At 40.2% G+C, this 51,223-nt stretch overlaps 2 protein-coding genes across 5 annotated transcripts; both read right to left on the bottom strand.

The window, feature by feature from the left end:
- Window positions 1-393: 393 nt before the first annotated feature.
- On the bottom strand, window positions 394-24,479 carry slc5a6a (solute carrier family 5 member 6a). Of its 4 annotated transcripts, none has more exons than XM_006796213.3 (18): window positions 24,349-24,478; window positions 16,084-16,185; window positions 14,451-14,690; window positions 14,138-14,359; window positions 13,446-13,511; window positions 11,844-11,895; window positions 11,676-11,743; window positions 11,280-11,434; window positions 10,870-11,010; window positions 10,634-10,763; window positions 10,456-10,544; window positions 8,935-9,047; window positions 7,997-8,064; window positions 7,649-7,735; window positions 7,264-7,433; window positions 6,975-7,078; window positions 4,065-4,186; window positions 394-3,979 (listed from the first exon to the last, which is right to left on the bottom strand). In XM_006796213.3, the coding sequence occupies exons 3-18, from the start codon at window positions 14,574-14,576 to the stop codon at window positions 3,770-3,772; spliced, it is 1,923 nt and encodes a 640-aa protein (XP_006796276.1). In that variant the 5' UTR covers window positions 14,577-14,690; window positions 16,084-16,185; window positions 24,349-24,478; the 3' UTR covers window positions 394-3,769. The 4 variants fall into 4 exon arrangements, with proteins under 4 accessions (XP_006796276.1, XP_006796275.1, XP_087708754.1 ...); XM_006796212.3 differs by lacking the exon at window positions 24,349-24,478 and adding an exon at window positions 23,564-23,672; XM_087852628.1 differs by lacking the exon at window positions 16,084-16,185 and having other exon boundaries at window positions 24,349-24,479.
- Window positions 24,480-26,855: 2,376 nt separating this feature from the next.
- rpl7l1 (ribosomal protein L7-like 1) lies at window positions 26,856-30,598 on the bottom strand. Its single transcript, XM_006796211.3, has 6 exons — window positions 30,394-30,598; window positions 29,675-29,783; window positions 29,381-29,541; window positions 29,166-29,303; window positions 28,968-29,077; window positions 26,856-27,502 (listed from the first exon to the last, which is right to left on the bottom strand). The coding sequence occupies exons 1-6, from the start codon at window positions 30,528-30,530 to the stop codon at window positions 27,294-27,296; spliced, it is 864 nt and encodes a 287-aa protein (XP_006796274.2). The 5' UTR covers window positions 30,531-30,598; the 3' UTR covers window positions 26,856-27,293.
- Between the last annotated feature and the right edge of the window lie 20,625 nt (window positions 30,599-51,223).

Below are 51,223 nucleotides of genomic sequence, written 5' to 3'. Positions count from 1 at the left end.
CCATAGCCAAATGCAAAACTAGTGAAAACCACCTGTCCTCCACCTGTAAAACACTTCCTGTTTTGGGGGTTGTGTTTTTGTTGTCCCTCTAGTGGACATGTTCACTAACACTGATTAACAACCCCTCTGATACTTATCTGACCACATCCCACAAGTTTTATTGACTCAATACACTTAGATTCAATAGAGTTCCCTTGTTGTTTTTAGCAGTGTATATAAATAATGTCTTTGTATTTTCAGTGTGTATAGTTAAATAACAAACCACAGGTAAGCTGAAGCTACAAATCCTTCCATTTCAACAGGTGTGTTAATTACTAGAGAAAGAAGATGAGGTTTCGCATTAGTGCCACTAAAATTAGGTTAATTTTCACAGCAATGAAGTTGACAGACACAACCATGAACATTCTTTAATTTATCATTTTTTTATGCCATCTCAGTTCAATCAGAAATCTAATAATCATACATCTGAAAAACAGTGAATCACGACAACAGGTTTAATAATAATAATAATAAAAAAAAAGTCAGTTTAGCATCACACTCCTGCTGCTGACAGCAGCCGTCTGTTCTTCGATCAGATTCACTTCTGCAATACACAGACTTTGGTCCACTCCTGGACAGATGTTTGAGTACAGACTGCAATATGGTAGAATCCTGCTAAATTCATGAAGAATACATTGAGTTGGAAAAAAACCAAACTTTATCACAAATGAAGGCACAGCCAAAGCAGAGGAGTTCTGTGGGTTCCAGTGCTTATGGAGGTTCTCTCTTTTTTGGAATACACAAGAGGAAGAATTCTTGTTGATGGGAAAACAAATGTAATAAATATTGTTCCAAACAATATTTATTGTTTCAAGAAATTACTAAGTGCCATTGCCGTTTCACTGGAAAAAGGCCAGAGAGGAGCGCACATCGACATTTTCAGTTTTAAACTCAATCTCCAGAACTACAAACGCTGCCTCCAACCTGTTTCACGTGGCTTGATGGCTGCAGGTTCTGCTCATTTCAAGTAGCAGAACTACTGACTTCTTGTGCTTTATTAGACGTGTTAGTATTTATTGTAATCACAGTGCTGCACCCTGTCCAGGCCTAGAAATGACACATTTAACAGCATTAATAATAATACAGCACACCAACACTTAAACTTTGATCCCTCACATCATAAAGGGCGTTTATTACTCCAGGCACACACTTCAAGTAATTTCAGGTATGAAGGAGGATTTGATACTACGCAATCATAAAGAAACTATACGTCATCAAGTAGTTCTACAATTATAGGAACCATTAAAAAAGTTTTAAATTGTTGCGAATCTGGCAGAATTTGGGAAGCAGTGCACGCAAACACATGCAGAAACACACACACCAACAACAAACAGCCTGACAAACATCATTTGTTCCCATAAAACAAACCAACATGTATTTTACATCCCACTTCTGCCGAACATTCACAAAAAACTTTTTATGGTTCTTGCATATAGAATTCCACATTTCATGTCAAGAAATGTGGATAGGCTTTGTGTGAAATTACAAAAATATACAAACATGACCTCAAATACATGTTCTATTGGTAAAAAAACCCCAAAAACAAAACAGAAAACAAATCATCAGAAAGAATGAATTCATATTCTATATGCTTTGGATAAATCAAGGTATTCAAGTCTCGGGATGATGGTACAAACATGCTGGTTCTGTAAACGGACAGCTGCTTACAAGGGCCAGAGTTCCATCAGACAGGAGTTACGGTGGTCTTGAGTCTCTAACCTTTGTCTTATCCTTTGTTGGACTAACTCCAGGATTTCGTAAGGCAACCAAGACATCCAAGTCTTAGTTCTGGACTACTGAAATGGGATGTGGGTAAACAGTGTAGACATGCTTCAAGTGAACTCTCTGGAAACATGCCAGACTACTTTGGCCGAGCAAACATGGCAAATAAATGAACTTGTGTCCATTTGGAAGAGCACAGACGGTACTGACTGAGAATCATTGGACACGCAAAGACATCTAACACCAGGACATGACTTCAAACACTTAAATGATGATGGCCAAGAATTCTGGGATTCCAAAAAGTTTCAACGATAATGAAAATATATTTAACTATACACAATATTACTCATGTTAATCACACACTGTCAACGACAGCAACCTGAATTTAAAAGAACGGGCACTTAAAAGAAGCTCGACACAAAGTTCTAAGCAGCGACTCCATCAGTTTTAAATACATTACGTTACTCTCTTGTGGTCCATGATGGCTTTGGAGCGGTGCTGCCATCAGATGGGGGCAGAGGTGAATCTATAAGCAACTGTGAGAACGGTCCACAGTTCCCGTAATGGACTACACTGAGCTACTTGTGCTTAAACATGCAAAGCTCATGGAAACACAGCTAATAGGAGTTCAGCTAAAACATTCACTCAGTGAGGCACTTTAGCAGGACTCCAACAGATCCTGACAGATAAACCTGGATATGTGCAATCACACTCACCGGAAAACTACACAAAATGAAACCAAACCAAGTTACCATCATAAGCAGCTCAGCAAGATACGAAATAGTCTGTCGTTTTTTGTTAGCCCTGCAACAAACTGACAACATGTCCAGGGTGTGCTCTGCCTCTAGCCCTATGGCAACTAGGCTCCAGTCCCCCCACAGTAAGTGGAGAAAATGGATGGATAACTGTGAGGTGTTCTGCTAGAGGCGTGTGGGTGTGTGTTTTTCTTCACGCATCACACAAGCTTTCTAGTCTTTTGTCGGTTGGTTGCTGGCATCAAATTCAAAACATTTAAATTTTTAAATTTAAAGTCTTCTCTGGACAAGTTTAAAGTTTATATTAAAACCGTGAGAAAAAACTGAACTACTGTCTATATTTATCAGCATCTCTTCAAGCAGCTCATCAGAAAAGGATGCTGGGAGTGTTTGTGCAGTTTTGTGTATCTGACGCAGCAGAGCACAACAACTACTTACTACAATTAGTATTCAGTGCATTTACTGACTGGGATTTTAAACTGGAACATAAAAGTAGTGCTAAATGTGTGAAGGTTATGGATGATATTGGGCTCTTTTAAATACGCTGAACAGGTTATATTGTCCCAGTGTAGGAACACTGGAGTAAAGTTAGGGATTTACTGAGCTCCATCCAATTTCACTGCCAGCTGGAGACTCCCTCTCTGCCCTCATCAGAGTTCGCAGCTCTACTTTAATGGACTTATATTTAGACATCTACATTAGCAGCTAGAAGGTGACTATTCAAACTGAGGTCCTGTTAAGACACTACACTATCATAGAAGCACAAACCTGTCATGCCCTCTGTTAAAGTTCAGTCTGTTTTACTTTTATTATTTTCTCTTGTACATGTTCTAGAATTTGTGCTTCCAGCATCTCTATAAAAATAACACATTTTATATTAAGTATCTGTTAACTAGCTGATTCTCTGTTTTTTGTCGAGCACAAACATGAAAGTCGCCCAAGTCTGTTACTTCAGACTGAACATGTGGGGACATGTCTAAAAAGCCTGTTACAAATGGAGAATAACCGGTGGAGTTCTGCTGACGCCTGTGCTTCCAAAGCTCAGTTCCAGCCTGGCAGAAGCTCATTTGAAGTTGTTTAAGAAAAATAATTGTGAGTAGCAACACTCAAATTTAGTGCCACAGAATCATTGCTGATTTTTTTTTTTTTTTTTTTTTTTCTTAATCTGTTGCACTTCTCACCAAGAGAGAGAGACTGCACAGAGTAGCAGTTGGTCTGAAAGTGTATTTGTGCATCAAAAAAGAAAAAGAGGATCACAAGGCTGTCTCCTGAACCGTGTGAACCGTGTGAGCCGTCAGCCGGCACGAGGGCCGAGTTCTCGAATCCTCCGAGTCTTCCTCCTCCGTCTGTGCTCTGTCGCTCTCCATCTCCTTCTCCTCTGTGACAGTGTCTTCTTTGGAATAAGCTTCTCCGTTGCGGTCCTTTTGGGCCATTTGATAAGGCTGTGTCTTGATTTGTGTGGGCTGGCCAACAAGGGTAAACACACTATTGAAAGCACAAATACTGAAAGACGAACAAAAGTGGAAACAAGTGGAAATATGAGGTTACCTTCTGAGCCAGAGGAGTGATACAGCAAAGCTTTTCTCTGTAGCGGTCGGGCAGAAAAAAGAGCAACGTGCCCAGGACGGGGTACACTGTGCCCGGGGTCAGCTCCTTCTCTTTCATAGGCCCTAGTGTGATGACAGTAACAGGGTGATATGTGCAGAAGAGGTTGACTGGACCTTATCAGAAGAGCAAATTACAGTTTCTGTAACCCATAAACAGTGTTGGGGAGTAACGGAATACATGTACTGGTGTTATGTTTTGTATTTTAAATACCTGAGTAACTGCATTCCGTTACAGTTACCATTTAAAAAGGTGATATTCAGAATACAGTTACTTTGCTGAAATAAAGGGATTACACGGCTGTATTTTCCTGTTTCATATGTTCGGCTATGCCCTCTCTATTTTTGGTTTCCACGCCCCAAACAAAACACGCATTAAGAGGCTCCAATGCCTGTGTCTCAATCTCGCGGCCCATGCGGCCCGCATAATGACGTGAAGAAATATTTTAAAGAATTATTCACAAAAATGATTTAATATGAAGGCAATAGAAGCTGCATTCTTTAGGGCTATCTAAAGAATGGGCAGTGTAGTCCGTGGTGGAGGGAGAATGGACTGCCATACCCGTTATGTGTCTGTGAGCGCCAGGGAGGGAGAAAAAGGAAAAGTACGAGTTGTCATCGACCAGAAGCGGGAGATGGAAGCATGCAAATATAATAATAACCACTCCAGCCAAAAAGAGTGCCTGACGAGCCCAGTTGTAAGTAAGCTATTAAGACTCGACTGTACACTTTTTTTGTGTTTTTCTCTGAAACAATAAGTTTTGTTGAAGCAGCCTTTCAACGCCTCTCTCTGTCGGAGCCGCGGACATGTTTTATATACGCGTGAAACAGTTTTCTATACGAGATCGCTGCAAAAAGTGCAGCCTTACTGTAGCCGTCCACCCTACTGTTACTCATTTTATATTAAGATTTAAAAATCTTGTCGGTGTTGGTATGGTGAGTAACCTTCAGTAAAAGTAATAATTCACACAGCAATAGTATGTTCACGTAGTTTTAAAAAAAATGGATTACCTATTATATTATCAAAGTATTCAGAATACGTCTGTGAAGGTTCTCAGTCATCCAGGTCATCGTAGTCAAAGGAGCTTGCAAAGAAAAGCGTCTGGACTTCTTTAAGTTGCTTGAAGACGTTTCACCTCTCATCCGAGAAGCTTCTTCAGTTCTAAGGTAAAATGGTGGGGAGTCCCAGATTTAAACCTAGTGGGAGTATCCCCCCGCAGAGGGACAAAAGGACCCCCTGATGATCCTCTAATCGCCTGAGCCAAGGTGTGAAACTGGGTGTGGGTCCCAATCAGCCAGGGTTTCGGATGAGCTCGTTGTGAAACCTGGCCCCACCTTATCATGCGAATTCCTGAGGTCAGATGGCCATCTGACCTCAGGAATTTGCAGGAATTTGGGTTTATGGGGCCAGGTTTCACAACGAGCTCATCCGAAACCCTGGCTGATTGGGACCCACACCCAGGCTATGTCCACACGCAGATTTTTCTATGCGTTTGCACCTTTCGTTCACACCAATACTGTGATTTTGGTCACTGAAAACGGAGATTTTTAAAAACTTCGGCCAGGGTGGATATTTTTGAATTTTGCCTTTAAGTGTGGACAAGAAAAACTGAGAAAACTGAGAAAACGCAGCGTCAAAGGTGTGCGCATTTTTTGACGTCACACTGTGCGCCACGTTATTGTTTCGATGAAATGAATTTCTACAATACTATTACTGTTAATTGTACTCTCTGCAGTGTTTAACTGCTTACATATACACACACAGTTACTGTCCCTCCACACATACGACTCGGTTCTGCTTCTATGCCCCAGCTTTGTTTACTTTTTCCCACTGAGGCTTCTAGAGTTCTGATTGGCCAACATTTCTGCACGGTTAGGAATATAATGCCACCTGTTGCTTTGGCATGTTCCTAGCAGCGTTTTCCTTCATTTCTGCCTTTACATGTGGACGGGATTATTTTTTAAAACAGAAAATCTCAGTTTTCAAAAATACCCGTGTACGTGTGGACGTAGCCCCAGTTTCACACCTTGGCTCAGGCGATTAGAGGATCATCAGGGGGTCCTTTTGTCCCTCTGCGGGGGGATACTCCCACTAGGTTTAAATCTGGGACTCCCCACCATTTGACCTTAGAAGTGAAGAAGCTTCTCGGATGAGAGGTGAAACGTCTTCAAGCAACTTAAAGAAATCAGACGCTTTTCTTTGCAAGCTCCTTTGACTATTCAGAATACGTTACTCTCATTGAGTAACATAACGGAATATGTTACAAAATACATTTTGGGGCATGTATTCTGTAATCTGTAATGGAATACATTTTAAAAGTAACCTTCCCAACACTGCCCATAAAGCATATGGATGCTACAGGTTCTTATAGTGTACACATTAGCTATATGACCAGAATGCCAACATGGTGCAATGAATGCGCAATTCCATTATGCTATGCTAGCTAAGACAACATTTAGTCAACAGCACATCACACCTATATATGAGAGTTATGAGTGTATTGGTCATTTCACAGGTCAAAAAAATCTCAAAGTTAATGTTAAATTATTAATTAGTACTGGTCAAAATCAGTTTTTGGTTTAAATATAATGATGCAGAATAATAATTTATGATTCTGAAGGTTTCTTCTAGAGTTGTAACACAAAAGATGCTAATGCTAAAGTTTTCCTAGCTAATCATATCCTGTAAATGTTGCTAATTCTCTAACATTAATGGCAGAGTCATTATATTGGCCAAGTTGGCTGGGGAATCAAGGTGTCCACTGGGTTAGTGGAAAAGAGGAAAGAAACAATAAGGTTATATAACAGACTATGTAAACCATTTGTGACACAGACTACAGCTACATGTGTATACCTGTTAGCAGGCTAACTATCAGTCCCACCACCACCACAGTGGCTGAGTTATGAGCGCTGTACCACATGTAGGACAATGAGTAGAGTGCCTTCACACCAGCTGACCTGAGAGAGGGAATAAAGACACACACACAAAAAACAACAGTTTAAATGACCTCCCTCTTGCTGGCCCTACTGTCCATGCTGACTGATATTTATAACATCAAACTTTGGTAATCTGTACAATCAACCAGCACTCAACACTACTAAACCATATTTAAAGTGGTTTATCTTGAGATGAAATGTGTTACCCTGACTTGACTGTGGTGGTCATGACAGTGGTAGTTATGTTATCAAACAGTGGCAGAGCAGTGGCGTTGAGTGCAGGTGCTGGCGTGGGAACAGACATGCGCATCACAAAGCTCCCGATGCCGATCCAGAAAGCCATGACAAGGCCCGATACCAACCCAACCACTGCACCCTGACAGGAGGACAGAAGCAGTGTCAATTTATGTGTGACCACAAAAATAACAACAAAAGCCGCTTCAAACACTGAATTATTAGTAGTCTTTTCAAGCAACCAAAAGAAGTCCAGATACTTTTCTTTCCAAGCTCCTTAGACTACGATGACCTGGATGGCTGAGAACCTTCGCAGACACTGAATTATTAGTAGCCCCAAGTTAAAACAGGACTCACAATGGGGTTTGCCCAGGGGAAGAACATTCCCAAACAGAAGAGTCCCAGCAGGGGTCCGCCAACCATGCCAAAGATACTGAAAGCTGCCTGAGGACACATGAGAAGAACTAATTAAAAAAAACAAATAACAAACTGTAGGTCAAATCACAATAAAGAATACTAAATACCTACAGTGTCTCTGTGTTGCTGCTGTTAATATTCTGCAGAAAGTTAACAACTATCTTGTATGAATATAGTCTTTTTTTTTTTTTTTAAACCAGTGCCATGATTACCACCATTCACTTTCCAAAACTTTTCAATTCACTTAAATGTAATAAAGCATTTTCAAACTTTTTGATGAACAGTTACCTGCAGCATAGATCCCATTATAGAAGCAATGTATGCCATAGCCAGACACACCAGACCATAACCCAGGGCTGTGGAGCAGATGAAAAAAAGCACAGTGGTTACACCTCCAACTTCAAGTATTTAGAACCACATAAAAAGCAAAGCATGGACTGTATGGCATCTTTACTCTGGTACACACACACACACACACACACACACACACACACACACACACACACACACACACACACACACACACACACACACACACACACACACACACACACACACACACACACACACACACACACACACACACACACACACACACACACACACACACACACACACACACACACACACACACACGAGTTGCTAGATCAGACTTCAGATTGCTGCAGACTGTGTCTGTTCTCTGCTATGATTTTTATCGTTTGATAGCACAGTTTTGGCTATGAACACAGCAGCTTCGTCTAGAACAGGGAAAGAATTGATACTCATTTTAGACCGTGAATGAGGGCCTACACCAAACCCTAGTTAAGAATAAATAAGGATTTCTTGACCTAGAAACCCTACTCTAAAAATATGGAGTAGAATACGCCGACATTAAGATAATAAAACAACAGCAGTACACTCAAGTAAAATGAAAACATCTACTACTAATACCAGAATAAAAGCATGTGGCTCAGAAGGTAGTGAGCCACATGCATTAACACTCCTGATGTGTCCATTGGAGTGTTAATGTTAGATAAAAGCACTCGAATGAACGAGGCTTGCAGCAGAGTAGAAAAGGGCTATATTCGCTCGAATCCATTAAGCATGCAAGTAAAATGTGAATTATTCTTTACCCCAAACAAAAACACAATCCCAGATTAAAGTCACACAACAGTACTTGAACTCCAACATAACTGCATGTTTAGAGCAAAGATGAGAAAACAAAACTCCACCACTTGTCTCACCGAGTCCTTTGGACAGCAGCGTGGCCTTGCTTTCAGTCATATTTGGAAAATGAGGTTTAATCAGGTCCTCCATAGTTACCGTTGCTAAGGAATTGAAGGCTGACGAAATAGTGCTAGAAGAAGAAAACAAACAAACAAACAAACAAACAAACAAACCGGTTTAAGTGAAAGTTAAGGGTGGTTTAAACACATCTGCACTGCACAAGCCTCCAGGAACCAGAACGCCATCATCTCAATCGCCTGACTTTTACAGTGAGATCTATTCAAGCGAGAGTCGCTGATACTCTTTGTTTTGGGCTGCACATCAAAGAAAAGCTGATAACTATGCATGTAAAAGTGTTAACATGGACTCAATATGTTTTTATATACTACATTTTATTGTTTAATAACCAACTTAAAAGGGTAATGACATGCCTTCTGACTGAGTGCTACAAGTACCACACACACACACACACACACACACACACACACACACACACACACACACACACACACACACACACACACACACACACACACACACACACACACACACACACACACACTGAATAACAGCTGCTTGACATTTTGATAAAGCAGCATAGCCTCTGCCAGCCTGACTTGTTATTGCCAAAACTCATAATTAAAATAAAATAAAAAAAAGTACTGGGTTCAGTCCGAGGGTTATAAATAACATGAATGAAGTTAAAACACCATTTGTAGTTCTGCCTGGGTGGTAAGGCAGTAACCAGCTATAAAAGTTGATACAGGAAGGATTGCGACCAAGTGTTCAGCGGTCATTTACTTTTAAGTTTGCAGAACACTTTTTAAAAACACAATTTAAGACTTAAAAAAATAAATACATTTATACCATTTTCACAGCAGAATGCCACAAAATCTAGCTATGTATGCAGTGTTATCAGTGCCACGAATAAATAGATGAATCCAAGAAACACGACCTCTATTTAAAGTGCTCTGGAAAACTTCCAGGAAACAACTGTTAATAGTGACACCAGTGCAATTAATAACATAGTGAACTGCAGTCAATATACCTTTGTACATCATATATAGCTAACCCCAAGGATCACGCTATTCTAGTAGTAGTAGTAGCAGAGACTCATGATTTTGCTATGGATGTTAGCAAGTAAGATTAGGTTAGCCAGCTTGCTGTACTTTGGCTATCCTGCACCCATCTGGTAATGGTTAATCTGGATTTTTGTGAGTAAAGTCTTATGAACATAGTCAAAAAGGCTACCAAATTAGTTTGAATAAACATCTGGTAAACACCAGGGACAGATAGCTGAAGTTCTGATTTAATCCCAGAAATCAAACAATCTCTCCATGAATCAAATGTCCTGTTAATATTTTCCTATTTCTGTTAGCTTAATTGCTAAAGTGAATACAATGTGGATTCACACAGCATGTGATGTGCTCTTTTAACACTAAAAGATAGTAGATGACAATACCTTAAACCAGTCATAATACAGAGTGTGTAAGGGTGTGTGAATCCCGACCATCAGTCGTGGTTCTTGGGTTATTCACCTGAGCGCTCCACTGAAGAGGCAGGCCACAAACAGCCCTGGAAGCCCAGGCAGATCTCTGAACACATCCATCACAAAGTACAGCACCATCTAAAAAATAAAAAAAAAGAAACTAAACATTAGAATTAAAACATTAATAATAATCTACTGATACTTTAAAAGATAAAATAAGAGCTCACCTGATCATTAGTCGTGACGTAACCCTTATCCAGAGGGCTGTCTTCTCCATAGCGAGCAAACATGACCAGACCCATCAGACATCCTAAACACAGGACAACCTGCTGGCATGGAAAGACTACGTAGCAGGACCTGGAAAGGCACGATGGGTGACGAACAAATGGTTATCAATAGGGTTTAGTGGTTTTTAAACAGAAGGCGTTAGCAAAGCTTTTTCTGACAACTTTATGTTACTCACATGACAGCTTCTTTCTCTGTGCGGGAACTGAGGTATCTCTGGACCTGGGCTTGGTTCACACCGTACAGAGCCAACATCAGAAAGACCCCCCCAACACCAAGTGTCCAGAAGGTGTGGCGCTCCAGAGGGTTGGGGTTCAGGCTACAAAGGTAGAGAGTGAAAGAGCTCCTTTGCAAGAAGTAGTTCCAAAATATGCAAAGGCAAAAGAAGCTCTTTTTATACCCGATCATGTGACTATTGTCTCCAGCTCATTTTTTTTGTCTTTCTATGTTCCGCTGTAAATAAAATATGGATTTGTGACATTTGCAAATCACTGAATTCCATTTTTACCTCCTGTTTTCTACCTGGTGTCATTGAGTGAAGCAGAACTCCTATAATTTAGTTGCCTTTCAAATATGCAAACTACTTACTCTAGTCCAGAAATACGGCTACCGTTGATGGCTTTCCTCCAGACCTCTGCTATTCCTCCTGCCTGACTAGTCCCCACCACGATGACTGCCAGTTGGCCCGCAAACATGACCACCGTCTGGAACACGTCGGTCCACATCACTGCTTTCAGCCCCCCCTGGGAGACAGGAACAGTAGCAGATTAACATCGGACCATAATGTTCATCATTACAAGTAATCTCATCTGAACTTCCTAAGTTTGCCTAAGCTTTTTTCCAGTGTTTTTCACTCCCTTGCTTAGTAAGGATTTGTTCTTATGAAATATATAAGCTGCAGCTGGAGAAAATCTTTTAAAAGACTTGTTTTGTCGAAATGACAAACTGATAAATGTATCTTAAGATTGGTGAATTTAGACTTACCAAAGCAGTATACAGAGTGCACACCAATCCCATAGCCAGCACTGCCCCCCATAGGTCAAATCCTGTCACTGCATTTGAACAGAACGAAAACATTGAACACTGCAACAGGTTGTCCAACCTTCTAGGTGTGACCTAACATGAAAAATTAAGTAATGACCCATGCATTACCTGCATTAAGAGCTAGTGCTGGAGCATATAAGACTACCCCCATATAAATGACCTGCAGAGGAAGAAACCAACAATATAGAAGAGTAAGACTCCCAGAAACAGAACACAGTTCAGAGGTCATATTTTGGAGTTCACTCATAAAGCTCTTTTAAATACACTGTACAGGGCAGGTTTATCAGCCTGGGTTATCTTTTAGAAGATAAACGATACAGTCTTATCTAAAGGTCTGTACATGTTCTGAAGAAAAGACAAAGAAAACTATGCTTCATGTATTCTGTTCTTATGTGTTTTGTTTATTTGGAAAAATTATTGGGGGAAAAAAAACGATTGGAAAAGTAAAGTATCAAGGTGTTGCAATGAGCCAGTCAAAGTCCAGATCTCAACCTGATTGAAATGCTGTGGTGCTACTTTTAACAGACCTGTGCATAAATGAATGCCTGCAAATGTGTAATGTGTAAAGAAAAAAAAAAAAAAAAGGGAGCGACTGAAAGTCATAATGAAACAAGTATGTGTGTCACATATAAAATGCACCATATAAAGATTTAAAATATGTCACATATGTGACCTCTGACCTCTCCTTCAAGTGATAAAAATGCTTTATAGAGCTTCTGTTTCTTATAGCCATGGTTTGAACTGACAACATATAGGGATGATATCTAGTGATTCAAATGTCATGTTACTTTGGACTTTCTTTTTTTTGGTCAAACTTTCATAAAATGTTTTAACTTTAAAACTGAGCTTAAAATTCTGCTGACTTTGTTTGGATTAATAACATTTAGTAATATCTGCCCTTCTTTTAGTCTGACCCCAAAACATTTTAAATCTATAAAGAAAGTGTCAAAAGAGAATGAGCTACACAGAAATGCACTGTAGTATAATATTATGTCATAAGCTCAAGTCATTCATGCCCAGTTATTCACAAATCAATATCTAATATTACGCCGCCTAGAGAGTGAGCTGCTTCGGTGGAGGTTTGAACTCTAGGAGTTGTTCTTGTTTATTTTGGTCCGCTTTTCATTTATTGTTTTACTAACAAATTCCATTATCAGAGATCTATTCTTGAATTTTGTTAGATTATACAAAGTTAGGAAAACAATGTCTTACATGGAGCCTGATGTTTCCGTACACAGAGACTAATGATTGTCTCACAGTACAGCAAGCACTGGTGTCACAACCAGAACACCTTTACTCTAAAGCATCCCCAGACTGAACTAACTAACCATGGGTCTGTTGGGGTTTTTTGGAATTTTTATTTCTTTTTTCCTTATTAATTGTTGGCACAAGCTACCAGTGTTAAATAGCACATAAAGGTGAACTGTGAAGCCCATTGTTAACTGTGCTGTGTGATCCAGTGCAGTGGGTGGGTAAAGATTTTGCATTGTATCTGGAAATTCTCACAATGATGTGACTAAAAACAGCTCAAAGCAATAAGACTGATTTAAAGACAACTGTAATACCAGTTTACTAGTTACTGTCGATATATAAATGTAGAATAATCTGCAATATATGATCTCTGTTTCAGATGATTTAAGCTTTCACTGGGTATCTATTGCACTTTAAAACATCACTTATTCATAAGGATTCACAAATAAACAAAGATACCATCTGAAAGATGAAGGTCGCAGTCCCACATATGCGAACAGTCTTGTTAAATCGCAGTTCCAGATACTGTTGAAGAAAGAATGTAAAAGAAAACAAAAAAAGAGCAAAATCAAAAATCTAACCACATATCATCTCAGAGACAGCCTGTAATATGCATTCAGCACATTAGATGTTTACTGAGGATCAGAAATGGTTGTTTAAGTTCTGATCTTCGGCTTAGACATCAGTCATTTGTCCAGTTAATTTGTAGTGAAGCACCAGAAGCCTCAATAGAGGAACAGTGACTGGAGTTTAGATAAAGAGAGACGTAGATTCTTGAGGCAAGGACATTTGTTTCTCTGATGTGAATGTGTCAGGGGTAACACAGATAAGACAGAGAAGAATGTTAAGCTCTGAGATCATACTTGAGAAAGGCAAAAATAGAAAAAAAAAAGTGTGCTGAGAGAGTGCAAAACTGAAAAATGCAGAGAAAAAAAAAGAAGATTATTAATTGTAATCATTTTAGAAAATAGAGACCAAGTCAGGTCAAACTACAAGTGCCTGATGGTTGTTCATTGTCTTGTTTACAGTGTGTGTGAGAGATAAGAGATTAACCCAAGGAAACTTATGACAATGACAAAGCAAAAACAAGACAACACAAACAGAAAGGCCAGATACAGGTGTCTAATCATGTTAACTGTTCTTGTGAATACCTCGTAAGCACTGGACAGTCGCAGTCTGTAGAAGACTGGTATGAATACATGAGCTGGAATGAGAAGACCCAGGAAATAGGAGCATCCCAGAAACCAGTACTCTGTCCCAAATGTGTACACCTCAGATGGAGCACCCAGGATGGCCACAGCTGACTGAAACGTGGCCAGCAGGGAGAGGGACACAGGCAGGCAGCTCATTGAGCGGTCAGCCATCAGGAACTCCTGTAGCAAACAGCACAGGCGTCACAAATCTTTAACATTTAAAAAGGAAAATTGACTTTGTACTCTTTCAATATATAAAAAAAAATCCTACCTGTGTTGTGCGCTGGCGCCCCCCAGAGAAGGCATAAAAGAGGCCAATGCCAGCTGAGGCCACCAGCAGCAAGGCAAAAATGACATAGTCCACCGTGGTGAAGTGCATCTGCACCACCTCCCCCATGAGGACAGACGTTTAGGGGCTGGGAGAGTGAAGGCCTTTGGAAGCACAGCCTCTGAGAGGCTGAGATGACAATGTCAGAGAGAACACCTCACCCAAAGGGAGACCTGCTGAGAGCTGGAGAAAACAAGAGGAAGTAGGAAAGGATGTCAAGTTATTTATCCAACTTGAAACCCGGAGGAATCATGTGCAGCAGCTCAGAAATATACTGAGGCAGCAGAGGCATCGAGATGTTGTATGCAAAAATAACAAATCTGAAGGGACAGTTTTTGTGAGTTTGGTAACAAAGAGTTGGGGTTTGAACAGAAACAAGAGTGCGTGGTTTTTAAAATTTTTGCAAAAACTGTGTATACAGATGTTTCGCTTTGGTGCGACTAACAAATCTCAAAATAAGACTCCAGCATTACTGCCAGCTCTAATACTCATCCATGCTGATACACAGAGATGATCCACTGCCTATAATTACCATTCAAATTTCCAGATGCTCTGCGGTCTGGTGCTTTTTTTTTTATTTATTTATTTTTATTATTTTACAAACAAACTTTTTGGAGAATCTGGTCTGGAAAGTTTCCATTAAGACACAGTTCAGGTTAGTCATTCAATAACTAGTTGCTCTTGCTAGTGGAAGGATACTGTCTCATCTAGTGTGTAATGCTTATTCCACTGAGTCCCCACACTCTCCCTCACTCAAAGTTGTTATTAGCTTTCTGGAATTTAAAGGATTGAAATTCATTAACATTTTTTCAGTTTTCTTTGAATCATAATGTTCTGCACAGAAGCCTGAGTAGGGCCGGCTTTGGGCCTGCTGGAATTTCTTATGAGATCTCCTCACACATCTCTCAGACACTTCTCCAGAAACATTTTGGCCTCTCCGTCGAGGGTGTGCATCAACCATAAATAAAAAAGATTGATGTAAGACCACACTCACTGGCAACTAGTTAATCACAAGTTATTCACCAATGAGCATATGGTACCTCAATATGCTCCTTTATGACACTAAGAAATAGCAAAATTTATAAAATGCACCTAATATTTTATTCAACAGGAGCAGAAATGTGTGACTGAGCCCATGATAACCTCAACAGTGAGATATTTACAGAGGTCAGGACAGAGGCCCATTTTCCCATAAATCCATTTGCATCAACAGTAATCATCTCTTGGTGCCCACTAAGAACTGCAGGTTTTAGGCAATTGCGCTTTGGTTTAACTTTTCTGGAAGTTATATAACTATATTTTTATACCATCTATGGTGCAAATAAATGCCTGATATATACTCATTATGACAGTTTAACCTGCTGAGAGTTACATATGACACGGGTGGTTTCTATTCGTCTGCTAAGATTTTAGTATCTATGCATCATGATGTAACAGTTTCTGTGTCAGTCTAATAAATGAACTGTTTGCAAGACAAACATGTAATTAGGTTACTTAATGCAATTCTTAGGTATCAAAAAAACCAAACAAACAAATACCACAAACAAAATTATGGGAAAAGAAGAAATGACTGTACCTATTGAGACTGAGCTGCTGCAGGCTGACAGACACTCAACACCCTCACTTAAGGTTTACAGGAGGAAGTATCCTGCCTTTTCACAGCGGTCAAACATGAGAACTGTGAAGACAGAGGAGAAGCTCTGTACGTTTTTAAAAAAGCAGCCCTCCTGTGAAGCAAGTAAGACAAGTGATCTCGCACAATATTATTACAAAGGATTCAATATATAAGGATTCATTTCACCAAATAAAATCCAACATGTTATTATGCTTTAACAAGACACACAATCGTGTTCCCTGTACTTTGTTTAATGCTGAAAAAATGATTCTCCCATTGTTCCTCCCCCTTCATTTTCACTCCATGCAGCGCTCAACTGAAAATATTTCTCCCTCTCCTCTACATATTAAACCAGCTTTTCTTTCTTGCTGTTGCTTTCTCACAGCGTGTTGAGCTGCACTATCCCACACTTCTTATGACAAGAAAAAGCTGAAGGGCAGCTGATTGCAAAAAGGTCAGGCACAGAGCAAAGAGCGAGACTTTGTCAGTCTCAATTACTTAGTTTAACCATGAGGTCCTGCTGTGTGGAAACATCAGTTTTTGTTTGTGTCTAATGTGTCACCCAACAGCTGATCAAAGGTTAACTGTCTGATCAGATAGTAAAGAATGTGTGAGAGCAACTTACTAAAAGGAAAAAAGAAAGAAAGAAGAAGAAGCAAAAGTGGTGCTTTAGGAAACTGCCAACATTGTTGACACCGACTGCTTTTCAAGGATTATGAGATTTCCATCTGGAATGTCACTGTCTGCCTTTACACAAATACCAGTTTCACATGGACACCTGCTCAGCTGCTCTTCAGAAAGCTACTTGATACATCTTCATATGTTGGCAGCAGTAAATGGCACCTGAAGTGCAAATGTTTCAAATGACAAGTAGTGAAAGATCTACTGAGTTTTCATGGCTGGAGCGCTTGTTTGTTTCCATTCTAGCAACTTTTAAAAGACAAGCTCAGGAAGGATTAGCAGGAGTGACACTAGATGTGTGAGAATGTCTTTAAAGGTCAAGTCAAGTCAAATCAACTGGCTTTATTGTCATTCCAACCATGTGCAGTGGTACAGTACACAATGAAAACAAACAACATTCCTCCAAGACTGTGGTGTTACATATGACATAGACAATCAACACAGGTCTATATAAAGTGCAATGTGCAAAAATTGCAAACAAAACAAAGACAGTGCAGACACGTCAGTGCAATAGAAATTGCAAAAGACTGAGCATTGTGCAGAAAGCAACTTGGTGTATGAAGGTGTGTGTGTCAGTCCAGTCTCACACACACACACGCCTGTCTGTGTAATATTCTCAGCTGGTTTGATCAAACACTGGCCAATGAAACAAGTTCTTAAATCCCACTTATATCCCAGTGGCTCATTATGTCTAATATACACAGCTGTGACAGGCTGGGGACAGAAGCAGCTGCCAGTGTAGCTGGTTTCATTCAAAAGGCCTCATAACGCAGAGCAGAGTTACAGTGCTGCTGTTTAATGTCACAACACAAAATGGGTCGCTTTTATATCAGTGTTGCCCACATGCAGGCCATTTTTATTTCTTCATCTGCTCAGGACAGTAACATGATTAGCTCAGTATTGCGCTCTTGTTTTTAAGTAGCTTGTAAACAGCTACCTTTGTTCTTCTACTGTTTCCCTATGGGAAGGCTGGACAGGTTTCTATTGTGCTTGTTATTCCATTGTCTCCAATCTCTCACACTGCAGTCAAACTCCAACTCTACTGTCTGGCACAACAGCCGGTGACAGCAGCCCTTGCTCTGCTCTGGAGATCTGCTGCAAGCTTGAGGGCAACTCTGAGAAAATGAAGAACTGATAAAGCTATACTGTTCCTCAGCAATCTGCACAGCAAGAAAGAAAGCTGCAGTCAAAGATGGCAGAGTTTGAGTCTGACTAGGAAATGGGGAATTTACTAGAGAGGGAACAAAATATTGCTGCCTTATTTATCATGACAGTGTGACTGTGCCTAAATTTGTGCATGTGTGGTTATGCACACACATAAAATCTTCTTCTGTGGGAAACGCTGTATCTAAATCCAGATTCACATGTGCTTTTGTAGATGCAATCCAGTGCTGTCATTCTGAGTTAGAAGCCAAAGAGTGAAAATGAGTTTTAAGAGTGAGGCACTCCAACATGGGCAGGAAGATGATTATAGGGTTTAAAGGCTACACCTGAAAAAGCCTGGTCAGCCTGTTTTTTTGTTTGTTTTTTTTAAAATCAAGCTTTTGGGAATTACCAGGAGCTGCTGGTCTATGGACCTTTGCAACCTCAAGGGGGATGTACAGAGTCAACAGCTCAGAAATGGAAGTTGTAACAGAGCCTTTAAAAGTTTTAAAACCAAATGAAATCTTAAAATGGACCCCAAAAAAACATGAAGACCAGTGGCAGGGGGCCAGGATGTGGGAAATGACTGAGGCATGTGAGTGAAGCATTGGTACAGCCCATGCAAAGTGCATTACAGTGGTTCAAGCAAGAATAAGATATTCAAAAACTTTAAACGATAAGACATATTTGATCTTGAATAAAAATGATAACAAAAAACCCTGAATGATAAAAAAAAACAGCTTTAAGAACAGTTAATCTGCTGATTTAAGTTTGACAAACAGTAGCCAAGGTTAGTTACTCCGGGGTTGTTATTCAGCCACAGTGGGCCCAAGTCCAAGAGAGGAGCAGCACAGCTATCACTAGGTCTGAATACAGACCTAGTGATTACCAAAATTTGGACTAATAGTTTTTCAGAAATCGTTTTATTGGTCCAAGACTACTTTATGCTCATCTGTTATCTGTGGGATTTTTCAACCAAAGAAACTGGAATACATTATGTCCTTTTGTAGCAGACTGCTAATAAAAAGCCTAAATATACTATTTAAAATTGGTTCTTTGCCAATGCTGGTTCATTCTTTGAGTGGTTTGAAAATGACTGAAAAAGCAGCCAATGTCCAAAGAAAAAGCTCGAAAGACCGAAGAATTATTGTCCACACCAGTGCTTAAAATAATAATAATAATAATAATAATAATAATAATACAAGAAGGTCTAGGTCCTTGGAAGTAAAATAAAAAGAAATGAGGGCTGGTTCAAGAGTTTTGCACAGTACTGTACTTTTCCTGTCCGTGAGTTCACTAGAAATTGATGACTACACTTGCGTAACTCAAAAAGTGAGCACAAGTTCTGTGTGGACAACCATTTGCATGTCCATCTGCAATTATGCTGTGTGGGCCTCAGAACATTCACTCTATGTGGCCTCTAACCGGACACTTGACAGCAACCCCACATGCTTCTCCAGTCTGAATAGTGTACAGTTAATGGCTTGCTCAATAGGAAGGAAGACTCATGGCAAGAAATTTACTTCTGCACCAGTTGGCTAACGCCTATTTCACCTACTTACTTCAAAATGGGAAAATTCCTTTATATGGTGTACAGGGTCTCAGTGGTCCAGGCGCAAACTTATTTATTTAGCCATGCTCTGTGTGCCTGTGCGTTTTCAGCGATGGCTGCGCCATCTTACGCAAAACACCACAACGAGGTCATGGAGGTCGTGGTTGCCTAGCAACAATGGGACAATGATTGTACATTACGTGAGGTAGTCTAAGCAGAGCTGGTTGCATCATCCTTGTGTAGTGTGTGAGTTGTAGAGAAAAAAAAAAGCAAACCTGCTTTTTGGTGGTGCGAGGGAGGGTGAGCCTGGGAAGGTTTGCATCTGTACAGGAGCAATGCCTGAATAGGGCCAATGCTTTGTACAATCCGTTTAAAAGCAAACCACGCGCTTTCATTCTCCTCATCAGACAATCAGAGTTCAACACAAACATTCCTCTTAAAGCAACTTAGGTCTCACGGGATATTAAGAATAGGGACTACAGGGCAATGGGAAGAATACTACCAATGTCCTATTATCCTTTGTAGTGTAATTCACTAGCTGGGCCCACGTCCTCATTTTAGGATTGACAGTGTTTTAGCAGGTAAAGGTGAATGCTTGGACATGAATTGAGCTGCGGTTTGGGGAAGGCCTCGAAGGGGACTGGCAACGGCTCCCGGGCCTGGCAAATCCAAATGTACTAAATAGAAGTGAAGAAGTTAAAGAATTGAGAACAAGGACAGAGGGAGGGTGGGGCACGTAAACGAGAATGAACAGTTTGCAGAACTGGGGAGAACCTATATAGATGGCAACCGGAAGGAGCGTGTTTGGGTGCGTGGTCCTGCTCCTGAAATTCAGATACATAATCTCCAATAGAAAAATCCAACTGACTGTTCATCCCACAGATTTTTTTTTTTTTTGGAAATTAGATTTCAGGCAATTCCAAGGACAGTCTGACCAAACTCAGTGCAACTTGTCCTTTCCAAGTGACTTTCTAAATTTATACTTATCTGGACAGTGAGGACCATTTCAGTGAAGAGAAAACACCGATTTCCATTTCCTGACATGTTCCAAGACCTCTGCCCCTATTAAATGAAATGCTGGAGGTGGTGAAACCAGCATCAAGACACCAGCATACAAAAGATCAACATCTATTAAATCGGACACAGGACGAAAAGGACGAACTGTGGAGCAGAAATGGGTTGCAAAGTGGCTTGTATAGGAGTAGCCGGGGCGGACTCCCTCAGACATCGGTGCGTTGGTGGTTCTTTGTGTCCGGGGGTGGGCGTCCGGGTACACACCGGCTCACTCCTTGGCGGCTGCTTGTCGGGGCCTGGAGCCTGGGGCTCGCTTGGGCCACTTCGGAGGTGGGGTGCCCCCGGCCTCTCGGCCTGGGGCTCGGTCACTCAGGCACAGCTGGCTGCCGGCGGAGCTCACGGGCACGTCGCTGCAACCCCCCCTGGCTTCTGCTCCGTGGCTGCTGGGTGACCCCTCATCTGGGACTCTCCTCAGCTCTTTCTGGGACAGTGGCACGGCTGCCCCTCTGTTGGTCTTCCTTGGTCTCTTGTGTTCTGGGGGCCTCTGGATGTCTGGAGTTTTGATCTCCTCCATACCTGCTTCATGCCCTGGAGGACGGGGCGGTGGCCCCCCACACCCTCTAGCAGATCATTACATGAGGGAACCTTTTAAGAAAACAAGCGCGTCCATGCTCACAGGTGTACACACGGGTGCTCACACACACAAACTACACCCTTTTTGGCTCCTACCTCAAAGCACACTGTGCTGTCGATCTTACGTGCTGCACAATAATGTTTAATATTTAGTATTTACTGTCATATTCCCATATATCATTGTGATGTTGTTTATTGTATTACTCTCGTTTTCTTCTGCTTGTTTTCTTTTTTCTTTCTCAACAGGTGATCCAGGTGATCGATATATGTATTTTTTTTTTTTTTTTTTGCTTATTCTGTTGGTTTTTGTTTTTCGCCCTTCTCCCCCGTCCCTCTTCTCAACTGTTTTTCTTTCCCTCTTTCTTTCTCCCTTTTCTTTCCCCCAGTCAAGTCTGTCCCGTATTCAGCAAGTGAAAATAAAATAAAGAATAAAAGGTGAATCAAATGGACCATTACGGCAAAGCTGGGATGGTCAATTTGGTAAAGAAAATCCGTTGGGCATCTTTCTTCGCCTTTAGACAATAATTCTGATGGCAAAAGAGCCAAACGGGACAGGCAAAAAAAAAAAAAAAGGAGTAGCAACTGTGGACAGGCTAAATAAGATTTGGGTATGTTAGTTTTAATCATCAGATTGCTGGGGCTTTCTTTGTAGTATTATTGGGTTTTTACCTTACAATATAAAGTACCTTGAGGCAACTGTTGTTGTGATTTGACGCAATATAAATTTGAAATTGAAAATTCAGTGAAGGCAAAGGGAGCAACTCAAGGTTAAGTATGTTGCCCAAGTCACCGTCCAAATCACCATTGCTGTTAGTGATCAAACCTAGTTTCAGTGTGTCACTTGATATAAAAGTCAGTTGTAAAAGTGGCATAAAGGTCACAGGATTCCTCAACTCAATAAGAAAAATGACTCGTGGATAAAAATGGCGTGTTCTGGTAAATATATTTAACTTCTTTTGTCTACTGGACCATGAGTTCTATGAGGTTATGACAATAAGAAATTAGGTAATCCACAACTACTGTATATACTGACCATTAAAAAATGCATCACTTTCAGAGACACTGTACATGTTCAAGCTCCATGTTTACACACAGGCACAGCTGGTCTACTGTCATCATCTCTGGAATTTGTGCAGCCACAGTGTCCAGCTGAGTTTGTATCTCAGTTACCCTAAAAGCCCAATAATGTGAGCAATCATTAAACCTTGAGCCACAGCCTGATCTGCTTTGTAAAAGAATCACCACGAGCACAGATATCAAGGTAAGAGGGGGTGGGGGGAGACTGGAGACAGTGGATTTGTTTTTTTTTTTTATAAGCAACAAAGTGCATAGTGCAAAGCAGAGTATGAAGCAATCACCAGTGATTGTTTTACACCCCAACCCTGATATCACCACTTAATGAGCTTTGTTATGAAAATGCAAGTGTTGTTGTTGTAGTGAATGATGACAGTGTGTTATTCTTTAGCGATAACTGGTAACATAACGCCAGAGGTGTCTGAACACTGACTTGCAGAGTATGGTGTAGTTTCTCACTGGCAGCAGAACAGATAAGTTGAGAAAACCGGACACTTAGATTGGGCGACACTTTAAATGTGGCAGCAAAAGAAGAATGTCCTTAAATAAATACGTTACAAATGAACTTTATTTATACAGCGTCAAATCACAACGGTTGTCACACATCCATTATCCTAGACCCTACAAAAATGCAGAGTTATCAAATTCCAGTTCAGGGATCTCTTGTAATGTAATAATTTATGATTTTGTAGTCGACTTATAAAAATTGTGATAATAGACAGGCTCCGTTAACACAGTTATTCGCCGTACTTATCTCTGAGTACCTGAGAGCAGCGTGGAGCAACAATTTTCAGAATACGTAAATACTGACGTGAACGTCACTGGGTAATTAAGCCACCGTAAGCAGTACATTGAGTGGAATTGCTGGTTGCTGTATTTTTATGCTAAGTGTGAAACATAAAAACACACGTAAAACCTTCCACTTAATGCTGCTCCCAGCAGAGTAAGGAACATTAACGTGGAAACGCAAACACTGACACATTAGCAGGCTACAGACTCCCCACGCGCTTATTCATTCCAGCTGCCTGCCACACAGCTAGCCAAATCGGCTCACCTTTGCTACGTAGCTACAGTTCTGTTTTCAGGATAGCTATAAGAGACATTACTTAACCCTAAAGAAGAAGCACGACCAGACGAAGCCAGGTAAATACTGATCAGTGCGCCCACATGGTCTTGTTTCCCAGTCACCCTGAACTAAACTTCACATTGGTACCGCGTGCACCAACGTGAAACTAATCTGATAGCCGGCTCTGTCAGAGCCCTCGGCGACAGCTAAACAAGCGAATACCAGTCCCCTTTGATAATATTTCCTCTTGAGTGAATTTATTAGCTCAGCATGCTTACCTGTGGACGAGTCTTCGCTGGCAACCTGCTGTAATTGCAACACATCACTGGGTTGAAGCCACTTCATAAGTAGGACCTCCCATTATCCTTGACACTAGATGCCTTCACGTGCTCCCAGTAAACTAAAATTAAACCTAACCACCTCCCTATATTTCATTGGGTTTAAATTACTGCCGGGTATCTACTAAATATGTTACACAAGTAGTTTCATAAAATTGAAATACTCCATCATGTCAACTTTGTACTTAACGGTACTTAAATACAAGATCCTGCTAATTTGTTGACGCTGCTCTTATAAAGATCTTTGGCAGTGGCAACTTTATTTAAACCACTGAGACACAACCCAAAGGATGCTTTAATAATGTGAAGAATAAATCAGAATGCTAATAAATGGTTTGCAATTATTTGAAATACGTTCACAGCCCATTCTTTCCATTTCCCAAATCCAATAAAACTAGTCTTTCTAAAATCTGTGAAGGGAATAGATTGCTCTGGTGCTCTAGAAATCTTTAAATATTAGACTATGATTTGAGAGCTATAGTTTTCCACCGGGAATGAATTGAGGCAACAGAACATGGGAGCACTGTAACTGTTGCAATCATTTCGGGCATGATGACGATGTTTGTCGTGACGCCAGTGAGCAGCCGCAACAGTACCGGGGAACCGGGACACGTCATCATCGCTGGTAATTGATCACCATGGCAATGGCAGCTGTTTGATTTTGCCGACTCATTGACATATCCCTCGTTCACCCCGCAGAGCACACGCACACGGCTGTATCCTACCTGTCCTTTTCCATATCCAAAGCTAGTATGAAGACATTTTCTCAGTATTCATACCCCCGATGACACACGCTCGCTCCGAGTTCAGACAATGCATTATTGACATTTATCAAAACGGACCCCATGACATCCTTCACTGCTCCCAGTGCGCATTGGTAAATACGCAGCTGCACACATCTCTGTCCCCTCTTCCGGCTGGTGACTCATGCGCCTCACTGAATTAACGGTGGCACTACAGAGGAGGGATGATACTGTAGAAAGTCAGGGTACATAACATCAAATGACTGCTTTAATCCCTTGGCTTCAAACACAGGCACGAAAAGATAATCTTAGCAGAAAATGTAAAAGCAAGGAAATTTGTGTTTGGTTCATTATGTTTTAGCCTGTTTATTTCCTCTTAAATTGTGCCCCACATGTAAGGAAAACACATTTGTAGGTTGCTCCCATGCAAAAGTAGCCAAGTCTTTTCTGCCAATGCCAAACAGCTTATTCTGATATTGACTCTTGTTCTGAGTTTCGGGTAGCCCAGGTGATGACAATCAGGTTAGCCGAGTTGGCAACACCTGTGAACATGGACCCTGCTACAGGGTCAGTGTCTGCTCCAAGAATACCACATCTGACTGACCTAGATAGGGACTGTGCCATTGGAAAACTTAAAGCTGGTGTTCTGCAAAACAAAGTTGCAGGGTTATTAGGAGTGAGCCAGTACATTCTACAAACTGCTGTTGCTCTGGTGTCGGGCAACATGACAATGCTGACCTCAATCCTACTGAACACATGTGAGATCAGCTTGAGTGTGCTGCTAATGTCAGTGTGACCTACACAATCAGTAGCAGATGAAGCTGTTTTTCATTGGCAGAGAAGATTGGGCAACTTTGTCACAGGTGCAACCCACAAATATAATTTTTCTTACATGTGTGGCAGCATTTAAGGAGAAATAAACAACTTTAAACAGTATGAGATTTATTGCCAGGAACATTTCTGCCACTTTCTAATAGTGCTGTAACTAACTTTAAGAATACATTTCACCCACTGTTATCATCATGTCTTGTACCAACACATAGCACAGCAGCTACCTGGGAGAGTTCTACCAAGAACTACTACAAGAAAAGTCGATTATGTCCTTAATAATTTTACCTACCTCTTCTCTATGTATGACTGGATACTGTAGCTCCTGTGAAAAAGACAGCCTCAAATCAGAACTACTTGACTCCCTAGTATAACTCTCAAATGCATACCTAAAGCAGATAACTCGTAAGCTGGAGAGGAAATGGCGTTTCACAAATTTAGAAGATTATCATTTAGCCTGGAGAAATAGTTTGCTGCTTTATAAAAAAAAACCCTCCATAAAGCTAGAAGATCTTACTATTCATCATCACCCAGGTTTCTCCTCAGCACTGTAGCCAGGCTCACAAAAAGTCAGAACACTGTTGAGCTACCCATTCCTTTAAAGTTAACTAGTAATGATTTCATAAACTTCTTCACAAATAAAATTTGAACCATTAGAGAAAAAATACTCATAATTATCTCACAGATGTAACATTATGTACAGCTACTTTCAGTACCATTGATATTCATTTACTCTTTTTCTCTTTTCTGAGTTAACTTCAGTAATTACTTCCTCCAAACCATCAACGTGTCTTTTAGACCCCATTCCTCTGTTTACATTATACATGGTTCCCTTAGGCAGTATCATCAGAAGGTATAGCAGACATTTTCACTGCTTTGCAGATGACACCCAACTTTATCTATGTATGAATCCAGACAACACACACCAGTTAGTTAAACTGCAGGGATGTCTTAAAGACATAAAGACCTGGATGAACTCTAACTTTCTGCTTCTAAATTCAGATAAAAATGAGGTTATTGTACTAACATATTGTACTTTTCCTAGAAATATTGTATCTAAACAGATACTTATGGTGCCTTGAGGCGACTGTTGTTGTGATTTGGCGCTGTATAAATAAAACCGAATTGAAACACTGTTACAACAAAGGAATAATTGGTTTTTCCTTTGTTGTAAATTTTCCTTGTGTTAAGCTTGTGTTTTTTAGTTCAAATTGCTCAGATTTGACCTGAATGCATTTATATAAACCCCCAAAAATATAAAAATTCACCTCAGACCATGAGTTTGCACAAATGATGGTCAAGCTGTCTAGAAAAATGAAAACTACTATATCTGGAGAAATTGCAATATGTAGCTAATGATGGTTTACAGTATGCTGGCTTTAAAAGGTGAAGGTATACGACGGTATAGGTTTATGAAGACACTGAAAAGTAGAAAAGCAGTTAGTCCAGATGACATATCTGGACTAACTGGGGTGGTTGAGCCTCTAAATTGTTCGCCACTTGTTAGAAAACACTGCAAAAAAATGTTCCTCCTCAGACACCTTTTCAGTTTCGTCACACAAAAACTTGTTTTTCTTTTCCCTTGTGTGGTGCAAGCTTCTGTTTAATGTTCACCATACCGTGTGCGTTAAACACCTCAACAAACATCACAAGAACAGTCATTTAGTTTTGTTTTTTAATTGTAAAACAAAAAGTATTATAACATAAATCAATACCATCCATCACCCTCTTCAATAACAGCAATCAGTTTTGTGAGTATGCTGCACACATTAAACCTATTGACACTGGAGGTTACAGACCCCATAAGAGTTTATAGCAGGTGGGCTGCTGGCTTCAGCATAGAGAATAGCCCTCCTAGATCATTTCATTAATAACCTTGCGTAAGTAGCAAGTATTGACTGTTCCTCAGAAAACCTGAGGAATCTTAATGTATGTGTTAACTTTAATATTTTAACATAATTCATACATGATAAGGCAAGAACCTCCACAGAACGAGTAATAAGACCTTCTCTGCCAAAGAAGTGACAACTGCTCCTCAACAGGTACAGTGTCTCTGAAACTGATGTCCAGCCCAGTGTCCATCCTGCACGTGCTCCCCCTCAGTTCAGCTGTCTGATGATTACATTGATATCTGTGCCGCGGTACCCTGGGTTTCCCAGGTCCTTCAGGAGCCCAGCTTTGTCTTTGATGGAGTGACGAGCCACTGACAGCCTGAACGGCAATAGGAAGTTATTGGCAGCTCGAAAGTTCTTCCCAACAGAGTAGATCTCGTGAATCAGGTCCTCCAAGCAGATGATTCCGTGTTTACCTGTGTGCCGAGAAGGAGCAAAGAAAGCCCATTAAAGCTGTACCTAAAAGAGAGACGTAGCCGCTAGTTATAATCTTTCATCCATAATATCTATATTTTGCAAATTCTGATGATCATTAGAGTCAAAATCAGAAAAAGGTTGTGTACTTTATTGTTAGCACAATAAAAACAATATCTGTGAATAAAAACAATGAGCAGTGGGCAAAATGGGCCCGGCTTCAAGAAAGGGTAACTAATAAAAAAATAAGCAACTTTCCATTGAGATGGGCAGGAACGAAACGAGTTGGCAATTATGTGTATCGTGATAAAAGGCTGTGGCTACACACTTTTTTAATTGCAAAAACAAACAACTCATGTCCTTGCATGACAGTACTACAGACAGCCACTGTTGCTGGGTGAAACCAGTTACAAACATGGTGCGGCACCAAGAACCTTGTACTAATTTCTTCCCAATTCCAAGCAGGGCGGTAGTAAAATTTGAAAAAGTGGAATGCAAACCAGAAATAGAGATGGTTCACCTCAAAGTAAAAGCTGTGTCTCAGTGTTACAGTAAACATGTTTCTAAGGACCTTCTCCATTTCCGGAGCTGTTTCACTACAGCTAGATGCTGTTTGTAGACAAGTCCATCACTTCTATTCAAACTGCGATCAGAGCAATATGCTGCCAACCAAAGCAATCACAAGATCATAAGGAGATTTTCCCTAACTGGACCTGAAGTACCCATTTATTATATAGACACAGATGGTTTCCAGGGAGTCACTGACCATATGTAGGCATGTGTGACTGGGGCTTTAGCCATCATCTCCCCAGCAACTGCCATCAACCACTCAAAACTGGTTGGGATATACTCACCTGGTGGTAACCAGATGGTCATGGACCTTTCTAATTATCACATGTGATAGCAGGAAAGCTAACATTACATTGTTATTGATCATGAGTCTGCAAAACCTTGATACGCACAACTATGTTCATCTGCCCTCTAGAGGACATCATAGCCCCCTTTCTGTTAGTACCTAATTGGATCAACTCGGCACGGTTTGCCACCTGCTTGCCCAGGGTTCCAAGCGATCTGAGCAGGTACTAAAATGTGATGCTGTCAGACTGCATACAACCCACTGGCTGGTCAGTGGCGTCACTCGATGAGTCCTGGGAGCGTCTTATTCATGAAAATTAAAACCGCCACATGGCGGTTTTAATTTTGGCTACAAAAAACAATCTTAAAAATAATTTAGGAAGTAAAAATAGAACCATGTATTTTATTTTACATAACACTTCAAAGAAAGATGGAGTATGACAGAGGGAGTGGGAGGAGGAAGAGACAGAGAGATAAAACAGAAAACGTGAGAGAGAGGGAGAAAGAGGAAGGGATGGAAAGAGAGAGATAGAGTGCACAGCTAAAATGAAGTGCTTTGCGACTGCAGGTGAGTGGGGAGGGAGGCTCAGCGCTCTAGTGTGAGTGACTCACCCATGTGCTCCTCGATGAAGGTGTTATCTGTGAGGGGAACTCTCCTTCTGCCTATCCTGGTCTGACCTCTCTTCAGAATGAGCTCACGAACCGACTTCAGGTTGGGAAATCTGTCTGACACACAGCCCAGTATGTAGAGGACTGAACACAAATTCAAGCCAGCATTACCCTCTAAAGCACACTGTCTCACGCACTCACCCCCACGCCACATAAGGCTCCACCATCTTCATCATGGCGATGGAGGTCTTGTTAATTTTGACAAAGGTCCCACTGAAGATCTTCCTCAGCCTCATCATCTGGATCACTTTCATCACTTTAGGACTGACACCTTTAGTCCTAACAGGAGAGAACCAGTCGGGTTAAACAAACTGTCGGCCGGTTCTGGAAGCCTGTGTCTGCTTTCCAGTACTTACTGTCTAATGCGGACGGCGAAGGCAAGCTTGTTCTTGGCTGGAGGCAGTGGTTCAGCTGGTCTCTGTTTGACCCTTTGAATGCGGGTGTCATCCCGATGCTGTGTGCGGCTTTCCTTTAAGAAATCTTCCAAACGCTTGAACTTGATTTTCCCTTTAGTCACCTACAGCATTACAGAAATACACACATGAATGCACAACAGTACATAAATTCCATACAACTTTTAACTACAAAGCACAGTCATGACGTTTGGATATATTGTATTGTATATATGTAATATGGGCATCAGTGCTTACCCTTCTCTTCTCGAGCAGTGCGAGTTTGGCTTGCGTGGCTTTGATTGCCTGGTATGCCTTCCTCTTTTTCAGAAGATACTCTGGAACCAACTTGATTGCCTTTTTTGTCCTGAAGAGAACAAAAAGTAAGAGAAGGAAGCTTTGGACAAACTAAATAAACGTGGCTCAGTCACAGGATTGTGCTGTGGAGAACTGGAGGCTTTGAGTAGCTTCAGGTGTAACCCTAAAACTTGTTAGGAATCACCTAAAACTTGGTTTTTCAGTGTTACCACGGTAGATTACTTGTTACTGGGGTATGACAGGTATAATAGGTCTGTTAAGACGGATTCTCCAAAAACACATAGTGTTTATGAGAACCTAGTTAGCCTGAGGTCCCAAGGCTTTTCTTGCGTCCTTGTATTAGGACGGCCGGGAGAACAGAATTGTCTGACACAAATTCAAACAGCATGACCCAGAAATTTTAGGGGTGACGCCAGGTCGGGAGGCCGTGGGTATACTTATTCAGTTCGGAGCTACCTTCGGGTCACCGACGGTATACACTTAGCTCCATGTGAAAGTAAGCTCCTCAAAATACGCCTTTTTCACCCATCATCCTTCTAAATAGATACCTTAATCGAATCTTTAAGATTCGTACTTAAAGGAAAAAGCACAATCAGCACATCTACACATAGGAAACCGAACGGATGAACTTAGATACGATTATAAAATCAAACACATACTCTGATTCGGCCATCGTAGATTCCTCGTCGCGGACAAATGACGTCAGCAGATGGTGCCTCGACTGCGCGGCGTTTCGGGTCGAGCCTTTCCCACGGCCCATGTTTTGGGGTGATGCCATCATGTGTAGATCTGACATTTTTAAGGTGATGCCACAAGATGCCGCGGCACTTTGGGGGCGATGACGACGCCACGGCCGTTTGCACAGACATGCCTCAAAATACGAAGCTAAAGCATCCATTCCATCATGCTAGTATCGATGCATCGATCCGCCCACATCTTACTCTTTTCCAGGTTTAATTTTTGTAATTTGGCGTGTTGTGCCGCTGCAGATTGGTTGCAAGAAGGAAGGCAACCACCTCCAAATGGGACAATCCCACTAGGGTTTAAATTCCCGGGACTCTCCACCTTTTGTTTTTAGAACCGAAGAAGCCTCTTGGATGGGATAAGTCTTCTCATAAGTCCAGTTTCCTTCGTCAAGATCTCTCTCAATGCTGCCATCACCTGGATGAGAACCCACACAAACATTTGTCTCACTTTGCATCTATACAAATCTGACAGTAAAAGATTTGTTTTAACACCAAGCATGACCTAGGGTTACACAAATATTTTTATCAGAACCACTTAAGGTTTGCCTTCCTTGCATGAAAGTCTAAAATAAAGTTCTTTTGGATTTTCATATATTAATCATTTGAGTTATTTAGTCAGTGTGAATAAAGCATACACTGTCTCTTATTCAGCCATGCCTCTCTGTTCCCACACACCATTTTGGTTTCAGTGTTTTATACACTGCTAAAAAAAAAAAGAGAAGGATATCTATACTGATATGGACCTGGTAATGTGTTAGGAACAAAAGGATATCACGTGGAAATGAGAATAATTAACCTACATAGGTTGAATTCAAAGACACCCTAAAAAGAGGGTATTCTCTTTATATCACCTGTAAAGAGACATACAGTACATCTTTCCAAATGCCTTGATATCAGTTTGAATAAACAGTTTTCAGAAATATTTTAAACTGTTTAGAAAAACTGCTTCAGACCTAGGACAAGACAGAGCTGTGGTGTAGGCATCCAAAACACGTGCTTTAAGATGCATTTTAGCACTACGTGTCACATTTTCGGGCTTTAAAGTCTAAAGCTGCAATACTGTGGAAAGGTTGTACAAATACTCTAAGAAGGATGAACACTTAATACATAACACATCACATAAAATCAAATGAAAAGATGACACAAATTATTTTCCTAATTCTTTCACTGTAGCAAAGTCCATGAAATCACTTAAAAAAATATGGCATAAGTATAAACGGCAGTCAGGACCTGTTCCCTGGCCTGAAGGCACAGGGAAATGACCCTATTGTCGAATGGCGAAAACTCCAAAATATAGGCGTCAGGCCAAGGGGATACAAGGATATCCAGCCCACCACCTCTCAGCATGGCCAACTTCAGACTGGAACAGAGTCCAGCCCCTCTCCGGGGGACTGGTTCCAGAGCCCAAGTCGTGCACTGAGTCGAGCTTGATAGTCAGTTTCGCTCAACCTCACATACTAGCTCAGGCTCCTTCCCATTCAGAGAGGTGACATTCCATATCCCAAGTACCATTCTGGGTAGCTGGAGATCTGTCTGGCAGAGTCACTGCTTTTGGCTGCTACCCGCCATACATTGCAACAGACTCCTACTATGCCTCCTGTGGGTGATGGGTCTACAGTAGGGCCTACATTTTTTACCAAAAATGTCTTTGAGTAAAATATTTATTTATTTTGTATCAGTAAGTCTGGAGGATCTTAGCCTGGTCATTGTCAGCCACCCTGTGGGGTATATCCCATTTTGTCCATGTATATCCCATACTCAACATAGATGTTCCTGTATTTTATACAGTGTGCCATCCACTTGTATATGGTCTTCCATGTATGCCGTGCATGTTAGAATCTTGTACCCTGCTGTTATGTGCTGGACAGTCCGTGTACAGGTAGAGTAACTATGGTAGCAGAGAGACTCACTGTGTCTCAAAGTGACATCAAGAAGATGATAGAGGTTACTTTATTATGTTCTGTATTGACTGTGGATCAATTAGTAAACCAAACCTTTTTATATAGGTTTTATTTATTTCAAAAGTGAAGTTCTTTAATTTTGATTGAACTAAAATAAAAATAAAAACTAAATGTTTTTATTTAGTTTAAGTTAACTATAATAACCTTGGCTCACACATTAAGACATACTTTTTGTGTTCAAAACTCGTATGACTGTGTCAGCACTGTGATTTCCTTCAGTTTAATTTCTCCCTGATAATTGACTGAAATAACTGAACTGAACTACTTTTTGAATATGTGCAGTTTCAGGTCTGAGCGTGTTGCTCCATCTAGTGAGCCATCTTAAGCATTGCTTAAAGCGACCTGAATACTGCTTAGTTTTTTTTTATTTTTATTTTTTATAAAGTACAGCAACAACAGAGATATTCTGCACACATCAGTATCAGCGTTATTGGGCAAGTATGAATATACATAAAAGGAATTGGGCTATATTTTCATATACATTCTAAACACATTTTAATGACCATTTAATTTATTCAACAGCCACATCTTCTATCTGCCGTTAAAAGCTGTGCAGTGACCTGTCCTTCCACGATAATTCTTGTTCCTCTTCTTTCTCAGAGTTCTGCTGCTTAGATATAAAAAGTCCCCTCTCGCCCCTGCAGGCAGTCTATCCTTCAAGCTGAGGGTTCTGTGCAGTATCTTTGCTGTTCCTAGGACCGTACTCTTCTGGATATCCAGCATGCCTTAGTTTAGTAGCAGGTATATTGGATATGTTAGCAGAATGTAAATGATCTAAATGTTCATCACAGTGAAGGCCTATGGAAAGAAACTGCACAGATGTCTGCGTGTTTTGATTCTCTGCAGTACCTACCAGAATGAGTCAGTAACATTATTAATATTCTCTGGGGACTAGTTTGACTAGGTGGTAAAAAGAAGTAAAATGTAATTATTTATTTTGTAATTTATTTGCAAATGTGAATAATAATTTCAGTTCACTAATCCTGCTTGGCGTTCTGCCCTCCTTTCTTTATTCTCCTCTGTCCAAGTCCAACAACACCTTCTCTCTGGCACTGCTCAGAAAGTTCAATGCGGCTATAACCCGATCACGGAGGTCGTTCCTCTTTATTTATTTATTTTCTTCAACAAAAGACACTTACTTACTTTGAAAAAAATCTACATAAAATTTACAAAGTTCTGCGTGCCCTACAATGCTTTTGATTCAGATCAGCATCAGAATTTTCTTTGCTACATACACTGAATTAAATTATAAATATGAAAGATAGAAAAATAAAAATAAGGTATTCTGTTTAAGATGCAACATGTTAAATATGTAATCTAAAGTTATACTGTATACAATATAAACAAGATATGTGAAAGTAAAAATAATGAAAATAGTCCAAGTGTCACAGGGAAAGTTTGAGGCTGAATGTGTTCCGACTATCCAGCGTGTCATGGAGAGGGTATGAAGGATTGTGTCATGGTCTGGGTGAGTGGCTGTTTTTCTATTAGGTCTCGGTTTCCACCTCTAGGTGGAGCCTCATCACCCTTTAAGACCAGTGCTCTCAACAAATCTTTTCCAGAACGTCTGCTAACCTCTGATAGTGCTGGAGGAGCAGGGAAGTGAATCACAGACCTTCTGATTGGTAGATAACCCAGTCTGTTGCCTGAGCCACGGCTCCGTAAACTGGAATTGGGATTTTGGCATTGTATTATTCAATGGAAAAACAATAGCAATATTAGCAACAACTGCTTTTTCCACGAGGTGTTGTGTAAGTCAGTATCCATGCTGGAGTTGTATTGTGTTCACATACAGAGACATGCTCAGAAGATGTTGGTTCTTTTCTGTGCTTTGGCTGGGTTCTCATCTGTCTCTGGCATCTTTCTGTTCTTAAGGTGGTTGATTGTTTTTCTGATCTTCACTTTTGCTGGTTTGCACAGTTAATTTTGAAAGTTATTTTTCATCCTACACACACTCAAAAAACTAATTACTGATATATGCTGTTAATACACCAACATTTTTTATTTTTTGCCTTAATCTGATGAGAATAATGAAGAAGAAGAAATTCAAGGGAAGCCACACAACAAAGAGACTCAGGTTGGAATTGAACCCAGGCTACTACACTTAATCTTATGTATGATCTCTTGGGCAACTGGTGAGCTAAAGCAATACACAACATAACCACATATACACATAAAATTTGGTTGCATTGATTCACCTTTAAAATTCAGTCAGTCCAAATTTTTTTGGAGTGTCCCTTTGAAAAATCAGAATCAGATGTATACAGCAATGGTGTATTATTACAAAAAAAAAGAAAAAAGCTTAATGATGGGAATGCCACCAACCCTTAAGTGACTGGCATTGTGGTAGATTGGTAATCTGTAGGTGTTAAAGACTCTGTTCTTTAATCAGAACGCAGAAATGCATATGGCTCATCTGATGATGTGGACTGCTACTGCCTGAGTTTGTGCTGCGTAGCAGCAGTCACAGAGAAGTAGTTCTTTGTACTTCTTAGGTTCTTAGGCCTTCTTTGCTTTAGCTGGCTTGATCAAACCTAGAACCCCAGCTGGAGATAAAGGGTAAAAACCTGAGTAGTCATCAACATTCTCTGCTAAGCTGGGCTTTCTGCATGAACTGTGGCAGTTCATGCAGTATGCAATAAAAAGGTAAAACTGTAGTGAGATGCTTAGTTTTTTACTTTCATGCTTTTTGGCCCACTTCACTTTTTTTTGATGTGGACGTGTGCACATTTTTCTAACTTGTATTTGCCACTAAAGCTCATATGATTGAGATTAAGACGGAATACAAGAAAAAATATTTTTTAACAGCAGCAATTAGTCATTTTAGCATGCTTCATCATTATGTATGCACAGCTCTTTGCAAAAACACTGAGCTAAAAGTCACTAAGGGGACATGAAGATGTGATATTTTAATGCTCTGTGGGTCTGTGTGCACACATTTATCTGTTTTTAGCAGGAACATTTTGACTACTCCAGCTTTGAAAGAGAGTAATCACCAATATTTGTTGACCAGGAATAAGGAGCTTTTTCAAATTATGAACTATGATGTGTCGCACATCACATATTCTGAATATGTCAAGTAAATGGGACAGTTTGAAATGGTTGCACAGATGGAGTGCAGTCCCACCGTATCATATTACCTTTTGTAAGGACAGAGAAGCTGCCCTAGGTAAACTGTCAGATGGTTCCCATGGCAATATGCATTTACTGTGTTATTCAAATCCCAGACACACAATGTATGCACACCCCCTACACACACTACAAAGTCTCAGATAATTTTTGTTTTTGAATTAATAAAGCCAAATTATTCCACAAAGGTCAGCGCAAGTCTCATTATGCAGCACAATAGTCACTTTAATCAGACTTCAAAGAGAAGCGGCTCTACCACTGCTGAGCCTGCATCTGGCTGTGTTTGTACTTTATCACAATATTCAGGTTAAGGTCTGTGCATATATTCAGAGTGGTTTGGGGTGTGGGTTCTAGGGTGGGGGACAGAGAGCGATAGATGGGAGGCGGAGGTGGTTATGACAAGGCTAATTGATTTTAAAGTCCCTTTGAAGTCAGGAGTGTGTGAAGCATAACACAATCGGGTGATTATTTTTTGTGCTCTCCCTCTCACAGGCATAGATACACATGCAGTACTGTGTGAAAGTCTCGAGCCACCCTCAGTTTGTAATTTGCTTCAAAGGAACCAGACTTTGTTGTATTTTTTAAAGTGGTCTTGAGCAAAGAACGCAAAGAACCCATTTAAAATAGTGTCTTTAGGCACTTTTAAACTAACAGCTTGTCACAAAGATACATTTGTGGTGGTAAATGTGTTTTTTCTATGCTAAAGTATCTTAAAATAGGAGCCTATAGGGACTCACTTTCAGAGCCAACTTAAAAAAAAGATATTGAAAATACGATCTTTTCCATTTCTTGGCAGTAGGATGAGTCACTGAGCTCAGAGATGTTTGTGTATGACTGCCAGAGACAGCACAGTGACAGGCGGTGCAAGCAAACAGCTTTGACACGATGCAAAAAGGCCTTCCCTGGTGTTAAATCACATACACACAGGTACAGCACGTTTTGTGTATGTGCACACGCACTTGCACATACACACACAGCTATATACATTCGGGCTCTCTTTTTGCATATTTCCTTCATGCACACGCAGCAGATGGGACAATCAGGCTGCTCGTCACATGTGCCTTTTGAAGATATGAGGCGTCAGCATGGTGGATAGCACTGAATGATTTCACAAGAATGAGTCAAACTATAATGAGGTATTTGATGGACACATTTATTACATAATATGCAGCATGGCCTGATTTTCCTTTTTATTTATGCAGCAATCTGTGCTAACGGCTGTGTAAGCAAGTACCAACCACACAGAAGCTTGCTAATCTGTTACTGGAATAGTAATAATTATATTAGTGAAGGGGTAACAGGAAATAATAAATAAAAAACAACAAGTAATGCAGGGTGTCAAAAATAAGACTAGCTCAGGTAAGCCATCCAAAAAAAGCATTTTTACTCCTTTACAAGGGACACTTTGGGGTGTGACCTGTGCGGTTTTAAAAAATATTTTTTATTAATGGAGATTCAAAAGAGCAGGAGTTATAACGTTTTAAATGCTAATTTGTTAACCTCTTACATTAGGTTAAAATTTGTACCTATTTGGACCAAATGTTACAACTTTTCACAACAAAAAATAAACTATAATGCCAAAATGAATTTATGAGACCTTATTTGAAATGTGTTATCTATTGAAAATTCCTGGAGTTGCCAGTATCAGCAGGGTTAGCAAAATCTTAAACTGAAATGCTCCTGTTTTGCACATGTACGGAAACCTTTCTGCTCACAAAACAAGGCACAAAGCTGAAACTGAGACTGCAGTGCAAAAGGCCGCCATGGTCACAGCATGTCATTTTACAACCTGTGAAAAGTGTTCAAATCCCCTGAAACCAGGATGTGAAGCACTAAACACCAACTTCCAGTAGGGGATGCTGGAGAACCATGTTGAACACAGGGCTTCCCATTACCTTGGTGATGATATGTATTCATTACTGTGCCCTGCAGACTCAGTGGACCCAGACTTAACCTGGGAGGTAGCAGAGCTCAGGAGTCTGATGTGTGATGAGCCATTAGCCTGCAGGGAACAATTAGGGTCCTTGTTTAAATAGGCAATGGTTGATTCGACTCATCATTTGAGCCAGTGCTCAATAGGGGAATAGGAAATTAGGTTGACCATACTTGTGCGAGTGTCATTATGGTCAACATCTGTCTGCATGAAACCTGCCCAGAAGACCTGGTGTTAGCACCCGAATTATCTTATCAGAGAATGCATGCGCTGAAATCTTTAGGAGTTTAAGTCCGAACTGCAGTTAGAAGAGAATAAGAATGACATTAAAACTGTTGCAATGAAAGCCTTTTCTTTTCTCTATAATAATAATTAATGGAAAAAAGCACCAGTGATTTAAGACACATTAACAACCTTTAATCACATAATTTTTAGCAAATATACATGAATCTTTTCCACCCACCACTGCCAGTTCAACCAGAAAACTATAAATTTTAACATCCAAGAATTTAAGAAAAACTAGAAATACTAAGCAATCTGTTTACCTGCTACAACCTCATCCACACATCAACATTTCTGTTGTGCTTTTTGATATACGAAGCTTGCTAACTTGGTAGCTAGCGTGGTAGGGTATATTGCCTACAAATGCAATCATATGCAACCTTTCTATAATGCTAATGCTAATAAATTCACTTATGAGCTTTCTCATTGATGTCTAGATTGGAAATTCCATATCAATGACTTTAACCCTCCTCTTGTGTTAGCTTTCTGTTATCATCTCTTATGTTAACGGGTCGGTTTTGACCCGTGAATTAAATCAGTTATAAAATACACTAAAAACAATAAGTGATCATCCAATTTGTTTCTCATCTCTTGGTTATCTTGTTAGGCTTCCTTATCCATGAAAATGTTGGTTTTAATACTTTTGGTGTGGGCCTGTGGGTCTTTTTTTGTCACTATACCCCTCGATTTCGATTAAAAAAAATTGTAAAATTAACCTCAAGAGAATCATATTAATAAATAAAAGGTTTCTGTGTTACCTGACTATTACTGAGGGGTATAGGACACATCTCTTAAATAAATCTGTTTTATTGATTTTTTTCATTTTAAGATTAATTACTAAAATGACATCTATGGTGTTACGGGTCAATTTCGACCCATAGATATTTACATCAAGAAAAGACAAAAAAAATTGTTTTTTAGCAGTAGACCTTTAATATAAACTGAAAAAAAAAGAAAAAGTCCACTCCTCCTTTCTTTTGGTTATAATCGTGGGTAATTGTGGGCTTTTTATCACTTCCCAATGATACAGCTACATCTTTGTGAAGTTCCCTTTGTGAAGTTCTTGTCCGAGGTCATATCTGGTAAAAAATAAAATATTACAGCTGATATTGTGATCCTGCAGTCCAGTGGTCATATCGAGGACCACACATTTTCATTGTTTCTTCTCAGGGGTGCCACTCGCAGCTTTGACTGTGAAAATCTGTACATTCTAGCCATAGTTGGTTTTTGCATCACAGGCTTCCCAGATTTTTCTGCCGTATTTCCCTGGCTTACTGGGTATGTATTGCCGGTAGGGGCATTTTCCTCGAAAAGTGGACAAGACGTTCATCCACTGTCACCTCTGGCTGATGAACATCAGGGAAAGAAGCTGCACCCATCTCTCCCAGACATCCCTGATGGGAGCAAGCTTGTCAGACCTCGGTCTGGTCTCAAATCTGAGGACTCCTGAATCAAAATGATATCAAATGTGTGAAGTGACATCGTTGCCCAGAAAATGATCAGATGTGTCTGTGTCTTCTGGATGATAGTCCACATTGTCTTCCTCCTAGAAACCTGCCCATCTGAATCGCTATGCTGCTCTGTGTCCTCTCCTTCATTTTCACCAAAAATATGATGCAGAACTTGGCTCACTGTGAATCTTCTTCTCATTTTTGTATGCTGCAAATTGTAAATGTGCACTCTGGAAGTCAAATGGCCACTCAAATGAGTGAATTCACCTCACATGTCTTGACATGTCCCGTCTTTATTTTGTTTTGTTTTTGTGCAGGTATACTGCAAAAAACACGCAAAATAAGAATCCCCTAAAGCTCATATGATTAGGAGAGGAGCTTGCTGTCAATGTTTTAGCTGACAGTGCACTTATGATTTCAATTTTGGCTTTAATTATTGCTTTATACTCATAATATTATACCTGGGTCGAAACCGACCCTAACAACACAAATGTCATAATTTCAACTAGGGCATTTTATAATTTAGTGAAAATATTTTTTTTTGTTTTATTTTGTAGAAATAGAGGTTCCTGACAAAGTCAAAAAGCCTTGATACAATAAACAAATGTTTGTGATTTGTTTTATGCATTTGAAATTTAAAATGGGTCGGTGACGACCCTAACACGAGAGGAAGGATAATAAGCATCCAAAAATATAAGTCAATACAACTTTTCAGGTTTTTGTCACAGTGTGATATGTCAATCAACAGTATCCTCCGCTCTCATTAGTAATCCAGTTGATTCAGACACCCCACTTTGTGTTAACAGAAGTTTTTTCATTCACTGACTTTCTGTGGTTACCGCTAGTCACCTAACCCAGACACCCCTTTGTAATATACCTGATTTTACATGACACTTTTTTAGTGTCACTGACCACTCAAAGCACTTTAAACTACAAGTCAGTGCTGTTTATCTTTGCATTCATATAGTGTATCTTCTTCAAATACTTTATGTTTATCTCACATTGTTGGTCAATTCAGAATCACCAGTTAACCTAACATGCACATCCTTTGATTTGAGGGCCACGCCTTTGTCTTATAATGTGTCTGGATACATGATCATTTTTAATTCCTTAAACTGCAAAACAGCACATTAAAAAACATGGCTTCCTTTTCCTTTCCTTTCCATGTTGCTTGTCATTTTTCTGTGTGTCTTCATATCCATGTTGTGTTTAGCTGCGGGTAAAAAAAGGAAGTCGGAGCCTCGGAGCTCTGGCTGTTTTTCACATTATCTGCCTTTCTCAGCGCCAGTCCTGACCTTGCCGCAGTGTCCCTGAAGATCTTTGTTCAAATTCTACCATTCCACTGAATGGTGCTACCTAAATATATGAAAAAGAGATGATAGTGTAGGGCAGAATATTAATATTGCTACATATTTCATATATGTGTATAAGAGCTGCATTCCTTCACTCCTCTTTTAGTGATAGTGACACAAACCAAATGCATTGTTGGAGTAATTTTTCCCTTGGCGCTTGCTTTCAGTGCAAGTTATTTTAAACCTCATACATTGCAGTGGTGACATTTGACTCTGACTGTAGACCTCATTTGAAGCTTTTACTAACAAGATACTATCCTCAGAGTTTCTCCCGTTGGTGCAGTCATAGCCCCTTCTGGCATTTTCCTGCAATAATGATGTTTAGCGTGGTTTTAGACGACAAATTTAAAACTTTACTGCTCCCTAATCAGCTGCCTCCTGACATGGGGAGAGCATCATTCATGTTCATGTATGTTGGGCGGTTTGTCAGAAACCTGAGCACTACCTTATAAATTCATGAGCTCCATGGCTTTGATGTTGAAGGAGTGTGCTCCAGAAGGCAATTACTTACTGTCGCCATTTGTAGCGTATTGACTCTGTAAAGTCAAGTCGTTTCATCAATAAGCACTTGGTGCATCCATTCCTCTTTCAGCAGGCAGTTATTGACAGCGATGCTTTCGGAAGCCTCCTCAAATGATGGGATCCTCCATAAAAATGCCATCTGATCACTGTTAGGTTTGATCTGATGGCGTTGGGCCATTGTTAACAAACGCTTCGACTGGAAGCTCGCCATACAAAACGAATGGCCATGTGCTGTGGGTTGAGTGGCTGTAAACAGCTTCAGATGGCTGTGTGGAGAGAGAGGTAGGCATTTACCAGCCAGCCATCATCTGCACTGTGTGTTTGCTATTCCCTCAACCCTTCCTTCCAGCTTCTCTTTAATTGTTTTCCTTGGTCTGTCACTTCTTTTCCAACTTTACAGTGTTCCATTTTTATATTTTTACAGTAAACATTTTGGGCATGTTTTTTTCCCATTGATTTGTGCCGATAAACGAGAACAACAGCTGAATTTTGCAGTTATGGAAAGTACTGCCAAAATTATACGAATTATTTGGAATTTGAAGAAGAAGGCTGCTGCTACTCTTTACTTTCTTTATTGACTCTATTATTTATCTATTTTTCACTCTGACTTACCCAGACTATCCTTGGACTTTACCTTTGTGACCAATGCTGTTTAGAGTGGACCCATCATGCATCTTTGTAGATCCATAAATTCATTTTTGTATTTACTTGAGTCACTTAAAGTGAGATGTCTCTAAGTAGTAACAAATAATGGATAGCCATGTTCTTTGACATCATACACAGAGTTGAACAAACTGTATGAGATTTTGGCTCACAGGGATTTGCACAAATAGTAGCACATTTTTAAAAACTGTTTGCCATGTTTAATATGAATATCCCCTGCTGCACTGCTGTAACATTATATATAAAGCAGAAAAAAAGCTACTATTTAAATTACTAGATTGCAGTTTAAGGAATTGCAATTAAGTGGCTGATGTATGTGGATTATTTTTAGCAGTAATTGGGCCATCACGTTTTCCACACTTAATCATCTTGACAAATACTATATGGATAGCTACTGTATCTAGCACCCTTGCAGTATTATTAGTCATCAACCTAATGAAGCCTAATATCTGAATGTAAAAGATTTTATTTTTAGCTCAAGGTCCGGTGAGCTCACGCCATGGCGACACATTTGCCCTTCCACAATTCACAAGAATCACTTTTCCTCCTAGAGTGTTCACCTAATGCAGCGATTCCCAAACCTTTTTCGCTAGGCCCCCCTTTGTTTTACAAGTAAAATGTTCGCACCCCCCCACGCACAAACACATCCTCCAACCACACACACCCATATTTTGCTCCATTGCGGTTTATTTCACACCTCAAACATTCAGTAAACAATTAAGCAAATACAAGTAAACTGCAGGTAGTAAGAAAATAAACTACTAACTCTTTTATGCTACGTCCACACCTACACGGGTATTTTTGAAAACGCAGCCGTTTCGTCCACACGTAAACGGCGTTTCGAATCACCGAAAACGGAGATTTTTTAAAACTCCTTTGCATTTATGTGTGGATGAGAAATACAGAGTTTGTCCTGCAACTTTAAAGGTATGTGCCTTTTTTTCACATCACGCTGTGCGCCACGTTATTGTTTACATGAGATGAATTGCAGAATGGCAGATAGTCAGATTAACAGTATTTTATCTCTTTCTTCAGGTTTTACACGCTTACACATACACATGCAGTTACTGTCCCTCCATCTAGAAAGGCAGAGGCTTCACGGTGTAATTATTTTACATGTAGTTGTTTTTTTTCCCTGTGTAATAATGTTCAACATTGCTATCAATACCTTTTTTAAAAAATGCCTCTCTGTGCAAAATGGGTTTAAAAACATAAACATACTGTTTGTCCGGGATTTAGACAGGGGGAACAAATTGTGGCAGGAACAGCCTGATATTATTTTTTATCCCGCTGTAACTTTACTGTATAAAGAGCTAACATCTCCAAAATGTCAGGAGTAGTTAGTTATTACAAGAAGTGTTTGTGAACTAAAAATCAAGAATGTGGGATACTGTTTGTCCCTGATTTGGAGAGCCCAGCGCGTGCTCCCGACAAAGGGAAAACCAATTCTCCAGGGGAGACCTACCTTGGCACTTGTGCAGGTGAAACCAAAGGGCAGATATGCTTCACCATATTTTCTAGTCTTTGGCTTAGAATGAAGTTGGTTTGGAAACATATTCAGCTATGCTTCATCTCCTGCTTTGTGTTTGTGTGGGAGCCAGTGCTAGCAGTGTCCAAGCTTTGTTTTTGTTTGTTTTTTTCCCTTTTCATGCCGCGCCCCCCCTGCAATGGCTCTGTGCCCCCCCCCCCCCCCCCCCCCCCCCCCAGGGGGTGGGCCCCACACTTTGGGAAGGTCTGACCTAATGGGTCTTCCCCCACATTTTCTTAGGGTAACGGACACATTTGTGGATTTCTTATTAGTTTATGTGTTAGTTTGAGCTGGCATGAGCTACTATGCCATTACGTTCTGGTTGTGAAATATCTCGACTACTGTTTGATGGTTTGTTTGTACTCCTGGTCTTTTTGGAACATTTTAGTAGAAGTGTCTCACAGATAACATGGCCTGCTGTGTTTCACAGAGCATCCAAGAAGTTTGCCCTCCAGGGAGTGAATTCTTGTATTTTATTATTTTATTATTTAATAGTAATGATCAGAGACGTATGTCTGTGTATTATACATTTTATGGCTGCAGCTTGCTAACCACACTTGTTAGCATTAGTTGATAACTTAGCATGGCTCCTTCTCAACCAAATAGTTCAATTCAATTCAATTCAATTCAATTTTATTTATATAGCACCAAATCACAACAAAAGTCGCCTCAAGGCGCTTCATAGATACAGAGAAAAACCCAACAATCATATGACCCCCTATGAGCAAGCACTTTGGCGACAGTGGGAAGGAAAAACTCCCTTTTAACAGGAAGAAACCTCCGGCAAAACCAGGCTCAGGGAGGGGCGGCCATCTGCTGCGACCGGTTGGGGTGAGAGAAGGAAGACAGGATAAAAGACATGCTGTGGAAGAGAGACAGAGGTTAATAACAGATATGATTCAATGCAGAGAGGTCTATTAACACATAGTGAGTGAGAAAGGTGACTGGAAAGGAAAAACTCAATGCATCATGGGAATCCCCCGGCAGCCTACGTCTATTGCAGCATAACTAAGGGAGGATTCAGGGTCACCTGGTCCAGCCCGAACTATATGCTTTAGCAAAAAGGAAAGTTTTAAGCCTAATCTTAAAAGTAGAGATAGTGTCTGTCTCCCGAATCCAAAGTGGAAGCTGGTTCCACAGAAGAGGGGCCTGAAAACTGAAGGCTCTGCCTCCCATTCTACTTTTAAATACTCTAGGAACAACAAGTAGGCCTGCAGAGCGAGAGCAAAGTGCTCTAATAGGGTGATATGGTACTACAGGGTCATTAAGATAAGATGGGGCCTGATTATTTAAGACCTTGTATGTGAGGAGCAGGATTTTGAATTCAATTCTGGATTTAACAGGAAGCCAATGAAGGGAAGCCAAAACAGGAGAAATATGCTCTCTCTTTCTAGTCCCTGTCAGGACTCTTGCTGCAGCATTTTGGATTAGCTGAAGGCTTTTCAGTGAGTTTTTTGGACATCCTGATAATAATGAATTGCAGTAGTCCAGCCTGGAAGTAATAAATGCATGAACTAGTTTTTCAGCATCACTCTGAGACAGGATATTTCTAATTTTAGAGATGTTGCGCAAATGGAAGAACGCAGTCTTACATATTTGTTTAATATGTGCGTTGAAGGACATATCCTGGTCAAAAATGACTCCAAGGTTCCTCACAGCGTTACTGGAGGCCAAGGTAATGCCATCCAGAGTAAGAATCTGGTTAGATACCATATTTCTAAGCTTTTCAGGGCCGAGTACAATAACCTCAGTTTTATCTGAATTAAGAAGCAGAAAGTTAGCGGCCATCCAGGTCTTTATGTCTTTAAGACATTCCTGCAGTTTAACTAATTGGTGTGTGTTATCTGGCTTCATGGACAGATAGAGCTGGGTGTCATCTGCATAGCAGTGAAAATGTATGCTATGTCTTCTAATGATGCTGCCTAAGGGAAGCATGTATAATGTAAACAGAATTGGTCCTAGCACTGAACCCTGTGGAACTCCATAATTAACCTCAGTGTGTGAAGAGGACTCTCCATTTACATGCACAAATTGGAGTCTATTAGATAGATATGATACAAACCACTGCAGTGCAGTACCTGTAATACCTACAGCATGTTCTAATCGCTCTAATAGGATATTATGATACTAAAGGATACTATATATTATATAGTGAAGTGACCATCACAGTCCACAGTCCATTACAGTCCAAAAACTCATACATACTCACACACTATGTGCATTTGTGCTTCTGTTTCTGTGTCTTTAATGTATACTTTGTATTTTATTGATCCCTGTGGGGAAATTCCTCTCTGCATTTAACTCATTCACTCAGTGAAGCAGTGGGCAGCCATTGGGTGCCCGGGAAGCAGCATGTAGGGACGGTACCTTGCTCAGGGGTACCTCAGAGTTTGTTCATGGATCAAGCTCTCATTGAATTATTGGAATATCTGAATAGAACAAAGTAATTAAAAGTGATTATTGGCTTATGAGTTGGAAAAATCAGCTTGAACTAACTTCTCTCACTGGTTATATCTTTGTTTGCTGTATAAGCTGCCTCTGTGCCCTTGTGTTACACACCCACTCAGACACACACAGTACTGCTGTCTCCCTTCTCACCTCTCTGCTTCTCCTCCTATCTGCTCTGTCTCCGTCTCTATCTCTGTGATTGGCTAATGACACTATTCCAGATGGCTCGCCTACTGTGGTGTGTGTGTGCGTGTTGGCCAGGTTTGAAAAAGATCTTTCATCTTCTTCTTTCTCTGACAAAAGAATCAGTCCAGTCAGCACAGCTGTCCATCTGCTTCCTCTTTTCCACAGAGTCTCGATTAATCCTAATGTCGTGCTGCACGGCTCAGCATTGGCCCGTGCTCTCCCCCACCGCTCTATTTATTCTCGCTTTCTTAACCTATCACTCTTCTGCAATGGTTTCTCCTCATACAGTCATATTCACTTTCCTCTCACTCTGATCCTCGCATTCTCCTCCCACTCCCTCACTGGCTTGCTCTCTTGCCTCTAAATCTCCACCCTTCTGCTCCATCATTGTTTTCTCCCATCTTCTCCATTTCCCTTCTGTTTCTATCTTTTTTTCTCCTTCTGTGTTTCTGTCCCCCTCCCTTCTCCTCTCTACCCTCAGTCCTTAGTCTTTTCATTGCTGTGTAACAGAGAGTGACATGTTTGGCAGTTTTTCTGCTTTCTCCTCTCATAAGGAATTACTGTCCTGACCTACTTCCATGTGCAGCAGCTGCCTCATACACATGGCTGAGGCACCAGTTGTGTCACTAACTGTCACAGCAAAGGATGTGCAAAATACCTGACTGTCCTGTTGTCATCGCATGATATCAATTCTGTAAATACAGCACAGTATTATGGCAGTTGGCAAAAGAGTCCCAGCATTTAATCCAATCATTCCTGTTTGTGAGACAGAAGACACTGAGAAAACACATATCTACACAGAAACTGTTCTCCTACATGAGTTTAGTTCTCTCTGAAAACATCCTCATCCTTACTGTAACACTATATTTGGAAATACCAGTGCTAATAATTCAAACTTTTCTGTGTGTAAACTCAGTTAAAATCAGTTCGTTTTATATAGCCCAAATTCACAACAGCAGTTGCCTTAACCCTTTGAGATCCACACCAAGAAAAAAACAATGGAAACATTTTTTGTTTGCATTTCTTATAGATTTGGGTGAGTAATAACCACAATCAATTTTTTTTCAATAGACCCTGTAGTTTTTAAAATGTTAATCTCTACCAAACGGTTGAGATGTCACTTAATGGTAAAAGTATGAAATGTCATGCAAATACAAGTACATTAGATAATACAGTTGAAAAAATCAAATAAAGGGCCAAATTATAATTAAATTAATAACAAAAACTATCCAGGGCATTGGATACAGTTTATTTCTAGTAGCATGCCAGTGAACATTGCTGTTTTCATTCCATCAAAAGAAAGTATTATATCAAACAACAAAATGCATATTTTTTAAATCTGCAAATGTGAAACAGCACAAAATACTCACATTCAGGCCACTTGTGATTGAATGCTACTGTGCAAAATCATTTTTGTTTTAAAAATAAAAACTAAAAACAGTGCAAATCAAGCACAGCTGCTTGTGGTTTTGGTTGTTGGGGTCTTAGGGTGTAGCATTTATTCTGTGGTCTTGGAGAGCTGAATCATGGTTGTCCAACTCTAGATGCTGGCTTGTTAACTTGGTTCAGACACAGCCAGGTGGAAACCTTTTGAGAGCCATCGGTTTCTGGTCCAGTAGGGCACAGTCTCTCTTGTAGACCAGGTATTCAAGTCAAGGATGTAGCCGAACAGTGGAATATGCCATCTCCTTAACTTGTAACTTATAACTTGCCTTATACAGGTGTAATAGCATATCAGAAAGCTTCATTTCTCCCATATGCTAATTATATACAGGGATGAGTGATGGGCATGGAATGGTGATCTTTGCTCCACCGTTTGACCGATGAAAGAGGCATGAACCCACAGGCATTGTTTAGAAGGTTGACACATTTCTTGTCAAACCATTTTATTGCAATCAGACCTTCATCAGACTTGTAATAACAGGCTCCATGGCCCTTCTTCATCAGGTCTTTGTCTGCCATCAGGGGAGCTCCACGGTGCAGTTTGGTCATACAGTACCAATGGACACCCAAATAGGTGTGCAAGTTCTGGACCAAGCTGAAACTTGTGAAGAGCTGAGGTTCTTTTATGGGTTTGCATACAGTTTTTTTTACAACTTTGGCCCCTAGAGGTAGCTTCTGTTCTTTTTCACTGAGGGGAGCATTGAAGAATGTAGATCCCCCTTGATACAGCAGAAAGTTGTGGATGATGCCAGATGAACTTGCTTGGCAGAACAATTTAAAGCCCCACTCATCTGGTTTGTTGGCAATATATTGGTGGAGAGTGCCAGCCCTGTTGGCTTCATATGAAACCATGACCTCAAACACACTGTGGTTGAAGATGGATGGTATCATGAGTATCATGCCACAGGACCATCTGATTTTTTAGCCATATAATTTTTTCCTGTCCATATAGTACTTGTTAAACATGAAATTATAATTTTGACAACTTAGTAATATTAATTTACCAACTACTGTAATTTGGTTAAAATTACAGTTGTGATATTTGTGATTTCCACGTGTTATTCTTGATTTTTACAATATTTACTAATATTAACTCAGAAAGTTACAAAAATGACTTACTGAGGAAATTATTTCAGCATATTCTTGCTGTGCTAACACTTGATGTGATTTATCAATAGCAATGGATAAACAAAATGGGTCTAGTGGCCTGATTTTATGGCAAACAATCAATTTTAATAACATTTAGGTTATGTTAGCAGTAGCACCATAAAGGAACAAATTAACTGTTTGGTTAAACACTTTTTAAAAAAATTCTTAAACATTTAATTCCACTTGTTTAATGCTGTCAAGTGACATACATCTGTTTAGTAAGTCCTCTAACACTATCATATATCAAAAAATTATATCTTCCTATCTTAGTTTCATCAAAAACACTCAAAATATGATGGATGTTTTTTTGTTTCTGACTTCCTGGTTGGAGAGGTATAAGAAGAGCCAACAGTTTCCATTCACAGTGCCTTCTGGTGGATTTTTTTTGGCATTACAGATGTAAACCAATTGGTAGAAAAAACTCAACAAGGTATGCCAATTTCAATGAAAGCCTCAGTTAGATATAGGGCCTGAAAATGTGCTCTACCAATTGGTTGAGCAGAACCCTAAAGCTGCTTAATATTGTAAGGTAAAGAAAGAAACCGCAACAATCACACACACAAGCACTTGGCGACAGTGGGAAGGAAAACTCCCTTTTAATGGGAAGAAACCTTTGGCAGAACGAGGTTCATGGAGGGACAGTGATCTGCTCTCACTGGTTGGGAGTCAGGGGAGAGACAAGCATACGGAAAGGGAAAGGATGAATGAAGAAGAAATGGTCAGGGCATCATGCATAGGAAACTCCCAGCAGCAGTTCAGGGTCTCCTGATCCAGCCCCAACTGTAAGCTTTATCAAAAAGGAACGTTTGAAGTCTAATCTTGAAAGTAGGGAGGGTGTTTGTCCACTTATTCCACTTTGGGAGCTTGTTTCATAGTAGGTGTCTGAAGAGTCTGCCTCCCAGTCTACTCTGGTCTTCGGCCTGCTCCACAACTGTTCAACCTACCCACTGTATTTTCCCAGGTGGCTGTAGCTCAGGAGGTAATCCAGTTTTGAGATCCTTCTCAGACGCCTTAACTCCCACTCACATCCTGGGCCATTTGACCTCCATAAATCACATGATAGGGCGGGGCTAGGTTTCACAGTGGGTTCACCTGAAACCTTGGCTGATTGTGACCCACACCTGCTTTCACACCTTGGTTCGTGTGCTTAGGTGGAGGATCAACAGGGGGTTCATGACTCTCTTGGGGACACTCCCATAGGGCTTAAAATCTGGAACTCTCCACCAGTTGCTTTTAGAACTGAAGAAGCTTCTCAGATGAGAGGTGAAATGCTTCAAGGAAACTTAAAGAAGTCCAGACACTTTCCTTTCCAAGCTCAGACCTCAGGGGATAGAGCAACTATTAATTGGAAGGTTAGTGGTTTGATCCCTGTCTGCGTCAGACTTCATGCCAAATATCCCAGTAACATAGCAGGCCCTAAAGACACCTATCAGAGTTAGAATGTTACATACAAAATACCTAAAAGAACATGCTTGGGTGAATGAAGCATGTTGTAGGTAGAGTAGAAAGCCACTATATAATAACCAGTCCATTTACACTTCGGAAGCACATGCAGAGCTGAGTTAGATTACCCCAATTATTCACAGATTTAAACTAATACATTGTGTATGAGTGAATGTGCAGGCACACACGTATTCAGGGAATGTATCCTTAAAACGTTTCTCTTTATAACTGTTCTGTCACAGGCAGCACATTTAGGATTAGTTTTGTATTATACCTATTTTTATTATTTGTTGTTTAGGCAAACTGTGGCAGTTGCAAACATCAACACTTTGTAGTGTACCAACACTGTGGGTGTCTTTCTGTTCTTGTAGATTTAGCTCAGAGCACAGGGCACTGTCAGAAATCTGTCTTTTGACAGTACTGGGTCTCCTGTTTTGCAGTAATAAGAAGACCAATTTGTAAGAAAAGTGAAAAAATACAAGTAAATAATATATTTTGGCATTATTATTTATCTAGTCAGAACAGATCTTAGTTTATAAAAGCACAGTATATAACATATGACAATACTTTATAATTTAGTTCCTTTTTTCCCATTTTGACAGGCAACACATTTTCATATAAACTCCATCTATTCAATAACTCACAGAAACAAAGATAAATCCATACATAAACTGTAAGTGATAGCATGGATGCCCTTGTTATGATCAACCTGCTTTTAAAGCTCATTATTAAATATCTGCATATGATTTGTGACCCCTACCAGCATGAGATCTTTAACTGTGATGAAAACCACGAAGAACCCTTGTGGCTATAGTTATTAAAGTATTTCAATTACCTTTCTTATATAGTCCTTCATTACTGTGTGATCTCGTAACTCAATTACATAGAGATGAATACAAGTTTTTAATTAGGTTTTTTTTGCTGCTGCCTTGAAGATAAAGCATGCAGCTGAAAATGTTCTTGTGACTGATGTGTTCCCACAAATGCTTTAAGTGATATTTCTTTTACATTAATAAAGATTCTTCAACAGTCATGTGATATCATGTGAATGAATCTGATGATCTAAATGAGTCTATTAATAAATTCTGTCATGTATTTTACTGAAAAAGGATTTCAGTTTTTTATAAGAATACGCTTAAAATTATCCTGACTTTGAATGTCAAAAGTTCTCACGAGGACACAAATAAAGCAAGAACACACACACACACACACACACACACACACACACACACACACACACACACACACACACA

The sequence above is a fragment of the Neolamprologus brichardi genome, chromosome 15, assembly GCF_056152115.1.
Source record: "Neolamprologus brichardi isolate AB-2024 chromosome 15, ASM5615211v1, whole genome shotgun sequence".
NCBI classification, from domain to species: Eukaryota; Metazoa; Chordata; class Actinopteri; order Cichliformes; family Cichlidae; genus Neolamprologus; species Neolamprologus brichardi.
The sequence above is the reverse complement of the archived record's forward strand: the minus strand, read 5'-3'. Positions and strand labels throughout refer to the sequence as shown.

What these genes read in the sequence shown, in the direction of transcription:
- rpl7l1 (XM_006796211.3), bottom strand. Translation starts at nt 30,530, where the DNA reads ATGTCAGATCTACACATGATGGCATCACCCCAAAACATGGGCCGTGGG. An exon ending in TTCGCCGTCCGCATTAGACA is followed by an intron (nt 29,304 to 29,380) that starts GTAAGTACTGGA and finishes CTCTCCTGTTAG; the next exon opens with GACTAAAGGTGTCAGTCCTA. An exon ending in CTTCATCGAGGAGCACATGG is followed by an intron (nt 27,503 to 28,967) that starts GTGAGTCACTCA and finishes CTCGGCACACAG; the next exon opens with GTAAACACGGAATCATCTGC.
- slc5a6a (XM_087852628.1), bottom strand. Translation starts at nt 14,576, where the DNA reads ATGGGGGAGGTGGTGCAGATGCACTTCACCACGGTGGACTATGTCATT. An exon ending in GGCGCCAGCGCACAACACAG is followed by an intron (nt 14,360 to 14,450) that starts GTAGGATTTTTT and finishes TGTTTGCTACAG; the next exon opens with GAGTTCCTGATGGCTGACCG. An exon ending in ACAGAGAAAGAAGCTGTCAT is followed by an intron (nt 10,764 to 10,869) that starts GTGAGTAACATA and finishes GTGCCTTTCCAG; the next exon opens with GTCCTGCTACGTAGTCTTTC.